This window comes from Aquarana catesbeiana, linkage group LG01 (genome assembly GCF_042186555.1).
Source record: "Aquarana catesbeiana isolate 2022-GZ linkage group LG01, ASM4218655v1, whole genome shotgun sequence".
Taxonomy (NCBI): domain Eukaryota; kingdom Metazoa; phylum Chordata; class Amphibia; order Anura; family Ranidae; genus Aquarana; species Aquarana catesbeiana.
Genome location: NC_133324.1, coordinates 956,190,285 through 956,262,373, shown reverse-complemented (window position 1 = coordinate 956,262,373; position 72,089 = coordinate 956,190,285).

Sequence of the window (72,089 nt, the reverse complement as noted above, 5' to 3'; positions counted from 1 at the left end):
ACATTTACGAAAAACTGCAATGAATTGAAAACGTGACAAGGAATTACCATCCCGGTGCACCAGTAAGGACCCGCTATTCCCGGGCGTATCTTGAGGAACCCCCTTAGCAATTTTTAAGGTGAGGGAGCGAATGAATTTATTGAGGTCTTTGAAAAGGCCAAATTTGTTTGGACCTGTGGAGGGAGAGAAACTGAGACCTTTCCTCAACAGAGTGGATTCTGCTGTTGTAAGGTTATGTGTGGATAAATTGAATATTTTGATGCTACTGTCCTCTACATGATGTCTATCCTCTTCTTCTTTTTTTTTTTTTTTTTTTTGTTCAACCCTTGACTGTCGTCGTCCTCTTCTACCTCGTCTAATTTTCGCTTTTCTTGTTATATCGCTCCCTTTGGAGATTGGAATAAAAAAAGTATCATCCGTTGGTGTATAATGTTCCCCACCTGTTGGAATAGTTGGGGCAGTCCCTGGGCCAGTAAGTCTCTGCCGGGCACCCTCTTTGATATACATGTCTAGATCTTTAGAAAGAGGGCTGTATCTATTAGATAGTGGTACTAGGGGATCAATAAGAATGAGGTCGGTATCTGGGGGTGTGGTGTCTAGACTATTGAGGAATGTTGTAACCACTGCCATGGGTTGCAAAGCATCATCTGTGCCTGGAATGCAGGGACCAGGGACAGGGCCATTGTCATGTGTGATGGGTAGAGCCAAATCACGGTGATAACCATGAGTCTGTGTTGTGTGGCTTTTTATGTTTGTTGGTCTTCTTTTTATTATTATGTTTAGTGTTGTTTCTTCTAATGTTCCTACCTCTATCTTTGTTGTCATCTTTGTTGGGTGCACGTTCTCCATCAGTGTGGCAGGACCTGGCATAGGAGGAACACCCATCCTCAGCCTGTACGGGGGAATTGTTGTTGTTATCTACAGGGTCTGACATTGAACGTTTCCACTCAAACGCCATTTACTTTGATCCTGGCAGTAGGGGATGAGTACAAGGCCAAGTTCATTTGTAGAAGGCGTGCGGAAGTCCTAGTGCTTGTAATGCTGCGGACATATAGTCCCATACCACCCTGTCGAACGCCTTCTCCACTTCAAGGGGAAGAAAGAAACCTTTAGTTGCAGTAGATGTAAGCCAATGGTGTATACGGTATTTATGGCCTTAGTGGTGTTATCCCTGGCTTCCATGCCAGAGATGAAGCTGACCTGATCAACTGAGATTAATCTGGGAAACAGACGGTTTGCCAAGATTTTTGCCAGAGTTTCACATCTACGTTAAGTAGGGAAATGGGGTGATAATTGGAGACTACTGTGGTGTCTTTACCCGGTTTCGGGATTAGTGTAATGTGAGCTTCCAGGATATCTTTAGTGTTTAGGGGAGAGGCGGGAAGATCATTAAAGGCTGTAACAAATTGTGGAATTAATATGTCAGAGAAAGATTTATAATAGCTTGTAGATAGTCTGTCCGGGCCCGGACTCTTGCCAGCCTTCTTCTGTTTCAGGGCCTTGAGGGCTTCCTCTATGGAGATCGGTAGGTCCTAAATCCGTCAGTTCATCTGAGTTAAGTGGAAACGGGCTATGTCTGGCTAAAAAGTAATTTAAGATCCTGGCTCGGGTAGGGAAGGGGTCACTTGATCGTGCTTTGGGCAAGTTATATAATTTGGAGAAGTAAGTCACAAAATGGCTATCTATGTCGTCTGTATTGGCTATATTCTGCCCGGCTGGGGTTTTGATAGCATTGATGGTGTGCCGCCGATTTTTTTGTTTGTAGGGCTCTGGCCAGTAGTTTCCCTGCCTTATTCCCAAATTCATAAATAATTTATGAGTTAGGGCGTATTTAGGTTTCAATGTCTTTTGAAGTTCCTCCAATAATTCCTCTCTAGCTTTCAGCAGCTCAGTGAGAGAATTAGTAGCTAGGGAGTATTTGTGTGCACGTTCGAGTGCTTTTACATGGGCAGACAGTTCCTCAATTCGGGCCTTCCTAAGTTTGTTTCTTATGGCCGTTAAAGAAATTAGTATACCTCTAATGACGCATTTATGGATGGCCCATGTAACAGTAGGCAAAGTATCCCCTGTGACATTTTCAGTGGAGTATTGGGTGAGAGGTTTCGCTAAAGGTAGGGTATTGTCCAGGTCTAACAGCAGGGAGTCGTCTAGGCGCCAAATCATGGATCTATTACGCATTAGCGGGAGAGTGAGACATTGTGATGGTCTGAAAGTAACATGGATTCAGTTGTGGCCCCTAAGAGCATTGTAAGGTCGTTTTGTGTAATGAAAAAATAATCAATTGTGGAGTATTTATTATGTGGAGGAGAGAAGAAGGTAACATCTTTCACGTTTGGGTATAATGTGCGCCAGGAGTCATGGAAAGTCAAGGTTGTAAGTTGAGTTTTTATTGCGCGAAGGGCTCTGTACTTTGGACGTATCCTGAGAAGGTGTCAGAGGAACGGAAAATCCCCACCTACAATTAGAGTGCCTGATTGAAAGGCGGTGAGTTAGTGGAAGGTTTTGCAAAAGAAGGGAACTTGTTGCGAGTTCGGGGAGTATATGTTTGCGATAGTGACGGGTTTGCCGTGAAGTGTTCCTTTTCATGAAGAGATATCTACCCTGTGTGTCTCTCTGGACCTCTGCTACCTGAATAGGGCAATGCTTTGATATAAAGATAGAGACCGCTTTTGATTTAGCCTCCTCATTGGCCGCGTGATAGACTGTTGGGAAATGGTAGTTCTGAAGCTTGGGGATATTATCTGTGCAGAAGTGAGTTTCTTGTATAAGAGCAATGTGCGTCTTGGCTTTCTGGAGAGTATAGAGCAACTGTGATCGTTTTTCAGGGGTATTGAGCCTGCGAATGTTCAATGAGTATAGTCTAATTTGTATTGGAAGTTGCGTATAGTATGCTTTAAGTATAGTGCACTCGACAGCCGATTCCGACTTTTCGGACGACAAAACCTGAAGGTGCAGGATATTAAATTTTTATCGTAATTGAACACGTTTAAGTATCTTTCGAAAAAAAATCGTAAGAGCAAAACTACACATGCTCGGAAACGAAAGAATTCATTACAAAACAGTTCAACATATTATACTAATGCGACCTAAAACAACCTTGTTATAGCAGTGGCAAGCATCCATCCCTGATATGTATTAAACAGCAGAAAAGAGAAAGGAATGGGACTGTGTGATGCATGTCACTGAACGGAATACCCTATTCAAATCATTCATAAAATTATTTATTATTAACAAATCACGTTGTAAAGAGTGTCAATCTGTGATACAGGACGCAATGTACTATGATACACTTACAGTGGGGACGGAAAGTATTCAGACCCCCTTAAATTTTTCACTTTGTTATATTGCCATTTGCTAAAATCATTTAAGTTCATTTTTTTCCGCTCAATGTACACACAGCACCCCATATTGACACAAAAACACAGAATTGTCATTTTTGCAGATTTGTTAAAAAAGAAAAACTGAAATATCACATGGTCCCAAGTATTCAGACCCTTTGCTCAGTATTTAGTAGAAGCCCCTTTTGATCTAATACAGCCATGATTCTTTTTGGGAAAGATGCAACAAGTTTTTCACACCTGGATTTGGGGATCCTCTGCCATTCCTCCTTGCAGATCCTCTGCAGTTCTGTCAGGTTGGATGGTAAACGTTGGTGGACGGCCATTTTTAGATCTCTCCAGAGATGCTCAATTGCGTTTTAAGTCAGGGCTCTGGCTGGACCATTCAAGAACAGTCACGGAGTTGTGAAGCCACTCCTTCGTTATTTTAGCTGTGTGCTTAGGGTCATTGTCTTGTTGGAAGGTAAACCTTCGGCCCAGTCTGAGGTCCTGAGCACTCTGGAGAAGGTTTTCGTCCAGTATATCCCTGTACTTGGCCACGTTCATCTTTCCCTCGATTGCAAAAAGTAGTCCTGTCCCTGCAGCTGAAAAACACCCCCACAGCATGATGCTGCCACCACCATGCTTCACTGTTGGGACTATATTGGACAGGTGATGAGCAGTGCCTGGTTTTCTCCACACATACCGCTTAGAATTAAGGCCAAAAAGTTCCATCTTGGTCTCATCAGACCAGAGATTCTTATTTCTCACCATCTTGGAGTTCTTCAGGTGTTTTTTAGCAAACTCCATGCGGGCTTTCATGTGTCTTGCACTGAGGAGAGGCTTCCGTCACACCACTCTCCCATAAAGCCCCGACTGGTGGAGGGCTGCAGTGATGGTTGACTTCCTACAACTTTCTCCCATCTCCAGACTGCATCTCTAGAGCTCAGCCACAGTGATCTTTGGGTTCTTCTTTACCTCTCTCACCAAGGCTCTTCTCCCCCAATAGCTCAGTTTGGCTGGACAGCCAGCTCTAGGAAGGGTTCTGGTCGTCCCAAAACGTCTTCCATTTAAGGATTATGGAGACCACTGTGCTCTTAGGAACCTTAAGTGCAGCAGGAATTTTTTTGTAACCTTGGCCAGATCTGTGCCTTGCCACAATTCTGTCCCTGATCTCTTTAGGCAGTTCCTTTTGAGCTCATGATGCTCTAATTTGCTCTGACATGCACTGTGAGCTGTAAGGTCTTATATAGACAGGTGTGTGGCTTTCCTAATCAAGTCCAATCAGTATAATCAAACACAGCTGGACTCAAATGAAGGTGTAGAACCATCTCAAGGATGATCAGAAGAAATGGACAGCACCTGAGTTAAATATATGAGTGTCACAGCAAAGGGTCTGAATACTTAGGACCATGTGATATTTCAGTTTTTCTTTTTTAATAAATCTGCAAAAATGTCAACAATTCTGTGTTTTTCTGTCAATATGGGGTGCTGTGTGTACATTAATGAGAATCCCCAACTCACTGAAATAATATATATCAACACTAGTGAATTAATTAATGCAATCTTCTTATTCAGAGGACCACTAAGAATTATTAATAAAACAGTTCAAATCCAATTCTATATTCAGACAATTTGGTGTAGGACTTTTCCATTTAGTTTCCCTTTGGGACAAATCCCTCACTCGGTCAGAGCCACTCCAGGATGGATAAACATCAATGCCACAAAATTGTAATATATAGTGGGGTCCCTATTATGTTTCTCCCTAAAATGCAAGGACACACAGCGTTTTTTAAAACCATTCCTTATGTTAGTTAAATGTTCAGCTATGCGTAACCTCAACAATCTTTTAGTCCTTCCTATATAAAATAGGCCACATGGACACCACAGTCAATAAACAACATGAGACATATTGCATGTAACAAACTCATCAATAGTGAAGCCATTAGTGAAACTAGTACGTCCCCTATTACTTATCCATTTTATCCTGCGTGCAATACATTTCCTACAGGTGATTTGATATGGGATTTGTACTGCGCCGAATGCGCTCCATTAGGAGCGGAGGTGAAAAATAATTTTTTTTATCAAAATGTAGTTTGTTGTCCTGGGGCATCCAAAATCTTTTTTTTACCACTCATTTTATCTCACTCATCACTGTATCAAGTAGTCCTGATATAGATGGAAATGTAGTAGCTATCAAATATTTAAAAGCATTTTATGATATTATCAAGCCACTCGTTTTTCAAAATGGCCTCCTTTGTCATGTTGAATGAGTGTGATGTTATTGATGCACACAGATTTTCTCGAATCTGTTTCATTTTCACTCCCTTCTGCAATTGCTTCTAATGAATTTTTGACATGATTCCACAAATCCCGTTTCTGTTGTTCAGCTTTACTCCTATATAGTTGAAAGCCCAACTGTTTTTTTGTGTGCGGACTCAATGGCAGGCTATTTGAAGACTTTTCTAAAAGGTCATCAATTGTGGCTTCTAGCTCTGGTAGATATCTTCGTTCCTTTTAATAACTACACAGTATTCATAAGTTTTTTTTTTTTTTTTTTTTTCAATTCTTTTGTGAGCAGCTGTGTATCATTCTTGTTTTTTTGGTTCTGCTTTGTGGTGTGAGTTCTGTCACATCATATTCTGTGGATGGAATACACCACTCCGTTAATTCAGTGCCTGCAGTTGGTACAGTTTCTGTAAAAAAAAAAAAAAAAAAAATCATCTAATACAAAAAAGGGGATTGTCTCTGTAAGTGGGATGAAGCTTTTCCCACCCCCATTTATCTACGAAAGTAAAAATGGAGCATGAACTTTTTTTTTTTTTTTTTGTCCATACAAATGCATGATGGAATTTCTTCAGAAAAGTCAATGCATTTTTTCTCCATTTTGGATTCACTTTTTAGTTCAAATATTCCAGATGTATTTTTGTTTTATATTTATTTTTTTTATCTGCAGCTTTAATTGCTTGATATTCTATTCATAACACGAGTGACAAGTTCTTGTGGTAGATTTTATTAAAATAAATGGCACTTCTGAATATTTTCAATAAAATTTGTGAGCTCTGTAAGTTCAACTGCGTGTACTTAGAAAATACAAACATTTATCATTTAAAATCTTTACTTATTAAGCTTACTTTAACTTGGAGAAAGTTTCAGGGTGTCTGAAAAGCATGAGCAAAAGAAAAAAAAAAGTGTGAGACTGTGAAGAGATAAACAGATAAGATATTAAGACATGAAGACACCATTTGTTTCACTTTTTTTCTTTGATATGTTTATTGATTTTTTTTTTCTTGCTTATCAATATTGAGGACTGTGTGTATATACACACTGAGCACTTGCACTTTATTCATCTATTAGTGAGTGCTTGCACTATAATTGGGGATATTTTACTTAATATCTTATTAACTGTTTATTATATATTTTCATTTTTAGAGTTTTAGTATATTCCATACTTTTTTAGCGCTGCAAATTGGGTATATATTAGAAAAAATATATGCAACAAAGTGCATGTGGGGGACGCCCCTTTGGATTTTAAAGGCAAAAAAGAAGTAAGAGGAGTAAATAGGGATAAAAGGCAAAACAGTGCCAACTTTATTATTGTACATAAATGAATAAAATGTCTAAAAGACAAGGCAAACATGTACAGTAGGTAATCAATTTCTTTACAAATAATTGGATATAAGGCATACAGAGCATTTAATAAATAATATCACCCAGTGCCATCGACCCCGGAGAACCAACCCAATCAAAATGGGTATAGTGGGGGTAGGTGGCTAGTATGTATATCCCGACATGTTTCGGAGAAGACCGTAGTAAACATTGTATATTCCTTCTTCAGGGGAATTATTTTACATACAGACGGGTGAAAAATGTTACTTGTCTCTAGAACATAAATATATAAGTAAGTAAATAACATAGCAAGGGAAGACCATAAAAGTGGTCTGTTTTTTGGCCGTTATTATATAAAGTAACCAAAGTCATAGTACTTATTCAAACTCATATCATAAATAAAAAACAGATAAGGGATCACATGCTGGCTGTAAAGGTCCACAGATGACGGAGAGAGTACCCGTGGCAATACGCAAAGCCGCAAGAGCACTTTCACAAGGGACGCCCAATCCTCCCTGTAGCAAACAATATCACCATTAGGAGGAAAGATTGCACAAAAAGAAAGGCAAAGGGGTATGTTTGAAACCAAAGAGTATATGGTAAATGGCCATATAAGCACATGGTCTGTGCAAGGCATGGTTCTTGCCTAGGTTTTAAACCAGAGACATCTGCTGCTGACAGTCCGGTGTCTGCCAATGAATTAGCACAAGACATCCGGGTGTGAGCATTGAAGTTACCTATATATAGAGGCAATAAACCAATCATGTCAGTTCAGCTGTGTGTAGGCACAGCTAAGAAAAACTAATGAGAGGGTGTGTCAAAAACAGCCAATAGATAGCAAACAAAGAGAACATCCCTGCCGCCGTGTCGATGCGCACGGCCCACAGGGATGTGTCTCAAGGGGCGTACCTCGGGCGCAGGGGCGCGCGGCACAGCCACGCCCACAGGTGGCGTGATGGTGTCACGCGTCAGTGCGCCACCGGCGGGTAGGCATCACCGATCGTCATGGAGACGACGGTGAGAGCGTATGAGCACTCCACCCCGCGCAGCCAATCAGAGGCGGGGAAGGAATAAAGCCCTCACCGACTCAGGCTACACAGGAAGAGCCCACCCGCCGGGTGTCGGCGCACGAGCGGCAACGCGAGAACGCAGGGGCATCCAGCCCTGCCATCTAGTGGATAGATGGAAAAAGGCAGCCAGCATGTTTACAAAGAAAAGCACAATAATATTAAAAAAATGAAAAATAATAAAAACAATGGGAATGACAGGGGGAGGAAAGTTTGTACCAACAGTATATACCAGGATATATCATTACATGTAATAAGAACAGTTCAAAGATAATAATAGAGAATTGGTCTGGATCTTAAAAGAAGAAAAGGAAAATTAGCCAGTTGTTTACATGTTGAGTTCACAGACCCCAGAGGAGAAGCCTGGGAGGAAAGATCTAAAGTTAAAAGCCTCATTCAATCCTGGTGGCGAGGTGGCTCATAAATTGTGGATCCACCTGAGTTCACATTGAAGGAGGCTTTTATTGAAGTCACCACCTCTTGAGTTGAAATGAATGCGATCAAGTCCCAGAAAATGAATTCTGGGAATCGAGGTGGGGTGTGCAAGGGCCATATGTCGGCCAATGGTTACATCGGGATCACGTTGTAAAACAGTTGAAACGTGTTGGTATATTCTCTTCCATAGGGGATTGATGGTCTTTCCGATGTAATAGCACCCACACTCGCATGTAAGTAAGTACACTACGCCCGGGGTCTTACAGTTAATAAAATGTTTAGGATGGAATAGCCGTCCATTAGGTAAGTGAATGTTCCTACGCCTGTCCATATACTGACAGTAGGAACATCCACCGCATGAGAAGGTACCTAGGGTTTTACAGGTGTCCCCTTTATGTGATTTGTACTCACTTTTAACTATTCGGTCACCAACAGACGGGGCTCTCCTGTAGGTCACAGCCGGCGTATTTGTGACAAAGGGAGATAGTAGCGGGTCCATTTTGAGCAGGTGCCAATACCTATTCAGGATTCGTTTTAATTGTCGGTGCTGTGTGGTATATGTGGTAATAATTCTGATAGTATTGTAAGTAGAAGGTTGTTTATGTGTATCTAATAAATCCGTGACAAAGCTAGTGTTCTTTTATAAGCTTTTTTAAGGGAAGACTGAGAGTAACCTCTTTCGAGTAGTCTAGTCTTTAATTTATCAGCTTCGTCTTTGAATGTGGAGTTATCCGAACAATTTCTACGTGTCCCTGAGGTATTGTGTATAAGGTATAGAGGACAGCAGAGGTTTAGGATGGAAGCTAGTTGCGTGTAGAAGAGAGTTTCCTGCTGTGGGCTTACAGTACAACTGACTCGAAAGGCTGCCGTCAGGCTGTTTTTTGACCAACACATCCAAAAAGGTGATCTCTGTCTCACTGTACACCATAGTAAAAGCAAGGTTGAATTCATTGTAGTTAATTGCAGCCAAAAAATCATGCAAAAGTTTAACTGTACCGTCCCATATGAGGAATACGTCGTCTATAAACCTGCGCCACGTTAAGACATGGCACATATAGGTAGACAGCAAATCATTGGTAATCAGAGAATGTTCCCACTCCCCCAGGTACAGATTGGCGTACGATGGGGCACATGTCCCCATCGCAATGCCCTGTACCTGGAGGTAGTGGGAACCGTCAAAGCAAAACACATTGTGAGATAGTATGAATTCGAGAGAGTTCAACATGAACTCGTATTCTGGCTTGGATTCACTGAATTGTGAAAGTGCATGACGCACCATTGAAAGACCTAAACTGTGATGTATACTGTAATATAGGGACTCAACGTCAATGGTGACTTGGAGAGTACCCTCGGGGATGTGTATATCTCGGAGGGCTTGTAAAAAATGTATGGTGTCACGTGTGTAAGACGCTTGGCATTCAACGAGGGGTTTCAAATGGTTGTCAACCACCAGGCTGAGATTTTCCGTGAGATTGCCACATCCAGAGATGATTGGTCTGCCTGGTGGTTTGTCTTGTTTTTTATGCAATTTTGGCAGTGCATAAAAGGTGGCTTCTTTAGGATGATCGGTTCTGACAAATTCCCACACCCCTTTGGTTATGATGTTGTGGTGGAAGGCCGTGTCCACAAGGTCATAGAACTCATGTGTAAATCTATCTAAGGAGGACTGTCCAATAGGGCGGTACCACTCCCTGTTTTTAAGTAAATTTTGACACATTTCGATATACTGAGTGTTGTCCATGACCACGACATTGCCACCCTTATACATTGGGTATATATGTTCACATTTTGAGGAAGTGGTGAGTGCTGGCAGCTATTGCCTAGTATTTTTATTTTTTAGGTTTTTGAGGTTTTATAAATTTTTGTTTGTTTTTTTTTGAGTTTTTAGTTTTTGCAGCTCATACGGTTTATACATATAGAGACTGTGAAGAGACAATTTTTTTAACTTCCGGACCGCCCACTATTAATATGTATGATAGCTGCCATAACCCTGGTATATTTTTAAATGGTAGGTGGTCCGCTTTAACATAAAAGTGGTCTCAGTGGTGGATTCACCACAAGATGAGCGGGAGAGGTACCCCCTCTCATCTCGCCACTTCCCGGTCATCTCCGCCTCTTACCGGAGCCCTTGGTAGCGGCAGAAATAATCCGATCCCCGGGATGGATGGGCAGAAAGTCCTTGGAGGACTGGAGCAACGTCAAATGTCACTTTCGGCTTTAAAGGGCACATTTTTTATGGGGAAAAAAAGTGAAATTTTTTTTTGTTATTGCTTTTAAGTGTAAATGTGAAATCGTAGGTCTTGTTGACCCCAGATCTCACAAAGTCATGCTCATTTCTATTACAAGTGATGTTTATATTACCTGTAATGGGAATAAAAGTGATCAAAATTTTTTTTTTAAAGGGACAGTGTAAAAATAAAAAGTAAAATAAGAGAAAAAAAAATTAAAGCACCCCGTCCCTCCGAGTTCGCGCACAGAAGCAAGTCACACCCACATACGTAAATGGTGTTCAAACCACACGTGAGTTTTTGCCGTGATCGTTGGAGCGAGAGCAATAATTCTAGCCCTAGACCTTCTTTGTACTTTATGAAATTTTTAAACATTGCCTATGGAGATTTTTAAATACCAAAGTTTGTCACCATTCCACAAGCTAGCACAATTTTGAAGCAGCTCATGTTGTTGGGTATCAATTCATTCTGCGTAACATTATCTTTCACAAAAAAATTGTGTTTGTAAGCCGCTGCACAAATACAGTGTGACATGAAGTATTGCAATTATCGCCTTTTTATTCTCTCTCTCTTTCTCTTTCTCTTTTTCTCTCTCTTTCTCTCTCTTTCTCTCTCTTTCTCTCTCTTTCTCTCTCTTTCTCTCTCTTTCTCTCTCTTTCTCTCTCTTTCTCTCTCTTTCTCTCTCTTTCTCTCTCTTTCTCTCTCTCTCTCTCTCTCTCTCTCTCTCTCTCTCTCTCTCTCTCTCTCTCTCTCTCTCTCTCTCTCTCTCTCTCTCTCTCTCTCTCTCTCTCTCTCTCTCTCTCTCTCTCTCTCTCTCTCTTTCTCTCTTTGGATGGAAGGTGTCACATAGGACATAGTAAAATAGTAGTAGTATTATTGCTGTTAAAACCGTTATCTTAATGTTCAATAAACTAGATGTGAAGAAGCACAAGAGCCTGAGAGGCTTCAGCCTTCAGGCTCCATAACATAACATTATTCCATCAATGTATCCAAGTATTCCGCACTCCATCCTGCTACAATGGAATTAAGATCTTTTATTTCAATCATTATCTCAATAATATACATGCCTGCTACAGAACAACTGCAAAACACACATTTTTTGACAATGAATAGTAAAAGAAACCCCCCCCCCCCCCCCAAAAAAAAAAAAAAAAAACAAATCCATACATGTCTGTAGATATATCTAGCAGTTATCGAGTTACAGAAAAAAAGTCAGCAGTCTTCTAAAATATCTTACCTTCACGTAGGTCATAAAGCTTGTACAAGTCCCCGAGTACATCCAACACATCCGTCTTCTACTCAATAGGTGACCAAAAGGGTGTTCAATGATTTCCACCTCCTCCAATATTGAGGGAGATTATCTTTTGATCTGGAAGACATAAGGCAGCACTTGATGAGGCTCCAAAATGGACACCATGCACTGGACAACATGTCCCAGAATTTTCCAGGCTTCAATGGAGATTTGTCACCACTTTCCAGGTGCCAAGGTCAGATCCTTCTTCTTTTGCCACCAAGCAAATTCCCGATACAAGTGGCCGTGATCCCCTGCTTCTTTCCAGAGGAAGGACCTTTTCATAGCTGTGTATACAATGACACCAACGGCCCAGACATCATTGCTTGGGTGCAGCAGCAATTGTTCTGCACAGTTCCGGAGCTATGTACGGTATAAAGCAAGGACATAAAGGGTGAGATAGATAAAAAGTAAGAATTTCTGCACTGTGTGTCAACAATAATGGAAGGAAAAAATAATCCCGGCAGCTGACACCTAAGTAGTATAGCCAACTTATAACACAGATCATAGAAAAAGTGTAGCGCTCAGAGATAAAATGCCATATTGTTAAAAATACAGATGGATAACAGTCATAGTATAAATGTTGTTTAATAAAGGAAAATACTCCATAGAGGATGTTGTATTCAGCAGATCAAAAAACAATCTGTAGTGGAGGCCACCATCCCAGTGATCAAGATTTAAAACGATCATATCCAGAAAGATGATCCATCACCAACAGTAAAATTGCACACTCACTGCACATATTGGCTGCCATTACAGCAGTTTAGAGAGCTGCAAACACATGGAAACATCTCTGGAAGTATCGCAGTGAATCAACGCCAGCAATACAGGACCGGATCCAACTGGGGATAAAAAATCCTGATACATGTGGTCATGATCCCCTGCTTCTTTCCAGGAGAAGAACCCGGTCATAGCTGTGAGTACCATGACACCAAAGACACAGTATTGATGAGAGCTATTTTATCTATTAAGGAAGTTCCCAAAACATGGACCATTGGGGGTACGTGAGGACTGAGGTTGAGAACCACTCATCTAGAAGACATAAGACAGCACTTGATGAAGCTCCAGAATGGACACCATACACTCAGTTATGTCACATGTATTACCATATTCCTGGAAATATTCTCTGGAGGCATTTCTGCTTTCCATGATAGGTGGACACATTTTAAAATGCCCAAAGCAGAACACCTCTCAGGGATTGAGGGCCAACATGTCACAGAACATCTGCCTGATTTCAATGGAGAATTGTCACCACTTTTCTGGTGCCAAAGTCAGCCTTCTTTATTTGCTACCAAGAAAAATCCAGATACATGTGGTCATGACCCCCTGCTTCTTTCCAGGGGAAGGACCTGGTCATAGCTGTGAGTACCATGACATCAAAGTCGCAGACGTCAATGCTCGGGTGCAGCAGCAACTGTTCCCCTTGTTGTAGGCTGCAGAGTTCCGGAGCTGTGTACGGTATAAACCAGGACATAAAGGGTGCTTGCGTTCCCCGGAGCATCATCAGCCCATAATCTGCCACTTTCACTTTATTACATTCAAGGTCCATCAAAAGAATATTGTCCAACTTGATGTTCCGATGGGCCATTCCTCTGTGCATAAAGTCCAAAGCACTAGCTATCTGTGGCACACAACTCTTCACTATATTTTCATTTAAAGCACTCTGTAGGAAGAAAAAAAGACAACATTTGTCACTAGACACAAATATGGCAAAATGTTACCCAACATATGAAATTCATCTTATCTCTTGTACTTGGAGTCAATCTGTGGATAGTATAGGAAAGAACGAAGAGAAACAGAGAACATTGACCTGAGGTGTGCCGGGGTCATGTGGTCAGTATGCCTAAAAGGGGGCAAAAAATAACACAGTAGGATGAAAGCTTAACAAAAGATTTATTATATTCAATCAGCCAAATTGACAAACGCTTGAGACATCTACAAAGATGGATCTGGAATATACCTTGAGAAACATGCTGACCACCACCTGCCTAATTTTTTTTATAATATGAGCAGGGACCCCTTGGCGTGAAACCACTCCTATCCTGAATGAATGGTCAGGGTATGCTTTAGGGTCCAGACCCAAATGGGCCAAAAGGGTGCCTAGTACGAATTGAGCTGCGGAGAGGGGAGCACAAGGGAAAGGCAACAGAGGACCATCCCTGGGCTTATCAGACGTAGCACTGATGAGCTGGTCTAAAAAACGAAACTGGGCACCATGCCTTCCCAAAAACCTAATGTCCGTGCCGTCTCCTGTTTGCTGCGTCTTGCACGCGTGTAGATTAAAACAGAGATAACCGGGTTGCCTAACCAGCTGATTGGCCAAAGTATGTGAGACCCTGTGCCAGAATGCGTGAATTCCCCTGGCCTCAAGAAACTGTAAAAGACCAGATATATCACTGCCTTGAGCACCAAGCTGGGTAACAACCCAAAAGGAGATCTCGTGAGTATGTCAAATATGTCCCGAAAAATATGACCCGTGATGGGAAGTCTGCTGAGCATGGCAGTAGGGCTACTCTTCTGGATCCCTTTGAGGATGGCCCTAATAGGCTGAGCGGAAAAAATAGAGGGCCTATTGGGGTCTTCCAAAAACCTGAAATGCTGAATCCCTGCCAGATATGTCCTGATGGTGCTATGGGTCAGTTTGAGTTGGGAGTGGCAAAAAGCGGTAAAAACTAGTAGGTACTGGATGTTATAACTGTCAAGACTAGGAACTCTTGCCCGGAAGGCCTGGAAAACCTTCTAAGCTGTGACATAAGCCTTCCTGGTATTCAACGATAAAGACTTATCGATCAAAGCTGCTACGTCAGCCCAATGGAAATCTAATCCATCACTAATTGCTGGAACCATGGAGAAGGCGTGGCACAGGCGTCTGCGACCGGGACTTGCTGGAAAAACAGTGAGAAGTTAAACCGGGACAGAGCATCGGCCGCTACATTATCTACACCATTGATGAACCTACAATGTATGTGAAAGTTGAAATGGAGGGACAACCAAACGAGCCTACACACAAAACCAATGATCAGCAAGGATCTGGATCTGCCACTATTGATAATTTTAGAGGTCACTTGATTATCTGTAGAAAAAAACACCGTCTGTCCTGCCCATAGATGCCCCCACACCTGAGCAGCTGCCACTATGGGATAAACTTCGAAAAACGCCAATGTCTCAGTGAACCGAGGAATTGCCAAAACCTCATCTGACCAAGACCCTACCAGCCAGTGTGAGCCAAAAATGGCTGCATAGCCTTTGGTGGCCACTGAATCTGTGGAAATTTGAGGATAAACATAGTGACCCCATTCCAATGCTGGAGGAACTCATCCTACGTCTGAAGGTCAGAAAGAGCGGAAGGAAAACCTGAGAATCAGAGTTGGGGGCTGAAGGCAACAATGATAACAACCTCGAAATGAAAGCCCTCCCCTGGGGAATGATCCTCATTGCAAAATTTAACATGCCCAGTAGTTACTGTAATTCAACCCTGGTACAGACTCGGGAGACCGTAAACGCATGAATGCGATCTCTGATCCTCACGAGCTTGTCTGTAGGAAGACTGGCCTGCATAGACTGAGTATCAAGCATGATACCCAGGAACGTGAGTCTGGTAACTGTCCCCTCCATTTTTTCGACTGCTTGTGGGACGTTGAGCGCCGAAAAACTGAAGTGAGCTTCTGAAGGTCATAGGGGACCCGATCACAACCTTCAATGAGCAGCAAATCATCTAAATAATGAATCACCTTATGACAAGCTAAGAGTGAGCAAAAGAGTTGAACAGCCAAAGGCTACTTTTGGACCCAAACGTAAGCTTGGTGGCAAAATAGTAAACACCTTCCATCTGATACCATGCCACTGCCAGAGAGACAGTAGAATTGGTAGAAGCTTAAAAGCGTCCGTAATGTTTGCTTTGGACAACCAAGCGCCTATGCCCACCCCAATGATGGACTGAATCGCCTGATCCACGGAAGCATATTTGAGAGAAAATTCTTCCAAAGGAATCCAAGAGTTGAGGCAAGCTATGTGTGAACAATGAGGGGCAGACAAGTCCATAGATTAAACGTGGTTTATTGGAAAACTTGCCTCTAAAAAGCCCCAGGGGATTGACCCTCCAAACCCGGAAAGGTGGCGTAGTGAATGGCCCGATGACAAACCCCTTTTCAAGTTCTGACTGCAGTAACAAATCCATCGCTTCCGTATCTATGGAAGATGACCTGAGGTTCTGACAGTCAAAACTATCTGACGGCAAGGAGACAAACCCCGTGTCAAACCCCTCTGTAAAACCCTTTACCAAAAAAACACTCAAAGAAGGTGGCGGATGGGCGGCTAAACCCTCCTGCAATAAAGGTACGTTGATGCGGCTTAGTCATGAGGCTTTGTTCTGCCTAAGCGAACAGGCCGACTTGGGGTGAGCCTTGAAAGGCCCGGTACAGATGTGCAACAAATGTCATTGACTGTAATTGCATACCCCAAAGTTGTAATTGTTGCAAACCTGGGATTTCCCCAGAAATGAATAGGACGGCCTAACCTATCCAAGGGTGCCAGATGGCCTGAGGATGGGAAAGAAACACCTGACCCCCTGGACGTACTAGGTAGTGCAGGAACCTCTGAATTGGGGCGCCAGTATGCCCTGTGCGTAGACGACTGACAAGTCACGCACACTGAATGAATAAAAATGAATATAAACTGGCTTTATGTGCTGGTATTCAGTATATGCACCCTCTGCAAGGTGCAGCACTTTATAATTTGTATACTAGAGTTCAATGTGTTGCACCCTCTGCTGGATGCAACAAATTGGGAAAGAAGCCTTTGAGAGGATAATTGATAATCTTGCTTAATGGAATAAGCCAGGGTGATGGAAACCAAGAGATAAGAGAATATAGCACCTATTTTAGCAATATGCTACTGTGTTACACCCTCTGCACAGTACGTCCCTGAACCAGTGCGGTTACCCTTAAAGTTAAACTCCACAATTTGCTGGTGAGGTACCAAAAGGGAAGTGTGAACTAAACCTTATCAAATTGTGTTGGTGTTGTACCTTCAGCCAGTCTGGGGTACGCTGTGATAATAAAACATTGTTTCAATAATGCTGTTAACAAAACATTTCTGTAAAAGTGCTGCACCCTCAAATAAAAATATGGTGCTGAAGTGAGTTAAATAAGTGCTGGTGCAATAATAGAATACTGTATACACTCGAGTATAAGCCGACCCACCTAATTTTACCACAAAAAACTGGGAAAACTTATTGACTTGAGTATAAGCCTAGGGTGAGAAATGTGCAGCTACTGTAATTGGAAAAGAGGGTCAACAATGCCCCTTTGCAGCCTCACTGTGCCCATTTGCAGCCATAGGTCCCCCAAACTTCAAACTCGGTAGTTAAGGGTTCCTAGCTGCAGCCAAAATCTGGGGTCTCTGGACCCAAAGGGTCCCAAAATGACATTGCTGCAGATGGACACAGTTGACCGATTTTGGGGCCCAATATCACGGGGCAACTTGGTGCTAGGAACCCCTAGGAATTTGGTGTGCAAACCCAGTGGAACTAGCACTACAACATATCCAAAGCTGGGGTTCCTAGCACCAAGTGGCCCCGCGATACAGGGCCCCAAATTCGGTTCGGAAAATGTCAAGCACTTTTCTGCAGCAGAGAATTACATTTTCTTAACCGACTTTGAGGCCACTTGGTGCTAAGAACCCCAGATTTGGATATGTTATAGTGCTAGTTCCACTGGGTTTGCACACCAAATTTGGGGTTCCTAGAATCAAGTGGCCCCAAAATATGGGGCCCCAAAGTCTGTTCGGAAAATGTCATTCTCTGCTGCAGAAAAGTGCTTGACTCAAGTAGAAGCCGAGGGGGGCGTTTTCAGCACAAAAAAATGTGCTGAAAAACTCGGCTTATACTCTAGTATATACGGTATATGAATTTAAAGATTGTTGTTTGATGTGTTATGCCCTCTGGCAGGTGCATTCACAAAATTGATGTTTACAACTGGGTTTGTCCGACAATCTGCGAAAAATGTTTGACCCAGAGGGGTTATATAATATAGCCTGTGATGTGATGGCTATATTGCTATAATGGATGCTTCTATTAATGGTGCAAAATCCATCTTAACCCACCTTACGCCATCTTAACTTTGCTTCACAAATGAGCGAGTCATATACCTAAAATAACAAGCTTATGTTCATTATACGTCCCACCAACTCACTGCACTGGGAAGGGGATTCCTTAAACCTCAGAAATGCTTTAATACAAACTTGCATTGGCTTTACTATTTGACAGAAGATATCCAGCTGGTGCCACCTCCTGGACAAAGACATAGTCGCTGCTGGTATGGAAAGCAATCTCTTGGGTTGCAATGATGTTTGGATGGCTGCTGAGACTAAGAGACATTTCATATTCCATTAGGAAGTCGTCCTTTGGAGTTGTCTTCATCAGTTTCAAGGCCACCAAATCATATGTTTGGAAAAAGGGAGAAAAAAGATAATGAGTATCATAAACCCAACAATTATGAAGCATGCTAAAAAATCTACTCATGTTAGTTACAAGCTTGTGTAAATCTAAAGCACTACGTTTTTTTGGATCCATAATTATCACTCAAAAACTGGAAGTTATGAGTGCTTGGAGAACTTCAAAGAATGTTGATCAATATTTTGGAAATTTACTGCAGCTAAGCGATTGTGTTAATTGATTCTTAGATCTTGACTGTGACGCTCTTATCTCAGTTTAGAAGTAGAGATCCTTTAGTCATCTGCTCTCACTTTCTTGATGTTTAACTCTAATTAGAACTAAATCTGCAGAGGGTCCCCGGAGCATTGACAATAATGTGTAAATATCATGCCTGTACATTGTAGTAAACTGGCTATTTATAGTTTGTCCTCCTCCAGCAATGTAAGGTCTATGTCCCCCCCCCCCTTGTTGCACAGTGTCACCACAGAAACATTACCTGCTACTTATTGTTTATTTAGATTTGCTCCACTAATTTAGAAACACAACACATTCTGTAAAATAATTCCTTTACACGAGTTAAGCTGCAAAATTTACCTGAACCCCGAAGTTCGGCCAGGGTCATCTTTCCAATACAATTCTGTACCAAGCACTTTAATGGGGTCAAAGTGGTCAGTCACCTCCATCGTTCTCAGGTTTTCAGAGGTTTCGGAGATGGGTTCTTTGCAGTGTTCTTGGTCACCTTCTGCATGCTAAAAGCCATTATGGAATCACAACACCAGAAAATACAATTTTTTTTTTTTTTTTTATTTGACACCAATCATTAATAAACAGCATTAACCAGTTGCCACCCGCGGGGTGGTGTGGCTCTTGTTCTGGGACTCCGATGACGGCGTCCAAGAGCGGCCGTAGTCACGTGTCCACAGAGGTATTGCTAGGACACAGCGCAACCCCAATCTACGTAGAGAGCCACGTCCACAGCTCTTTAACCATGTGATCGGCTGTGTCCAATCACAACCGGTCATATGTAAACACGGAGATGCCGGTAATTGGCGCTTCTCGTCTCACACTGACAGAGTGTGCGGCGAGGAGAGCTGATCAGTGGTATGTCCTCGCAGGGGGACATCTACACGTAATCAGGGCACTGATTACAATATAGCGCCAACAGTGTCACCAATCAGTGCCAGCAATCAGTGCCCACCACTGCCCACAAGTGCCAGCAATCAGTGCTTACCACTGCCCACAAGTGCCACCAATCAGTGCCCATTAGTGATGCCAGTCAGTGCCGCCTATCAGTTCTGCCCATCACTGCTATCCATCAATACATATCAGTGCCACTTCATCAATGCCCACCAGTTCAGCCTATCAATGCCCATTAGTGCCACCTCATCAGTGCACATCAGTGAAGGAGAAAAATTACTTTGTTTTTGTCAGTAAATTTTGGAACTAAGTAAAAAAAGCAAACAAATATTTTTTTCAAAATTTTTGGTCTTTTTTTTAATAAAAAAAAATAAATAAAAAAATAACCCCAGCCGTGATTAAATACCACCAAAAGAAAGCTCTGTTTGTGTGAAGAAAATGAAATTTTTTTTGTCTGGGTACAATGTAGCATGACCGCGCAATTGTTATTCAAAGTGCGACAGTGCCGAAAGCTGAAAAATGGCCTGGGCAGGAAGGGGGGGGTGTAAGTGCTCAGTAGGCAAGTGGTTAAACACAAGAATAAAACTATAATTCTATAATGTAAATATGCAACTGGTTGGGACTTTATAGAAGAGTGCCAATAGAATAGAGAAGTTAATTGTGGTACCTTCGTCCCATCAAAATATCAACAAAGAGGGAAAGTGGCTGTGTTCGGACTTTAGTGGTACCGTATGATTGGCTGTTAATGAACAGTCAGTAATAAAATTATTCAAGATATTTTATTACAAAGAAAGAATACATTCATTTTACACAAGCAAGTATAAAACCAAATCATGACAATCAGAAAAATGCTTAGCAAAATTGGAACATTTGTACCATCTTGGTAGTAATTACATGTTTCGTGGACTTGGCCGCTTCTTCAGGAGCTTATTTATTATTCAAATGGTATGTAGAAGAGGATTGTCATATAGCTAAGAGATTAGAAAAAAAAACATATTATTCACAGAAGAGAACATTGTATAATTACAACCAATAATATTTCTTGTAGGTATAAGACATCCGTTTGCAACACACCCACCATCCACACATCTTTCAGGAGGGCGTCAGCAAGCCGGGGACCCGGAGAAAAAGTGCCCCACCCCGGAGTGCCTGGGAGCCTGTTATAGGGCACTGGGTACGGCTAATGCTTAGCCTAGTTGAAAGTCATCCAAGAGAGGGATGACATGTATGATGCATATGAACATATGCGTATTAGGCTGAATTTTATTATACCTGAGGAGGGTATACACAGCTATACTGGTCAGATGGAAAGTATATACTCCTACAAGAGATGTGATATAGAATATAAGTGATGCTTGCATCCACAATGGTGTGTTCTTATTTATATGCATGCACCAATCATGCAGAACATAAATCAATCTATAATTCTCTTGGTATGCAAGATGTTATTACCTTTTGCAGCTAGTAAGCCAACTCTATATACTTGCAGAGGAGCCACATCAGCAGTACAAATGAACATAGGACTGAGCCATGTCAGAGGGTAAGATAAAGTATTCTGAAAACAGGACAGATAACCAGATCAAACTTGATCCATATGTCAGAGCATAATAGGGCCATTGTTAGTGGTGAGAGGGAACTTACCAGAGAGCCTGCACCTAATCGTGTCCCCCACAGAGACGGACAGCTGATGCTGCTGTCATCGTCTCCGTTTAAATAATATGTGCCAAAACAAGCTCCTATCCGGGGACGCCCACAACGTAGTATGCGTCTGACGTCACCGGATCCGGACCTGCAGTGCGCAAGCCTCAGGAGAGGCTCAAACCAAATGTGAACAAAAAAAAAAAAAAGAACATAGTTTTAGGTTAAGTGTAATGCCCCGTACACACGGTCAGACATTGATCGGATATTCCGACAACAAAATCCTAGGATTTTTTCTGACGGATGTTGGCTCAAACTTGTCTTGCATACACACGGTCACACAAAGTTGTCGGAAAATCCGATCGTTCTGAACGCGGTGACGTAAAACACGTATGTCGGGACTATAAACGGGGCGGTAGCCAATAGCTTTCATCTCTTTATTTATTCTGAGCATGCGTGGCACTTTGTGCGTCGGATTTCTGTACACACGATCGGAAATTCCGACAACGGATTTTGTTGTCGTAAATTTTTTTATAGCCTGCTCTCAAACTTTGTGTGTCGGAAAATCCGATGGGAAATGTGTGATGGAGCCTACACACGGTCAGAATTTCCGACAACAAGGTCCTATCACACATTTTCCGACCGTGTGTACGGGGCATTAGTATTAAATATCAGGAACATTAACCTTAGATGAGTGCTGAAAGATTGTATTATAAAAACTTATTGGAGTTTATGTCGGTAACGCAGTGAAACCAAAGAAAGTAAATAAAGGTTCTGCCACCTGAACCAGACGAGACGAAAGAAGGGAAAGAGGAAAAGGGGAAGGGATAATTAAGTGGAAAATAGAAAAGGAATCATGAGAAGGGAGGAGAAAAGGAAGGAGAAAAAAGAGAGTATATATTTTATAGCCCTGGATCTCTCACTTGTCAAACGCATTTTACCATCATAGATTCAGGTGAGTCCTCTTGTGGAATGTCTTCAGCATCAGGAATAGGTGCTGATACTATCTGATTATCTGCTGGAGGAGTAGATGTGGAAGTAGGTGATGGATTTGAAGAAACAGTACTAGTGGATGAGGTGGAATCTGATTTCAGCCAAGATGGTAGATTTGTAATTTTGCTGATTTTTCTACTTCTCTACAGCTCTTTCCCTCTTCTATGTATCATTTCAAACATTCAGTTTTATTTCTGCTCAAAGGGTTATTCAACTAAAAATAATACAAACATCGTAGCATCCGAAAATCTATCTGAAGTCTATTGTCTAAAAGACACTTATTGTAACACAGATATGATACCCTAATATTAAAACAATGAACAATAAGAGAAGGTACTGGCCTGTGAGTGTAGAAAAACCTCAACAGACTGTAAAACTGATAGAGGCACATCATACAAAGGGAATGAGGGAGTATATTTCCAATATTTTTGGGAAAAACCCTTAAGGAGTTGGGGGACTGCATTTGAAGGAATTTGCAGCACGCTTAGATAGCTTCACCCTAGACGAGGTAATGTAAAATGGCCAGACCTATAAAGAAGCCATCTACACCATTAGTCACTTCCGGAAACCAACAATCCATGATCACAATTGTCCATTGCTAGGAAAGTCCATTTTAGGGAACAAATATGGGTCTAAAAGAAGGCATGGGACAGGGCGACTTATTGTCCGTTCAGTGCCATCGACCTTTAAAGAGCAATCGCTTCCTCATCCCCTGAGAAGAATTTAATGATGAGGAAAAACTTTTGAATAGAGAATCTTAATTAAGAAATTAATATATACTGTATGCTGCCTTGAGGACATTTCTCATTTCACGCCGTAAAGTAGCTCAGGAAGTCTCTTAATGGCACACATTTTGAATTCATACCTAATGCAAGATTATTATGGGGCCCCCCATGCACCTGAGGTCCCTGGGTAATGCCCATGCAATTAAGCCCTTTTACTATGGGGATGAATTCCCAGGTCTTTGCCTAACCTGTATTGATTTGGTGCACGTTAGTAAAAAAAAAAAAAAAAAAAATCCCTTTTCGTGTGCTGTAATGTCTCATCTATTACACATGTTGAAAATGTACATTGACTCCCTATATCCTCACGTAAGGGGGACATGGGAGACACCTAACACAATATAAATATTCTGTACTCTGTACACAATAATACCTGTGTACGTTTCTGGCACTTTAATGAATCAGCTGTCAGTCCTGGGCCATGGACTGGTGACATTCCTGATCCAGAAGCCTCTATTGTTGTCACCTCCTCTGTACAATTGGGATAATCAGTGATCTTCTGTCCTCTATTGAAGGTTTCAGCACAATGCTTCTTGTGCAGATCCAAGGTCACAATCTGGATAATCCAGGTATTCGCAGTGTTAACACAGCCGGCTCCTGTAACTGGTAATGTTGGATATGAGAACCGGATCTGTCCTGGAAATTTTTAGCTTCTCCTATAAGCAAATAATTTCTTTGCACTTAAAAGCACAAATGCAGCTCTCTTGTATAATGCAGGAAAAAGTGCGCTTGTATATCTGCAAGTAACACAGACACAGATGCTGGTATCAAGTTGAGCTTAGCAGAATCCTGCAATAGAATTATCTACTGCTTTATTTAAACTGTAAACACGAATAATAAAGTAAGTTGGTGGCGTCAGAATCAGCCAATCAGACACTTGTATTCTTTCAAAAGAACCAATCACACACATGTATATATTAAAATATAATTCCAGTAGTGACGTGTGCAGATGGTCGTGTGCAGAGCCATGTGGACAGCCCCTGTGTTTCACAATTTAAACACTAACTACATGGCTCTGAATACGATTGTGTGCACATTCCCACCACTACCAATGATGCGAGCCATACTCTATCACGGTTTAGTGGGCCATAATTTTTGTATGGTTATGCTATGGTTCCCATGTACGCAGATCTGCTTACTAGGAGCGTTAATGCAGTCGCTATGAGGTGGCCAGTCTCTTGGTGAAGCACGGAAGAGCAAACAGATCTGTCGTGTCCACGGGAAGGTTTCCGCAGCCAATGGTTATCCACCAACGTCTGTGTGAATACTCTCGCATGAGCGCATTGCAGCAAAACTGACACTGGGGAACATCTGACAACATACATTAATACAAATTTCCACAACAGATATGAAGACACTTGGACAGTAACCAGCACAGAAAACTTTTGGGACACACACAGACTGTATGTCATATAATTTATACTTCTTTCCCTCACACACACACTTAAAGTAATTGCAAAGGGAAAAAAATAACAAACGTGTAATAGTTTTCTGCTCTGTGTAATGCTTTTGCACAGAGAAGCCCCGATCCTCCTCTTCTCTTGCTCTGGGGTGCCCCCATAGCAAGTCACTTGCTAAGGGGTCACTCGTGTGTGCTCGCCCCCAAGCCGGCTCTCTGTGTCCATAAGACACAGCGCATCCTGGCCTCCCCCCGCATTACCTATACAGAGCTCACCTTTGACAATGTTTGTTCCCTGGCTGTCGTTCTGATGCTTTAACTTCAGTGTTGTTTAAGTCACTGACCTGAAACAAGCATAGAGGCTTGTTCCAGTATCGCTGCCTGACTGATCAACCGTGTATGACCCTTTTGGCCTGGCTCTCACCTCAGCATACCTACCCTTCTAGTGCTTCCAGCCTGCTTCAGCCATCTCCCGGTGATCAGCTCTTCGGACTACATCTGCACCTGGCAAACCGTGCTTCTTTGGGCACTACACTCCCTGTTCCATCTCCGGGGGTATGTTCCACTTAGCCATAAGGCATACCTTCTCATGCTTTGCTCAGAGTCACGCTGTTTCACAGAAGCAGCAGACTTTTTCCTCCGGCTAGCAGGCAGACCTCCGCCGCAATCCTGGGACACACAGCGGGAAGACCCAGGAACAACCTCATTGGAACCTAGGATACCATACCAGAGTGTAACACTACATGCCTACTACCCCTGCAGGGGTACAGGGAGCTGGTGAGTGGGGATCCTTGAGGGGGAGCACCGCAAGTCACTGGATGATAGCTGATTGTCTGCACAAAAGTCACTAATTACAAAGAATACTGCTGGAACACCGTTGGAACACATTATATATACACCTTTCTGCTGGAACATTTTTATTCATATATATACAATGTCATGTTGGGATTGTTAGGTTTTTTTACTGGAATTATCTATATATAATTTACATTTTTATTCTTCACATGTGGGAGTGGATTCTCACGCTCATAAGGACTTTTTATGTTTTTTATGTGGACACTAAATACCTATAATATTTGGTTTGCTGATTTATTATTTAATACTCCTCCCATCAATACCTGATAGGTCTCTGGATGGATGGAGGGTATTAAATACATGCTTTATAATAGTTTTCACGTGTTACTTAATGAATAACTAATTGGTTTATTACACATATTCTAGAGGGGACTTCTGTAGATTAGATCCCCTATTTACACAGAGGTGGGGACACATCCATGCAAAAAGTTTTTATTCTTAATTTAATCTGGTTTTTGATTTTCTATCCTTCAGAGCGGATGCTCTTAACTACAAATTCAGCACTTATTTTCACATTAGATACCCCAATAAAGGTAGTGCCACTTACCCCTACTTTTGTAAAAGATTCTCTAATAAGGGGAGCCCTCTCATTACCTCAGCCTCCAACCGGTACGTGACAGTTCCTGTCCCCTATAACAGTGGTCATCAACCCTGTCCTCAGGGCCCACAAACAGGCCAGGTTTTATGTATTACCTTGGGGAGATGCAGACTAGAATACTGCAATCACTGAGCAGCAAATGATATCACCTGTGATGTATTTAGTTTATCTTCAAACCTGGCCCTGAGGATAGGCTTGATGACCACTGCCCTACAGTACAGTCTGATTATAGAAGGAGAACCACTATGGAGAGTGAAACAAAACTCCATTTTTATTTGTTGACAACATCCTAACATATTGTGTAATTATAAGGAGAAAGTACCCCCCCCCCCTCGGTGCAATGGGACTTTAAGGGTGAACTTTTGAAAACACAATGTTTTGAAACACGTAAAAATGTATTATTTTAAAAAACAGTGGTGTAAAACAACACCATACCTAAAACAGTACATATTATACATATAGTATGAGAAAAGCACTTCTATGGCCCAACACATTTCGGGAACTTCAGGGTCAATCCCTTCTTCAGGGTCATGAAAGAGATAATAGTTGGAGATGCTCTGGAGTAGAGAAAACAGAGTCTAAGGATAAAACATGGCTGATGTTGCGTCAAAATATGGGACATCATAGCCAAAAAGCATGCACATACCAGTACTGTATACATAAAATCAGATAATTGTAAATTTATTCGGATGGAGCTGAACAGATAAAAGGACACGTCCTATTTAGAGAAAATAACCAAGTAGGTAAAGGTCCTCTAACCTCAAAATCCCTCACAAGGATCCCCAGGTCTTTGCAGCCGACTCAAGAAATCCAACATGAAGCTTGGGCTGTAGGAAATCAATCAATCCTACAAAAACAAAAATTTTTTTTACCAAAAACAATAAAGAGAAAACAATACCATAACAATGAATATTGTCTAAAGCAGTGGTTCTCAACTCCTGTCCTCAGGGCCCACTAACAGGCCAGGTTTGCAAGATAACTGAAATACATCACAGGTGATATCATTTGCTGCTCAGTGATTGCAGTATTCTAGTCTGCATCTCCCCAAGGTAATACTTAAATTCTGGCCTGTTAGTGGGTCCTGAGGACCGGAGTTGAGAACCACTGGTCTAAAGTAAAGGATAAGGCCACATACATATGGATATTATCTGTTAAGATGTAGTAACTAGTTAATCTAATGATTGTTTGTTCCAAAATACCAATGGCGGACAAGATGGAAAAAACCTCAATCATATCCCTCAGATATTTAAAACAAGGAATGAGATAAACTATAGTTTTATCTTGGTGTTGAATATCGGCATATGTCTCCCAGGGTAACCCAGAACAGCAGCGTCCGCATGGAGCAGACGCAGTGTCCACGTCCGGAATGTGCTGATGTCCCGCGTTGCCGAAGCAACGTCACAGTGCTCCGTGTAAACATCATCGCATTGTGAAGCGTGGTGTTATTGGCATGGTAGCCGAGTGGATCATACTGATATCAGTGGCGTCCAAGGGCCACGTGACCAGTCACCGCCTCGTAAGAAGGGACGTGGTGGAGACATGTAAATAAATTATATATAAAAAAAACCCAAAAAGGGCTAACGTTGTGCTAGAAACCCAATAAATGATTGGTAACTATAAGGGGTTAATCCTTACAGACTAAAAAACATATTAGTGAAACACAGAGTTTTTAACCCAAATTACCAAAGCAGCCAGCATAAAAGAATCAGACACATACTCCAGATAATAGTAACAGTATTATGCAGCGCTAAGGACAGCCAATAAATGAAAATACAAAAATTATTAATAATTATTAAATCATTATATCATAATTAGTATCGTGAAGAATCATTTATAACCACTATTAGATAAATGTATGAAATTAATAGTGTCAAATAAACCAAAAAGAATACATAAAAAGTCCCATCACAAATAGTGCTAATAAAAAAGCCAAAAATAAAGTTCATAAACGTAAAAAGGAAGAAAAACTGATCCAAAATCCGTGATAAAGGAAATCCAATCTCCCAAGCAGTGAATACACCCAAGTGGATATGAGGCTCCTTACCGACTCAAAAGACCAACCAAGGTCTATCCAGGCGTATGGGAGATTACAGGTTTCCCAATAACCTATACCAGCATCTGGGTCTGTGGCTGAGGCTATATGGCTCCGGAAATAAAAACAAGAAAGGCTCCCATAGTGTAATCGTTCCAATCAATAATATTTAATGAGTAAAAAGATGCACTTACAAAAGGTTCCAATAGACAAGTGTCAGAGTAATCTCAGTGCTAAAGCGTCTCCGCAGGCTTCCCGCTGTGCATACACTTCCCATCCAATACAGCAAAGAGGAACAGCGTAGTGACGTCAGCGTCATAGGCCTCTGACACTTGTCTATTGGAACCTTTTGTAAGTGCATCTTTTTACTCATTAAATATTATTGATTGGAACGATTACACTATGGGAGCCTTTCTTGTTTTTATTTCCGGAGCCATATAGCCTCAGCCACAGACCCAGATGCTGGTATAGGTTATTGGGAAACCTGTAATCTCCCATACGCCTGGATAGACCTTGGTTGGTCTTTTGAGTCGGTAAGGAGCCTCATATCCACTTGGGTGTATTCACTGCTTGGGAGATTGGATTTCCTTTATCACGGATTTTGGATCAGTTTTTCTTCCTTTTTACGTTTATGAACTTTATTTTTGGCTTTTTTATTAGCACTATTTGTGATGGGACTTTTTATGTATTCTTTTTGGTTTATTTGACACTATTAATTTCATACATTTATCTAATAGTGGTTATAAATGATTCTTCACGATACTAATTATGATATTATGATTTAATAATTATTAATAATTTTTGTATTTTCATTTATTGGCTGTCCTTAGCGCTGCATAATACTGTTACTATGTAAATAAATTACCCGTCTCCGCCACGTCCCTTCTTTTTTAAAATACATTTTTTCATGTTTCAAAACAATGTGTTTTCAAAAGGTCTCCCCTAAAGTCCCATAGTACGGGGGTACTTTCTCTTTACAGTACAGTCTGGGTTCCATACTAAGATACAATACGCAAATAAACGCCCAATTGTAGAGCAATAAAGGTCTCCAATATATTTTGCCCTAAGCCAGTTTTCCTAAGAAAATATAATTGTTGCTGAGACTGTTTGTTTTTTTTTTTTTTTTTTTTTTTTTTTTTTGCAACCTCATGTATATTCTCTAACCATGAAAGATTCTCAGAAATATATACCTCTAGAAATTTAACCGCTTCCCGACCGGCACACGACGATGTACGTCGGCAGAATGGCGCGGCTGGGGAAATGGGCGTAGCTGTACGTCCCTTTTTAAATTTGCCACCATGCCATCGAGTGTGCACCGCTAGTGACCTCCGTGAGTCGGCTCCAGTGGACTCGATCACCGCAGGGATACCTGCGATCGCCTCACGGATACCTGCGATCGCCTCACGGATACCTGCGATCGCCTCACGGAGAGGATGAATGGGGAGATGCTAATGTAAACAAGCATCTCCCCGTTCTGCCTAGTGACAGTGTCACTGATTTCTGCTCCCTGTGATCGGGAGCAGAGATCAGTGACATGCCACACACAGCCCCTCCCCCCACAGTTAGCAACATTCCCCAGGACATACTTAACCCCTCCCCGCCCCCTAGTGGTTAACCCCTTCACTGCCAGTGTCATTTACACAGGAATCAGTGCATTTGTATAGCACTGATTGCTGTATAAATGACAATGGTCCCAAAAATGTGTAAAAAATGTCCGATGTGTCCGCCATAATGTCACAGTCACAATAAAAATCGCTGATCGCCGCCATTACTAGTAAAAAAAAAAAAAAAATTAATAAAAATGCCATAAAACTATCCCCTATTTTGTAAACGCTATAACTTTTGCGCAAACCAATCAATAAACGCATATTGCAAATTTTTTTTTACCAAAAATATGTAGAAGAATACTTATTGACCTAAATTGAGGAAATAAAATGTTGTTTTATATATTTTTGGGGGATATTTATTATAGCAAAATGTAAAAAATAATGCGTTTTTTTTTTTTTTTTTTTTTTGAAAATTGTCGCTCTTTTTTTTTTTTGTTTATAGAGCAAAAAATAAAAACCGCAGAGATGATCAAATACCACCAAAAGAAAGCTCTATTTGTGGGAAAAAAAGGACGTAAATTCTGTTTGGGATCCACGCCGCGCAATTGTCAGTGAAAGCAACGCAGTGCCGAATCACAAAAAGTGCTCTGGTCTTTGGCCAGCAAAAGGGTCCGGGGCTTAAGTGGTTAAAGACGGGGACCCTTTCCACATAATCACCCTTAAGGCCCCTTTCACATTTGTGTGACTTGTCCTGCGACTTGGGACTACTGCCTAGTGATATATGCGGGCTGTCCTCAGTGCCGGGAGAAGGCACACGCTAATGTAAGCAGGCACTCTGTTACTTGTTTTAACTTTTTATTAGAAAAATTTTACGCTATGGTTCCTTCCTTCTGTTATTTTCAGTGGGTCACCATGGTGGAGAGGAGGATATCAATTTAAAGTCTCCTGTCATATCTCCAATGATATTCAAGCAAATCTAAAGATCATACCTACTAAGCACTGTTTAATCTATTTTTTTAATTGAAGAGGTCATTTTTGTCTGGTGAGTAGGAAATCTCAACTAAACACAATGGGTGTGTTTCTGCAGATTCACTGCCAAATGGCAATGGTGTCACTTCTTATGTCACATTGGTAACTTATCACTGAAGAATTTATGGACTTTACAAAGGACTTTTTTTATTACTAATTTTTATTCACAATAATATTGAGCACGTTGCACTAAGAAATTATACAGTGGATATAAAAAGTCTACACGCCCCTGTTAAAATTTCAGGTTTCTGTGATGTAAAAAAAATAAGAAAGATAAATCATTTCAGAACTTTTTCATGTGACCTATAAACTGTACAACTCAATTGAACAACAAACTGAAATCTTTTAGGTGGAGGGAGTGTAAAAATAAAAAAACTAAAATAATATGGTTGCATAAGTGTGCACACCCTTACACGAATACTTTGTTGAAGGTCTTTTTGGGTACGAGTCTATCAGCATGGCACATCCTGACTTGGCAATATTTGCCCGCTCTTCTTTGCAAAAACACTCCAAATCTGTCAGATTGAGAGGGCATCTCCTGTGCACAGCCCTCTTCAGATCACCCCACAGATTTTCAATGGGATTCCGGTCTGGGCCATTCCAAAACTTTAATCTTCTGGTGAAGCCATTCCTTTGTTGATTTGGATGTATGCTTTGGGTCGTTGTCATGCTGAAAGATGAAGTTCCTCTTCATGTTCAACTTTTCTAGCAGAAGCCTGAAGGTTTTGTGCCATGACTATTGTATAAAAGATGTACCCTGCTTACTCTCTGCTGCCAGCCCGACCCCTCCAGCCTCTAAGTACACATACCTATTTACCCAATAACTGAGACCACACCAAGCTGGAGTAATTATCGGCCGTAGCAGCCATTTTATTAACACTCAAATAAAATTATCATTAACTGTATAAACATCTATTAGAACCACCCCCATCAATTAAATACTCACGTTAGTCTTTGCAGGAAAAAAACCCAATCTTGCCACTCTCCACTCTGGCACTACGGTACCATAAACTGAACTAGGCCTCCAGCTTACATGCTAGCTCAGAGACAACAAACCACTTACCGCAGTGCCCCCGTTAACCAAATTCCAGCTAAACCACCATTAGCTGGAATACCAACGGCACCCATACCACCGATCGTTCCCAAACTCTTCCATATCCGGGGTTTCTTCCTTCACTTGCAAAGACCAACACCCCGCCTCTGCCACGACATCCACTGCTCTGTAGAAGGCAAATCACATAGATTAACACATAACCACCATACTTACCACAATCAGGGAGGGAGGGTGGGAAGCTCGCTCCTCCTGCCAAACTGAGCTGGGAAGGGACTCACACTCTCATAACTGAACCTCCACTCCTCCCCCATCTCCCTGTGCCCAATCCTCTTCCTTTGTACAAAAACTTCCTTGCAAATGCCCACTGTTTAACCCTGTCATGTCAGCCCTTCGTTGATTTCTTTATTTTATTTACTCCGGGCTTGACTATTGTATAAAAGATGTACCCTGCTTACTCTCCGCTGCCAGCCCAACCCCTCCTGCCTCTTAAGTACACATACCTATTTACCCAATAACTGAGACCACACCAAGCTGGAGTAATTATCGGCCGTAGCAGCCATTTTATTAACACTCAAAATTAACATTTAACTGTATAAACATCTGTTAGAACCACCCCCATCAGTTAAATACTCATGTTGCTCTTTGCAGGAAAAAAATAAAACAATCTTGCCACTCTCCATTCTGGCACTGCGATACCATAAACTGAACTAGGCCTCCAGCTGACATGCTAGCTCAGAGACAACAAACCACTTACCACAGTGCAACCGTTAAACAAATTCCAGCTAAACCACCGTTAGCTGGAATACCACCAACGGGACCCATACCACCGATGGGTCCCGAACTCTTCCATATCCGGGGTTTCTTCCTTCACCCGCAAAGATCAACACCCTGCCACAGCACACACCGGGGGGAAAACCTTACCCTTGTGTGCCCTGCCACACCCTCAACGCTCTCCCTGGATCCCATCCTGTAAACCCAAAGCCCACAGGTCGATCCCTACATCATTAAGGTGTACTCCGTCCCTTTGCAGATACCGCCAGGTATCCACTTCCAGGTGTCTAATTGCCAACCCCCCATTCCTAACCACAAATCTACTAACCTCCCTGTTCACCTTCTTCCTGGCCCTATTAATCTTCTCCACTGACCTAGCCAACCGCCAAGTGGTCCGCGCTACAATGTCAGACCACACTATCAGGATTTTCGGAAAGACCATGTGAAGCCGGCAGAAGTCAAACTTGATATCATGCACCAAGTCCAACATTGACCTGATCCTCAAGTCGTTACCGCCCACGTACAACACTAAAACATCAGGCAGCCTATCCAAACATGCAAATCTGTGCACTTCTGGAACTGTCCTACCCCAAAGCATCCCAGGCATCCCCAACCACCCAATACAGGCTTCCTGTCTGGAAATTCCCAATTGTCTCCCATCGGTGCCATACATCTCCTCTCCTTGCCCCCCAACAAACATATGAATGGCCTACTATGCAGACCAGGCCCTGGGTCCTTCCTGAAAGAGAAGAGGGAACACCCCCATAATAGTAAATATGCCCTAAAACATTATATCCATGCACCACACATCCCAGCTACCCTTACCCTGTTTAAACATGTAACAAGTGGGGGCGAACATACCATTTGAACCTCCGTGATTCCCATCTCCTAATTTGTTTTACCGCGGCTTCATCCAACCCCCATCTAACCGCCTCCGTAGCCTCCCCGATGCGAAATGAGTGCGAAGAAAATTTTTGATCCCCCAAACCCAATGCCTCCAAACATTTCCGAAAAACTGCAATGAATTGAAAACATGACAAGGAATTACCATCCCGGTGCACCAGTAAGGACCCCGCTATTTCCAGGCATATCTCGAGGAACCCCCTTAACATTTCCACTGAGCACAAGGGTGAACCGGGCAGTTAGAAAACCTGCACCGTCCTTCCCTAGCCCGCTGATCTGTTTTAGATCTGCGCACCAATATGGACAACCTATCCACGCCACAGCTGACCTCCGCCACACCTATGCCCCCTTTTGACTTCTTTGAGATAAAGAAAATAGGGAGGAACCAGTGTTTGAGTTTTTCCGGGGATCTCTGTCACATCCCATATGTAAGGAAGAAAACCAAAAAAGGGTATGTGCCCCAAGGGGGATATTATGGGCAGTACATTACCAGGAAATAAATATATGGTGCAAAAATAGAGTACAACAATATTGTTTAAAAAGATTATCACAAAGTTTTTATTGTTTACAAAAATATGCAAAATATCTACAACATAGAATCAATATAAGAGCAAAGAGACAACAATCAATTATGATCTAACTGCTATAGTGTTGTAATAAATCATCCCAGTAGGTTCAAGAGTCAGCTCACTGGAGTGAAAATAAAACAACACATGACACTCTACATGTTTCGGAATGTCATAGAAAGACTCACCTCTTTCTATAGTGTATGTTTCCTTCCTCAGGAGTTTCAAAGAAGCAGTTTTGATGTGTTTCTAAAAACTAAAAAATATAGGTGTATGTGAGTAAATGTATTTGGCAACAGCATATAACATGAAATGATTTCATCTGAAAATTTGAGAGACTGTTATCTTCCAACAAAGCACAAGGACATCATAGAATCTCAATCTGAACAAGCATGTATGTATAAATATACTCACAGAACATCTGTCTCTTCATTGTAAACATTGTACATAGACGTGTTGAGAGATAGACTCCCACCTCCTTGGGTCCAAGGAGTTAAATTGTCTGATCACTGATATAGGCAATAGTTGTTAAAGAGGTGGAAAGAAAGTTTTGGGTGCTGTGCAGAGTTTGGCTTTGGCATTGACCCCAACAAAGACGGCAGGCCAGGGCTCACAAGAGCCACCACTAGTGGATGGACTTGGCATATATCTAAGAAATCAGTGGAGGAAAATACCTAATTAGGGACACTGAGCTTGCAAGATTCCTTCTTATTATTTAAGAAGGGGGGGGGAGGGGGTTTGATTTATAGGCATGTGCCATCTTACAAAGAAACAGATATCAAAATAATCCATAGGTATTTGAAAAGGGGTAAGGGAGGGGATTTAAATTCCATAACTGACCTTTGTTGGTTTGCTGTACTGACACACACTGCAGGGAAAGCGAGCTCCTCTCAGCTATGTAGCAGAGGAGTGTGTGTGTTGAGTTGGTATTATATACCCTATGTATTACAAGGTGTGAGGTCTGCACAGCCAATCAGTGGCTCGGGGAATGGAGCAGGCTCAGGTGAGAATAATAAGCTTAACTTGAAAACAATCAGAGAGATGCTGGAAACAATCAGCTGTGTGTACAAATGTTGTAACGCCCACCCATCGTGGCTCCTCGGCCTGAGCGGCGTCCAACGCCAGCGCGTCATAAGGCGCAAATATAAAATAATAACAAAGGAGATTTATATTGGAACATAATAGAATAAAGTGAAATTAAGAAAAAATTATTATTGTTAATTAAAAAAACTTAGTCAATATATTTTAGGCTGTCCGGACGTGGGAGTCTCATCTTTACAGTGGAGGTACATATGATGATCCCTAAAAGGGGAAAACGATCACAAACATGTATGATTCCTATGAGTGTTACAATGCAGATGTACATTAAAAAAAGACAGATGAATTTGATAAAAATCAAGGTAAGTATATTATATTCAACAGTATGGAATCATATTGGATGTCCGCTTTATCTGAGAGCATTTTTGCTATATCAAGGATGAACATCAATATAGACCCAAATTAAAACAAATAAATGACATAACAAAAATATAAATACAATGATAAAGCAAAAAATACACGACAAAAACCAACAACCAAACACAGGGAGACAAAGAGAAGAAAAAAGGGGAGAGATGAAGAAAAAAAGAAAGAAAAGAAACGAGAAAAAATGTCGAGTAGTGCAAACAGCCTTCAATTTTTCTATAATTCTTTGTCATAGCCTCCTGTAGAGAAACCCAGAAGAAAAGGTTTCAAATTGAAGGCTTCATTCAGGCCTGGTGGCATTGTCGCGTCAAGTCTAGATATCCAGCGAAGTTCTCGCTGTAGGAGGATCTTATTAAAAATCTCCCCCACGGGAACTTGGATGCAAACGATCCAATACTAGTACAGAAATTTTGGGACAAATGCCACCATGTACCTGGGCTACGTGTCTGCCCAAGGGAAGGTCAGGGTCAGCTGACTGCATGGCCCTAAGGTGGCGATAGATGCGTTAACATAATTTTTGTAGGGTTTTCCCCGCGTAGAAGCAGTTACAATTGCATAGTAATAAATATACTACTCCTGTTGTTTGGCAGTTTGAAAAATGTTTAGGCACAAAGTGCTTGCCATTTGGTAGGTATATATTTTTCCGTGTATCCATGTACCTACAGTAGGCACACGATCCACATTGGAACGTTACCACTGTAGTACATGGGTCACCTCTTGTCCCCTGTATTCGCTTTTAACTAATAAGTCTCCCACAGAAGTAGCACGTCTGTATGTGATTGGAGGTCTCGGAGGTACAAGGGGGCCTATAGTTGGGTCAGAAGTCAATAGGTGCCAGTATTTTTGGCATATCTGTCTGACTATGTTATGGTCGTTTGTATAGGTAGTAATTATTCTAGCACTGACATCAGTGGTAGATTTTTGTTTGGGAATTAATAGTTGATATCTGTCTTTTAGATCAAAAAACAATAAATAATTGCGCTTCAAATATCTACAGAATAAATGACATAAAGCTGCGATGTCCTAAATTGTGACACAAACACAACAAAGAATACAAAAGAAAAAAATGTGTGGACTCGCGCTTAGCAAATAAATAAATTTGTGGCTGAGGAGTGCCGCACAGTGCGGTGTATACATAAATATAATATTATACCAAACTGTACCATGTACAATGTGAAAAATTGTAACAGGAACACATAGATCTCTCTATTAAACAGTGCAATAATACAAACATACCAATCAAAACTTCAGATAAAATCCATGGGTAATGAATGAAACAAAAAATAAATAAATAAATCAATCGTGAAGGTCCATATGGGAGAAACCCAAAAGGTGATGTACAGTCCTAAGTGATTCAAAATAAAATAGAATCATGAATGTGTGGGTCCACCACCAAAAAGAAAGGGGAGCCTGGCCGCTTACCGGAACCTCATGACCCCCCGTTACAGAGGGTCTAAATGGGCATTGAGATCCTACTAGTATGGAACTCCCACGGATGAGGATGGAACTTGGAAGGGCGTCAGGGACTATGATGGAAATGGACGAATCCCCAAGGAGACTCAGCTCTCAGCATTAGTAGTCATCATAGGAAAGAAAAAAGGGAGGGCTCCCATAGTGTAAAATCAAAAGGTGGTTTATTGAAGTAAAAAACATAAACACTTACATATAGGTATAAAATCGTCATCAATGAAAGAACAACATGTGGCACCGGCCGGATAGCCACAGGTAGCCCGTCCTACTGGGTGTACAGCGACAGTGGGAGGTGGCGCGATAAAGCCGCTCAGCCCTACGCTGCGTTTAGCAATAAGTTTGCGTCTTCTAGGGGCACCTTTTTTCTTTCCTATGATGACTTCTAATGCTGAGAGCTGAGTCTCCTTGGGGATTCGTCCATTTCCATCATAGTCCCTGACGCCCTTCCAAGTTCCATCCTCATCCGTGGGAGTTCCAGACTAGTAGGATCTCAATGCCCATTTAGACCCTCTGTAACGGGGGGTCATGGGGTTCCGGTAAGCGGCCAGGCTCCCCTTTCTTTTTGGTGGTGGACCCACACATTCATGATTCTATTTTATTTTGAATCACTTAGGACTGTACATCACCTTTTGGGTTTCTCCCATATGGACCTTCACGATTGATTTATTTATTTATTTATTTTTTGTTTCATTCATTACCCATGGATTTTATCTGAAGTTTTGATTGGTATGTTTGTATTATTGCACTGTTTAATAGAGAGATCTATGTGTTCCTGTTACAATTTTTCACATTGTACATGGTACAGTTTGGTATAATATTATATTATATTTATGTATACACCGCACTGTGCGGCACTCCTCAGCCACAAATGTATTTATTTGCTAAGCGCGAGTCCACACATTTTTTTCTTTTGTCTTTTAGATGAGCACGTTTGAAAGCTCTTTTGAGACACTTGTGGCTATAACCGCGCTGTAATAGTCGATTTTTTAATTTATTGGCCTCAAGTCTGACTGATTTGAACAATTACGTTTTTATTCTCAAGTATTCCCCATAGGGAATTGAGTTAATTAAGGGTTTGGGGTGAAAGCTGAAAGAGTGTAATACCGTATTTCCAACGGTAGGTTTCCTGAATAGTTTGGAAGATAGTACATTGGATTCATTGATTGAAATTTCAACATCCAAAAACGTGATGGTAGCCTTGTCAGATGTCATGGTGAATTTGAGGTTAAACAAGTTTTTGTTTAGTGCTTCTAGGCACTCATTCAAAAGAGATTGAGTGCCATCCCAGACGATGAAGATGTCATCTATGTACCTGTGCCACATAATAATGTGGCACAGGTACATAGAGAGACCCTCATCGCCAAAAATGGTCTTTTCCCATTCCCCCAGGTACAGATTGGCGTAGCCAGGGGCACAAAAGGTTATGATTGAGTATAAAGTCTAAAGAACCAAGTATAAACTCATTAAATGAAGCCTCATGGTGACTGATTTGTGATAAAACCTTCCGGATGCAGGCCAGCCCTCTACAGTGGGGAATAGAACTGTAGAGGGCCTCTACATCGATAGTTACAAGGGTACAGTGATTCGGGATTTGGACATCCTGCAGGATTTGTAAAAGATGGATCGTATCACGGATGTACGAGGGAATGGCCAAGACAAACGGTCTAATGTGTTCATCTATAAGTCTGGATATATTTTCCGTGATTGATCCATTCGCAGAGAGAATTGGTCTCCCTGGAGGATCATTTACATTTTTATGTAATTTGGGGAGTGCGTAAAATGTTGGTATGCGGGGGTAGGGAGTTTGAATGAATTCCCAAGTTTGTTTAGAGATGATGTTATTTTGAAAAGCCTCATCTACAAATAGATAAAATTTCTTGTTGAATGCCTCCACGATGTCGGTGCCTACTGAACGGCACCATTCCCGATTTCTAAGAATTTTAAAACACATTTTTTTCTAGTGATCATTGTCCATCAGGACAATGTTTCCCCCTTTATCACTTGGTTTAATAGTGATATAATTAATAGAAAGATTGTGTAGGGCTATTTTTTCATTTTTTGTCAAATTGGGGGTGTAGAGAGACGTGAATTTGAGCGATTTTATCTCCTGAGACGTCATTTTCGAAAAAGTGGCTACCCCATGGTTTGAACTGGAAGCCTTCATAGTCATGTTTGTGTTTATCAAACATGCTTTTTAATAGCAACTTGCGAGTGTATAAATGTAGATCCTTTATAACTGTAAATTTATCTAATCTGTTGTTCGGGCAGAAGGTGAGACCTTTTGAAAGCACTGAGGTTTCTTCCGGGGTAAGGGTATGTGAAGACAAATTCACCACATCCAAAGAGGGTGGTGCAGCTACAATAGTCAAGGGTTTGGGGGTGCTTGGGGATTAACCTGTTTTTTTGGGAAAAATATTGATGGAATTTTGCCTGGAGGTATGGGTAAAGAAGCTTCCACTGATGGTGGTATGCTAGGGTCATTGACAGATAGTGACAAAGTTGTCATGGGACTTTGGTCACCAACACGAGGGGTCCGAGACTGTGATTTGGGAAATGGTTTTTTCGTGTCATTGCCTAGGGGATGGTCACCTTCCTGGCGTCTTTTGGGTTTTCTGTTGCGTCCAGGTTGTCTATGTGAGGAATGAGAAATGTTTGATGATATAGAGGAAGAATCAGATGCATCTGAATATTTAACATAATGTCTTGGATTTCGTTTAAGACTTCTACTCCCTGACTGCTGGGCCCATTTATAAGCCTTTCCTTCCTCAAATGCTTGTTTATCTCTAAGATTTATTCTCTTTTTTTCAAGAGAATATTTTTGTTGAAAAGTTCAATATGTGTTTTTAATTTGTCATTAAGGTTTGGGAAGGAGGGATGGACCTCTAGGGGTTTAATTTTAGAGTATATCTGATCTATGTTCGCATCTATCTCCATCATGCATCTCTGATATTCCTCCATTAACAATTTCATAATTCCCACAGAACATAGTTTGAGGTTTTGTTCCCAAGCGGTTTTAAATGTGGCACTTATATTGTCAAAAGAAGGGAAAATTTGGACTCGTCGTCCTAAAGGATTTAGGTCGTCTTTGATGTAGTCCTTGAAGCTTTGGATATGCCAGTAGGTAAGCGATTTTTTTCTCCAACCATTTGGTTAGGTTGGAGAACAAAAAGCTTAGCTCTGATAAGCGAGATTCGTTTTGTCCATAGTCTTGTTGGCGTTTGGTTACAAAATTGTCCCATGATTGGCTATATCGTTCTGCCATTTTCCTCAAATGAGCAAAAAAGGGCAGAAGAAGAAAGAAGTAGAGGAAAAAACAGTCTCTAATTGCTTACAAAGACAATACAAGTCATTAGAAAAGCTAGTAAAACTCAAACATTGGTTCCCAACACGACTGGGGGCCAAGCAGGTATTTGCTACCCAAATTAATATGAGATAAAGAAAATAGGGAGGAACCAGTGTTTGAGTTTTTCCGGGGATCTCTGCCACATCCCATATGTAAGGAAGAAAACCAAAAAAGGGTATGTGCCCCAAGGGGGATATTATGGGCAGTACATCACCAGGAAATATATGGTGCAAAAATAGAGTACAACAATATTGTTTAAAAAGATTATCACAAAGTTTTTATTGTTTACAAAAATATGCAAAATATCTACAACATAGAATCAATATAAGATCAAAGAGATAGAAGAGACAACAATCAATTATGATCTAACTGCTATAGTGTTGTAATAAATCATCCCAGTAGGTTCAAGAGTCAGCTCACTGGAGTGAAAATAAAACAACACGTACATGTTTTGGAATGACATAGAAAGACTCAGTTCTTTCTATAGTGTATGTTTTTGACTTCTTTTGACTTCTTTGAATGGCTAACTAACTCGCTAATCCTAAAAGCCCCAAAGAATGCCAGAGCGAATGCCACTCTAAATAACACCACCCCATACTGTGATGAACACGTCATCCCTAACTGGGCCACTATCCTCCCCAAAATCTCAAAACAGGGCGCCTAGAGTCCTTGCACGGCTTAGAACGCCGATAATCCTTCAATGCTTGTCGCACCCAGAAATCCTTAGTGAAGTCTGGTAGTCCCTGGAGTTTGAACCAAAATGCCAACCCCGCCAACTTCTTCTCCAACGCAGACACCGACACCCCAGCTTCTAAATTTCGCAAAACAAAATAAAGAACTAGCAACCTGAGCTCCTGCTCTTCCTGTCCATCCATGACCTGCTGCACCAGGGACCCCTATTCACGCAATACCCTGTTGTATGCTGACCACATTGCGGCGCTCACCGACTGCCTGATCCATAGGGATATTCATCCAAGGCAATTCTCCACAGCCACTCGGGACAAGGGACCCCGCATTGCTACGCCTCCGGTGCCAGCTCCCAGAATCTGTCCCACTGAAAGCGAGACAACGCATCAGCAAAGACGTTTTCCACTCCCGGGAGATGGACAGCGTAAATGAATACATTCAGCTGCAGACATTGCAAAACGAGGTGTCTGAGCAACCTGACCACAGGCGGAGATGCCGACACCTTGGTAATTACTTGTACCACCCCGAGGTTGTCCCCATGAAATCTCACTTTCAAGTTTCTAAAGGATTCCCCCCATAACTCCACCACCAGAACCAATGGAAACAATTCCAGCAACAACATATTCCTTACTAGCCCCGCTTCCTTCCATGACTCTGGCCAAGGCCCCGCACTCCACTTACCTTGAAAAAAGGCTCCAAAACCCCCCAAACCAGCCACATCTGTGTACAGTTCCAAATCGAGGTTGCTAACTGGCCCTGTCATCCACAGCGCCCTGCTGTTGAAATTAACCAGGAACGCGTGCCACACCATGAGATCCTCCCTATGTGCCCGCACCAACTGCACATAGTGCTTGGGGGAAAGCTGTCTGCAAAACACCCTCCCCATCGGTAGAATGCAACATGCAAAGTTCAACTTACCCAATAAAGACTGCAGGGTCCGCAGTTGCACCTTGCGTAATCCCATGATCCCCCGAATCTCCACCTGCAATGCTTTCAGCTTATCCTCCGGAAGCCTACACTCCATCGCGGCAGAGTTCAGGACAATGCCCAGAAAACTCAGCACCGTAGTTGGACCCTCCGTCTTCTCTGGGGCCAGGGGGATGCTGAACTTGACGGCAACATGTTCCTGCGTAGCCAACAATACAGTGCAGACTTCCGACGAGGCTGGGCCCATGCAAAGGAAGTCGTCCAGATAATGTATGATCGAATTCACTCTCGCGGCGTCACGCACCACCCATTCCACAAATGAACTAAACTGCTCAAATAAAGCACAGGATATAGAGCACCCCATAGGCAGGCAGCGATCCACATAGAACTCCTCCTGCCAATGATATCCTAACAAACGAAAGCTATCCAGATGTACCAGGCGCAAACGGAAAGCTGTGCCATCTGAGCCCCCTGCCCATACTTCCAAACCGAAATTGTCCGGGGTTGGATGAGCCACCGCCCCCCATCAGAAAAAACTGACTCGTTCTTGCAGAAGTCATCAGGCGCATCCATAGGCTGATGTCCTTGTGGTCCCAACTTAATGATGGGCGTATCGCTGCCTAAATTGCTCGTCGTACCACAACCACACCGTTCCCCCGTAGACTCTGTATGCCTTTCTCACGGCGTCCAAATAGCAGAACAGCGCCGATCAGTGTTCCGGTTTCTTTTCCCCAATAACACTCGCCATTATGGCGAAGGCCTGCAACCAATTCGGGAAGGTCCTCGTCATAATTTTTTCCAGCGGCAACAACGCAAAAATCTCCACGTACTCGCCTTTCTATATTTTTTTTCCGCACTTCCGGTTTAAGGTGTGCACCGAGTGGCCCCTCAAAACATACATAAACCTCAGAAGGGGGGATGATTGGATAGTCCTCAATATGACACGGCACCTCATCCCAAAAATTTGAAACTAGTATATAGAGCAGGGATTATAGCGGTGCCAACAAACCAGAGTGTAATTGAATAAAAAACATGAAATTTTATTTGACACATTTTTTAAAAGATAAAATATTGCAAATTGTTACATAGACATGGTGTGCAATAACATACAAGACATATTAAGACCATATATAGCCAGGTTATTACAAGGTTTGGCCTGAAGGTGTGGCGGCCAGTTCCATAAATAGGTATTTGGAGGTCCTACATGTTTCGCCAGAAGTGGCTTCCTCAGGGACAGTTGGTAATACCTATGCCGCTATTATATAATCTACAAAGAAAAACTGACAATCAACAGGCAATATATATAATAATAACAGTACAGAATCAAAATATATCAGGGAAATAGTTTTTAAAAAACGACATACATCAACACTGAACATGTTTGCGAACTGTCAGCCATGATCCTACAAATATCACCCAAGGCGCAACATGGATACCAAGGCATCCACAAGTGAGCCAACCCATCCTCCCCCCAACCACCAAACCACCAAACTACCCACGGTGGAAAATGACTACCTGCAAATTCCCACGAGCAGGTGCAGAAAACCTCAAGAGCGGAACCAGGAGTCAGGGTACAGTAAGCAGCTGCAGGGGGCGAATAAGAGGACCTGGCAAAGAGTGCATATAGTACAAAGCAGTCATGGCGGTATCAATGGGTCAAGGTTTATAAATCTACTAGTTTATGCTGGACTAACATAGTCTCAAAATGATACTTACAAAATGTATATATCGTGTTTATAAACACAGGACAACAGGGCACACTTCACTATTTGACATCAGACTCGGCCAGAAACGAAATGAAGGGATCTGGACATGTATTTTCTACAAATAATAGAGAGAACGAATCAGCAACAGTAAGCCATGTTAGATGATATGCAAAAGAACCACCAAATGTCATCATGTGTATACTACTGAAGACATATGTAAAGGTCCAGGTATATTGGAGCACTTACCCAAAATGGATAGTGCTGAGGGCTGGGTAGATGGCTGATCCAAAAGATAAGTTGGTTAAACAACGCAGTCTAACACTAAAGTAGAAATGAAAGAGAAAAAGGAAAGCACATATGGATTGGCTGTGAAACAGCATTTAACATGCGAAGGAGTTACAGAGCATTAGCAGGCTTACCAGAGCGGAGTGAACATGGAGCAACCGTGTCCTGTGATCCCCGGCGGTGATATGGCCGGGGATGCCGGCGATCTTATGCCCCCCAACACAAGTGCAGCGCCTGACGTCACTGCACGTGTGAGCGGACAAAAAGGCCATTGCGCATGCGCGGCTCGGCAAGGCTCCCGGGCCTACAAGGACCAGGAGACTTAGCGGCAGTGTCGGAGTCACGTGTGTAAACACGCTACGGGGACAGCGCTGCATTGTGTAGCCATAGAGAAGTGGCAACACAATGCACTGGAGATGAACCGATCATCAGATGTCAATGGCACGGGGCGGGCAATTGCAGCTAGCAATGCCCTTGGGTGTCCATACAGCCAGGGTATCCCCATAAATCTGGATACCTACATCCCGATGGACCCACACCGCCCATGGGGATCCGACAGGGAAGCCAAATGGTCCGCCATGGGACACCATACAGGGCGGAGGAGGGGGGACAGCACCTGGCAGCACAAAGGGCTCCATAGAAGCGCCGTGGGTGAATGAAAGCAGGTGGAAACGAGCATAGGACATAACGAGACCCCAGAACGCCCGCACACAATAGGGCGGAAAGGAGGGCCATGTCCATAGCATGTCACCCAAAAAGCAGGACCGACAGCTCGCAAATACCGAAGTCGCATATACATTTGTGAAAACATCAATTGACCACATAACAGCACAAGTTATAAGCATACAGGTAATGCACATATTGCATAAACATAATTACTAACATTATGAATAAAAGTATTCAATAAGATAGGAAAGTAATTAAAGTAATAAAGGTGCTGACAATACCGATCATTTAAGCTAAATCTTGAGCAGACAAGGCCGACCTCATACGTGGGAAAGAGAAAGAAGGGAGGAAACATAAGATAATATCTAACAATATTTTAAATGAGATCCATGAAAAACGTTTAAAGAAACGACTTAAAGCTAATGTACTCATTGAGCCCTGGGTACTTGATAGCATCCAGGGTGTTTATCCATTTTGTCTCCAATTGGAGCAATTTCTGATCGATATCACCGCCTCTGGCATGTACAGGGACATGTTGAGAGCTGTGAAACCCATGACATGAGGATCATAGTTGTATTGGTCTGCTACATGTCGGTTAATTGAGGTAGATGTCTTATGCTTATACAGTGGTTTAATGTGATCGCGTATGCGTACATTAAATGGACGTTTGGTTTTCCCAACATAATAGCAGCCACATACACAAGTGGCCAAGTATACTATGCCTACAGTTTGACAAGTAACTTTTTGTTTTATTCTGTGTATATGACCATTTGGAAGTGGAGTTTCACGTGAATCATACACAAAATCACACGTCACAGTTTCCACAAGGAAATGTGCCAGAGGCCGTCATTATAGATTCTGATTTAGGTAAGTGATGGCTAGCTATAATTTTGTCTCTTAATGATGGAGAGCGGCGATAAGTAATCTCGGGATGGGATTTAATGTATTTCTTTATAGTGTTGTCAGCAACTAGAAGAGGCCAAAATTTATTTAGAATATCTCTGACTTCATGATGTTGTTGTGAGAACTGTGTTATCAAACGCACTGGCTGAAAAGTGTACATATTTTTGCTAGAATAAATTAATTTTTTCCTATCAAGTTTTTTGACTTTATTGAAAGCTTGCTTCAATAGTCTGTGACTATATCCTCTTTCTTTTAGTCTCTGGTATAAGTCACGAGAGGCTGAAAAAAAGTCACTCTCATGCGAGCAGTTACGTTTGATACGGAGATACTGACTATACGGAATACTATTTAGGAGTGGTTTTGGGTGGGCACTATTAGCATGAAGAATAGTATTTCCGGATGTCTCCTTAAGATATAAAGATGAAAAGAGGTTACCATTAGGGTCTAGTTTGATCTCTAGATCCAAAAAGGTGATTTTCTTCTGGCTGCATTCCATCGTAAATTTGAGGTTGTATGAGTTGGTAGCTAGAGTATCGATGAATTTCAGAAGATGTTCTCGAGTGCCAGACCAGAAAAAAATCACGTCGTCAATGTACCTGTGCCATGACACTACATGGCACAGAAAATCAGTGAGGTCAGGATTGGCAAAAAGTTCTCTTTCCCACCCCCCCAGGTACAGATTGGCGTAGGATGGTGCACATTTAGTGCCCATAGCTACACCCTGTACCTGGAGGAAGTGGGAAGAACCGAACATAAAATGGTTTCGCGTCAAAATGAAGCGTAGAAGGTCAATAACAAATTGGCCATAGGCTTCAAATTTCGGGCCTCTTTCCTCTAGTAATTTGGAGATTACTTTAATGCCATTGTTGTGAGGGATAGCATTATAGAGACTCTCCACATCTATCGCCACCAACCAGACGTTGGGTGGTAGATGTAGGTCTACTAAAATGCAAAGGAGATGTATGGTATCTTTGACGTAGGAGGGAAGTGATACCACGTGTGGGCTCAGATACTTATCCACAAGAGCGCTGGCGTTTTCAGTAAGTCTCTGGCATCCTGACACAATGGAACGGCCGGGAGGAGACTTAAGGGACTTATGAAGTTTTGGTAGAGCGTAAAATGTTGGTATTCTAGGGTCTTTTACATTTAAAAATTTCCACGTATTAGCATCTATAGTCCCTTTTTGGTAGGCAGCAAAAATGAGTTCATAGTATTCAGTCACAAAATGATCAATAAGCAGTCGTGAGGTCGGTACCAGTGTTTGTTGTCAAGGATCGACACATGGATTCATAAGCCACAACATCCATAACAACCACGTTCCCACCCTTGTCAGCCGGTTTTATTACCAGCCCGGTGTGGTTCTGTAACGCTTTGAGGGCATGTTTATACATAAACCTCACACTTTGCCGCGTCAGCCAGCCTGACCAGATCCTGCTTTTTAGAAGCCTCCCGCATCCCCTAACGCCTTGGGTACCGCGTCCTGCCCCGCCGCCACCGAGACCCCGGGTGTTGCCAGCACTGTAGGAGGTGTAGGGGCGACCCTGGAGCCCCCATACTGGTTGCCCCCCCCGGGAGCCACCCATGCCGCTGCCGGCAAGGCAAGGCTGCTCGGACCTAGCTCAAACTTGCATAATAGATCTTATAAACCTGCTAGGAAACCCTGTAACCCTGAGTCCGCCGTGGCGTGGTCTGTAACAGTCGCGGCCGGAGAGGGGGACGCGGTCATAGCCGACCCCTCCGCTAAGGGCTGACTACCCGAACTAACCCCCCACCCCAGTAACCCCAACTTGTAAAGAAGAAAAAAATGACTTATCGGGCTGCTTGGAAGGGATCCCCCAGCCGACTGTCCCGCCTCCATTGTCGCCAGCCCCTCGTCTTCCGATTGCGACAGCTCACCCTCCAAACGGTCGACAGCCATTTCCCCCTCACCCGCCAATGGCCCTCCACTGGATGTGTCACTGGATGCCGGGGATCTGCGCTGCTCCTGGCTCCTCCGCACGCTGGATCCGCCCACGGATTTTCTTGTCGCTTTCCTCGGGCCTGTGTCTTCTGCCCCATATATATTATGGGGACAGGTTAGGTGGCTGGGGATAGAGAAAACAATATCAAATGAAGTACCAATATCTATTGTCTATGGCTATATACCATATTTATCGGCGTATAACACGCACCCCTAGTTTAGGAAGGAATTTTAAGGAAAAAAAACTTACATTTAAATGCCCATCAATGCAGCCTTATCAGTGTCCATTTGCAGCCCTGTGTTATTATTGCAGCCTTCCCTGTGTTATTGCAGCCTGTGTCTTTTAAAATTGGCGCCGATCGGAGGAGAGGAACGAGCGCCGCCGAGATACACAAAGCCGAGTGTACTTCGGCTAGGCTCTGCTCTACTCACAGTCAGGGGCGGTACTGCGAGAGGAGCCGAGTCCAGCCGAAGTACACTCGGCTTTGTGTATGTCGGCTCCGCTCGCTCCTTTCCTCACAATCAGCGAGGATCGGCGTATAACACGCACCCGCGATTTTCCCCTGATTTTAAGGGGGAAAAAGTGCGTGTTTTACGCCGATAAATATGGTACTTACTGGAATTATGAAATCAACGGGTGGGAACAGGTAGAAGATCCATATAAAAAAATTATATGTATTTAAAGAAATAATCGGGGAGTTTGAATGACTACTATAATAAGAAGTAGATGATAAAATAAATGAAAATAAACGTAATTATAAATGGATAATAAAAAGAAATACAAATAACAAAAAAAAAAAAAAATTTAAAATAAAAATAATAAAAATAAAAAAATAGTAAAAAAAAAGATAAAAATAATTATAAAATAAAAATGAATTGTTGTACTTATCCAGAAAGGTATATGGAGATAGAGAGAGATATATATATATATATATATATATATATATATATATATATATATATATATATATATATATATATATATATATATATATATATATCTATATATATATCTCTATCTCTCTATCTCTATGTGTGTGTATGTATGTGTATATATATATATATATATATATATATATATATATACACACACGCGCGCGCACCGTGCATGTGGAAAACGCGCATGTACGCAATTAAATGCCCACTCCGATGTTAGCGTAGTGGTAAGGGTACATGTAAGACCAAAAAGGAATGAACTAGTCGAGAAGGGAAAAGGAAAAGGGGGGAAGGGGCGTGACTAACGGCTGTAGGTAGATAATAATCTTTAATCAAGATTATATACAAAAGTTGTACAAAATATATATAAAAGTATAAATAAATACATGTAAACAATAATAGTGGACTGAAGAGTATGACTAACAATAGTGATAATAAATAAAATAGCTAAAATGTATATAAAAGAAACACACCAATGTATTTAATATTTCTAAGAAAGACAAACCAAATGGGCGTATAATCATAATAGGATGTTAATTTCAATGCCCTCGTTTAGGCCTCCAGGCGATAAAGTATCTAATGTATAGATCCAGTAATTCTCTTGTTCGCACAACCACTTCAGTGGTTGGCAAGGTATGTGGCATAGACTCTATTACCCATACACTTAAAGATGTTTGCTTATGATATTCTTTAAAATGTCTGGGTACACTGTGCTTATCGCTACCCTTCTCTACAAGGTTGCGATGCTCTCCAAACCATTTGAGTAGTGTACGTATGGTGCGGCCTACGTAAAGTAGTCCACAGGGGCATGTAAGGCAATAGACTACGTTTTCGGAACCACAAGTAAAAAAGTCAGGAATTAGAAATTGCCTTCCTTTGTGGTGGAAGTCTTTCTGCCTATGGGTGACATGAGCACATGTAAGGCATAGAGGCTTCTTGCACTGGTACATGCCTTTGATGTTAAAAAAGGTGAGGGGAACGCTAGTTTTGGGACGGGTAGGTTTAATTTTACTGGGTGCTATCTGGGCTTTTAAATTCCTGGCCCGTCTATAAGTGACCAATGGTCTTTCGCTTATATTGATTTTTAAGTGCGGATCTCCACGCAGAATGTTCTTAAATTTGTTGTGGAATTGTGTGAGAAATCTGACGGGTTGGACAGTGTCGTCAGTATTGGTTTCTCTCACAGGCTTCACATTTTCACGGAGGTAGTATTGGAAAGCATCCTCTACGATATGATCCGGGTAACCCTTATCTTTAAATTTAACTTTTAGTGCTTGGCCATGGGTCTCGTAGTCCTGTAGATGAGTACAATTGTTTTTTAGGCGGCAAAACTGACTTTTTGGGATATTTTTTACCCATCAAGGGTGGGGACAGCTATTAAAGTGCAAGTATGAGTTCCCCGAAGTAGGTTTAGTGAAGCTCTGGGCACAAATCGTATTCTCATGGTGGAATAATTCAAGGTCTAAAAAAGCTAGTTTGTCAGCATTGTAACAATAACGCTATGGATCTGTCTTTCACCTCGGGCACAGATGCTGTGCCCGAGGTGAAAGACAGATCCATAGCGTTATTGTTACAATGTTGGACAAACGGTAAGATGAAGGTTTCTGGGCCATCCCAAATGATAACATCTATGTAGCGCCCATAAAAACTATGTGAGATGCGTACAGATTATTTTGTTGTATGTGTTGGAGCTCCTAAAAACCCATAGTTAGGTTTGCATAACTGGGGGCAAAATTGGCCCCCATAGCTATACCTTGTGTTTGAATATAGAATTCCCCATTGGCTTCAAAATAATTATGTGTTAGACAAAATTCTAAAATTTTAAGTAAAAATTGGTTCTGGCATGGGTTAAGTTGTGGCTCGTTATTGAGGTAGTATTGTACGGCTTGAGGTCCAATATTGTGAGGTATGGATGTATATAGGGAGACAACATCCAACGAGAGCCAGCGGTAAGTGGGCTCCCACGGTGTAGTGTGTTCAGAAGATGGATACTATCTTTAATGTAGGAAGGTAAGTTTTGGACTATACTTTGCAGGAAGTGATCAATATAAATAGAAAAGTAACTGGTTACGCTCTCCATAGCGGCCACTATGGGTCTACCAGGAGGATGTTTCGGGTCTTTATGCACCTTTGGTAGATGGTAAAATTACGGCCTTTTATAAAGGGCGTGTTTCAGAAATGCGGCCTCTGGTGCTGTAACTATACCGTCTGTTGTGGCTCTATTTATTATTTCATGTGCTTCAATAGTAAAGTCGGGTAAAGGGTCTCTGGAGAGTTTTTTGTATGTAGAGGTGTCCGATAAAAGTCTGGTAGTTTCTAGTATGTAATCTGTGCGGTTTTGGACTACAGTACCACCTCCTTTGTCCACTGGCCTGATGACCAATTGTGTATTGTCGGTAAGTAATTTCAGAGCTGTACGTTCTGCGGTGGTGAGATTGGATTGTGTGTGTATGTGGTTTGGATTGTTGACACATCCGTAGGATGTCGGCGTATACAACCTGGTAAAAAGTTTGAACATAAGGTCCTTTAGCGAAAGTGGGGTAGAAAATTGATTTGGGTCTAAAATTGGTATGTTGAATGGGTGGGGACGTAGGCAGATGTTGAGTTAGTGATTCAACAAGGTCATCAGCGTATAATTCTTCTAACTGATTTAAGGCCTTTAGTTCTGCAGGTCCTAGAGCAGGGGGATCTAAAATAGTGGTACTGCATTCTGCGTGGACACTGGCAATGTCTGGGGTTTTACTATTCCTTCCTTTTGTATGTCTGTGTCTCCCCCCTCTCCTGCCTCATTGTGAGCTTTCTTTTTTGGGCAGGGATGGGGGATGATCACTAAAAAAGGAGGACTGGTAGTGGAGATAGTAGGTACATTCACAGGTACTGTCGTGGAATAATCTGTATTGGGTGGTGTAGTCCCATAGGTGGTAGGCTCTGAACCTTTAGTATCAGAACCTTTTAGTAGTCATCAGCTGTGTAAGGTGTAGATTTCTAATGCCAAAATCTAAAGTGGACAATGCTGGATTCTGATGAATAGTATTTCCTGATGTGGCCTTAACGGCATGATCAATGTAGTGGCTGGGGGGATATGAGCCTTTCGCCTGCGACACCTGAGTGGTGGCAGAAGGATTGGAGGAAATAAACCTGTGGGCCACTTCTGTATATCTTACTTTTTTTTTCACTATCTCTGCCTTTCATACTACAATTCTCAGTGTTCAGTGTTAACATCCTAACTACGCTAGCTGTGCAAAGTCGCTGGGATGCTGGAGTTCATTGCACGAATGAGTACAGTGCGCTGTCTGATTTGGTGTGAAAATGCTGGCTGCTTGCCCAGAATGTGACTCGATGTACTAACACAGTGATAACTGAGTGTTTAGATGCATAATGACTTAATTGATATAGTTGCATAGTGACTTAATCATTATAGAGTCTGAATAACCATAAGGTACCTAATTCTATGCATATCTTTCCAATAGTAGTGACAGGTAAGTATGGGCAAACTAGATAGTGACGTACAATTTTCAATGAATAATATTTTAGATAAATGTCACATGCCATTGAGGATTTTTGAAATTATAGTGGTTGTATGGGGAGCTATTGCATGGATTTTATTAGCAATTTATGTATTTAAGCAACGACTGCATCCACCACTCATCCGTGACCCTGATCAAGTCACTGATGACGAGGGAGGACAGTATATAAGGTTGCGTAGCTTCTCCCATGCCTCCAACCAATGCAACTCCTCCATGTTATCCTCCAGTAATTAGTGATACATGTGATGCATTGGGACTGTTAATTGACACCTTCTTCATCTCCTATTGTATTGTTTTTGTGCTTTTTTTTGTATTAAAAATTTGGTGAGATAGGCAGAGAGGCTTTTTATAGTCTGTGATCTAAAGTTTCTTATATAAGTGTTAGTTTGTGCCAAGCACCATAAATTAAATTTGCAAAAGGGGGGGGTATTACAAGCACCTCGGTGGTAAGAAGGCTACCTCCTTGTTCTGCGGGGAAGGAGTAAAGATTCATTGATATAGATACACACCAAGTGGATGAGCAATAATCCCGGTGATCATATTAGCCCTCCCTTTTTGATCCACCGTCCGGGGGTGGTTATGTTCCTTAATTCCAGTGGCAGAGGAACAAGGTGCAATAGAATTGAGTCACCTGCCCCGGGGGAATACACCTTCTAGAAGTAGGGTACGGTGTAGGAAGGAGAATTCTTTGGCCTGGCTTCTGCCTACTCAATTTTGTGGTAAAAAGGGAAATATATATATAGTCCGGTAGGTTCTCTAATAATGGGAAATCTTTTGGGCGGAGGTGCTAACGTTAAGGAACCCCCATTGACTCCTTGCCAACAATTACGAATGCGTTATGGCAAATGGGTAATAAAATACCTAAAGCAATGACACAAACTGACACTGGTCACAGATTATCCTGTATCGGTCCAAGGGACATTTGATATCCAAATATGGACCGCTTTACATCATAATTTCAATAGTAAAATGACAGGTCCCAATGAGATGGAAGCATAGACAAGCTGGCATAATGAATCATATTCAAAGTCAGCCAAACTCCTTTTGGAAAATATTGGAAATATTGCCAAAGGAGACAGATGAGGAGGGTGACATATCAGAAGAAATGATTCTCAGTACTCATATACTAGCCACAACCCTTACAAGAAATCCAGGTAATGCACAGGGGAGGGAGTATCAAGTAGTGGGCCCCGCCCACCTTCATATACGGCTGCCTCAGCCCCAGAGGATACACCCCACTGGTCTGAGGATAGCACATCAAGTGAAAAGTCTAAAGGTGTATCACCACAGAGGGTGGAGATAAATGCTAGTACACCTGGGGAAGCCTCGCCAAAACCATACTCTCTCGATTTGTACCCTTCCTTGCTCGATGATCCAGAATGGGATTGGGAGGACGCTCCTGATTCCACTGATGTGGTGGACAAGGAACCAAGGTATGATCTAAGGAGGGACAGAAAAGCAATAAGGAAAATTATAACTAGCTATGAGAATCCACCAAAAAGGGGGCTTGAGGTTGCTAATCCCAGATTCAATATTAAGGAGCAAATATCCCCCAGGTAAATGATAAGGACTTTATAGGCAACAAGGAAAAGGGATCTGAGCAAAATTTATGTAAACGATCATTTATTTATTAAATTATATAAAGTATAAAATTATTCAGGTGCAAACATCACCAAAAATAAAGCTGATGAAAACAAGTTGAACAAAAGCTAAATCGTTAGTGCGTGGCAATTGTAGACATTCGGCCCGACGCAGTTCACCATGTGCAGAGCTAACCCCAGCATGTGCAACACGTTAATCCTGGTGTAGGTGGGAGGAGACTAGTGCTTCGGTTTGAGCTTGTGTTAATATAGTGAGGAGGGAAGGAAAATTATCCCGTAAGAATACAAGGGCTCATAATGAGGGAGAGGACTTGACAGGGATGATGGCCCATCGTGTTCCCTGGTCCCCGGGAGAGATGAACACATTTTTAATACTATTCCAAAACCAAGACAAAGTCCGCATTTATTTGCTCAGCAGACGTGTAACAGCAACCAGCTACAACGCAAATTGGCAGGACATGCTGCATATAATCAAGGGACTAGCGGGAGTAAGTGATTGTGAATTAATGATACGAAAGGCAGCGCTGTATAAAAGCGAGGATTTGGGCAAGGCGCCCACCCCCGCTGACTCCCCAGAAGTTGCTATTATTCAGTGTAATAAATTTAAGGCAGCAATAGGGGGCATATTTCCATCAGCCTCCTGGACTAATGTGAGTACCATGTCACAAGGAATTGAGGAAGAAATACACGAGTATACAGCTAGATTTAAGATGGCTTTCACGGACACAGGGCAGGATCCTGATTCTGCTGCTTTGGCTCCGATGGTGGTTACAATGTGGGGGTTCTGGATTGGGAAAGCTCGTGTTTGATAGGCTAACCACACATTATCCAGAATGGAAAACTATGACCTAGCAGGCCCTGACCACTGTAACATCCAATATTCAAAAAAATATGGATGATATGTAGACAAGGAGGCCACAAAAAATAATGTTGGCTACTACACCACTTGGGATGCAGGTTCCCACATTGAGTCAAGAAGGGAGGGGGAACAGTAGATTCCCTAACCAGACTAGATTCCCTAGTCAGACTTGCTTTAATTGATCAGACTAGCCACTTTGCACGTGAATGTAGTTAACCCCAAATGCAGGTTAAGAGGCCATGGATTGGGAGACCGTGGGCCAGGCAGAACTGACTAAGTTCTTTTTTACCTGTGATCTCAGACACTGATGGCCAGGATCCCTTTGTAAAAATAACATTGCAGGAGATGCCATTTTTTGAAGAGCAGGAGTTAACATTCTAAGTTGATTCAGGGGCCAGTAAGAGTGATAGCTACACATACTGTCTCCCCTTTGCTGGTGGGACATAGTATTCCAGTGATGGGACTAAATGGCTCTATGGCAATGTTATCGGAAACTCCTCCTCTGCAAATAAAATTAGGAGCTGTCGCCTTACAATCAACCTTTTTGATATCTGATACTGTACCCTGCAATCTGTTAGGGCTGGATCTGCTATCTAAATTGCAATGTTCTATAACTTATACACCAGAGAGAGTCTTTGCTACCTCTCCACGGACTGAAATAGAACAAGATGTATGTGACAGTCTACATGTCTTAGTTGCAGCAGCACAACAGCCACACTTACCCTTCTGTTCTGGAAGGGTTGCCAGAAACACTCTGGGCAACCTCTAGGGAGGATGTGGGATTTCTTAATGTGCCGCCTATCAGTGTGGAGGTAAAACCAGAGGTCCCTCTCCCAAAATTACCACAATATCCATTATGCCAGCAGCAAAATAACGGTATCGGAGAGCAAATTAAACTTTACCTGAAGAAAGGGGTGTTGGAAAAGGTGAGTTCTCCTTGCAACACACCCCTGTACCTGGTAAAAAAAGAAACCTTTTAGATCGCAATGCACCTGTGAAATATCGTATGGTACAAGATTTAACAGCTATAAAGTAATAAAGCAAAGTGTCCCCGTTGTCCCTAATCTAAACACAATGCTTTCTAACATTCCCAGAGAAGCAGCATATTTCACAGTGATAGATATTGCAAACGCCTACTTCTCAATCAGGATGGAGGAGACTTGTACATATCTCCTTGCCTTTCAGTTTGAGAATCAGGCCTACACCTGGAAAAGGCTTCCGAAGGGCTTCTCCATCTCACCTAGTGTATTTAATCAAGCCCTTAAACAGGCGTTGGATCAATGGGAAGCCCCGCCAGGGGTTACCTTACTTCAGTATGTTGATGATCTCTGCTTAGCCGCAGATACTTAGAATGGCTGCGAGAAGGCCTCTCTAAGCCTTTTGCGATTTTTGGCTGAGCAGGGATGTAACATTTCTAAATAAAAGCTACAATGGTGCCAGGTCAAAGTAGTTTTCCTGGGACATTGTATCTTTAAGGGGGGTAGACCTCTTACATCGGAGAGAAAAGCTTTAATACAGGCATACCCCCTTCCAAAGAATCAAAAGAAGCTTAGGGCATTTTTGGGTCTTGTGGGTTACTGCGGAACCTGGATCCCAAATACGTCACAACTTGCTAAGCTCCTGTATGAATTAACGTCTAGTAAACTTGTACATTTTGATCTAGCAGAGGATCAGAAACAAGCTGTAGAAACGTTAAAAACAGCAATAATAACAAGCCCATGTCTGCCCGATTATAAGAAAGATTATTATCTGTTCTGTCATGAGGCAAATCAGGCATCAGGAGTATTATCGCAGAATGATGGCGATAAATCCTGTTATCTATGCAGCGGCACTATGTGTTGAAGCTACAGCCGCTGCAGTGGTAATGGTGGAAAAGAGAGGTTTGAGAGTTGACTAGTGTGAAATTACTGCCAACATCCTAATAGACATTATAAAGAGAACATGCACCAAATGCATTGGAAGATGCCCCCTTGGACTTCGATGGCAGAGGTAAAGTATAAGAAATCAAGATAAATAAAAGAAAGGCACAAAAGTGCCAACTTTATTGAGTACAAAAAATGGTAGAAAATATAAATATTATATCACATATAGATACAGTGATTTAAAATGTATTGCAATAATGCATCAATGAATAAACATAAACAAGAAATAATTAGTACATATTGACCCAAACTGGTAGTCAAAAAGATCACTGGCCAAACTGGGAGGAGGTTGGCCAGCTGAATTCTCTAGACCTATAAACCCGACATGTTTTGGATATTATTTGTGCAATGGTATGCATATTCCTTCTTCAGGGGTAGTTATAGAGTGGGTAATTATGTTCTTGTCTGCAACATAAATATAGGTATATGGTAATGTTTGCATGACAACATCCAATAAATATCGATACTGTCGACAACCTTATATAAAGAGTACCAAATAATAAGACCAAATGTACTTACGTATCACAGATTCACTGCAAGTTTAGCAAGAGATGCTGGACAATACAAAAGATTATACATGCTGGCTGTACGCATCCACACACTGGCACGATAGGATTGATAGAGGCGTGCATCCACAGCCCAATAGTCAAGACGTGTTCACAAAAAGACGCCTGACAGTCGCCATGGCAGCTATGTGTGCACTGTGGAGACAATTGCAGGGGAAGGGGGGGTGAGTCCCTTTCATGGCAGAAATGCATGTATGTACAAGGTAAGTTTGTACATAAACAGTAAAAAAGGTACCATAAATAGCGGATCCAAAATTGAGTTCAGCAAGTTTAAAAGTTAGTCTTTACCTTCAGAGAGTAGGAGCATGGGAGATGTGGACACCAAGTCAGCAGCTGGCATACTGACAAAACCGTGTGGACACCAGCAATTATCCGTGCAGCTGTGCTTGGTATCGGCCAATCAGAACTGCGCTTGCCATCTCGCTTGATCAGCTGTAGAGGAACAGCTGAGTGCGAGGTCTAGGCGTTTTAAAGACGCGGAGGTGCGCGGCGTAGCCGGTGGGAGGGAATTTCCAATTCGTGACGCTAAGGACAACAAAGGGCATGCAATAGCTCCTCCCAGCACAGAGGGCCGACATAGAGACGGAACAATCCATCATCGAGCCAGCCTGCACTGGTGGAGCTTACCCGCCGGGTGTCTACGCAGAGACCAGGGCAGGTGGAGATGCGGCAGGGAGCCATCTAGTGGGAGGATGCGGGAACAGCCAGAATGCTTACAAATGAAGACAAAATTATACATGCCATACATGGCATAGTAAAAATAATAAATAAAAAATATAAACAAAGAATACAAAGAAGAAAGGAGAAGAGAGAATGATGAAGAGAGGGAAAGTGAAAATGAAGAGAAAAGAGGGATATGAATAATGGTGACATACATTTCTACATATTGAGCTCACAGACCCCAGAGGTAAATCCTGGGAGAAATGATCTAAAATGAACTGCTTCATTCAACCCAGGTGGTTGAGTAGCCTGTAGATTGAAAATCCATCTGGATTCACACTGAAGGAGGCGCTTATTAAAGTCCCCTCCTCTGGGGCGAAAGTTCACCTGATCCAATCCCAAGAAAAATACCTTGGGGAGTGTGTTGATAAAATTTTTTCCAAAATTTGTTGATTGTCTTCCCGACGTAGTAACAACCGCATTCACAAGTGAAGAGGTATAATAGGCCGGGAGTTGTACAATTGACATAATGGTTTGGGTGGAACCGTTGACCATTGGGTAGGTCAATATTGGTTCTTCTGTCCATGTATTGACAGTACGGACAGCCCCCGCAGGAGAAAGTGCCCAGCATTTTGCATGGATCACCCTTGTTGGGTTGATATTCGCTAGTGACCACCCTGTCACCCACAGATGGAGCTCTTCTGAAGGTGACAGCCGGTGTGCTAGGAACAAACTGGGACAGTGAGGGGTTCATGGTCAGTAGGTGCCAGTACCTCCTTAGGATTCGCCTAAACTGCTTATGTTGTGCTGAATATGTAGTGATGATCCTACTTGTGTCGTCCATGGACGGCTCTTTTTGTACATTGAGTAGGTCACGGCGAGATGAATGTTTTTTTTGTAAGCCTTTTTCAGACGTGTTGGAGTACCCTCTTTCCAGGAGTCTTTTCCTAAGAATGTCTGCTTCTTTTTTGAAAATAGTATCATCAGAGCAGTTAAGGTAAGGTACTGGCTATACGGTATGGATGTAAGCAGGGGTTTTGGGTGGAAACTCGTTGCGTGGCGCGAGAGCGAGTTCCCTGCTGTGGGTTTGCGATATAGTTGGCTTTATAAACTTCCATCTGGTTGTTTTTTACCAGGAACATCCAGAAATGTAATTTTGGTCGTGCTATACGACATTGTGAAACTAAGATTTAATTTGTTGGTGTTGATGGAGGCTAAAAACTCATGCAGAAGTTCCACTGACCCATCCCATATGAGAAACACGTCGTCTATATAGCGTCTCCATGTGGATACATGTTGCATATAGACCGATAGTGATTCATTAGTAAGCAGTGAGTGTTCCCACTCCCCCAGGTACAGATAGGCGTACGATAGGGCACAGCATGTTCCCATCGCAACACCCTGTACCTGGAGGTAGTGGGAACCATCAAAGCAGAAAACATTATGATGTAATATAAATTCAAGAGAATTTAAGATGAATTCTGTGTAATCTGAATTGACGTATGGTCGCAAGGCCTTTGAAGTGGGGAATGGTGCAATAGAGTGATTCAACATCTATGGTGACAAGTAGAACGCCCTCCTCAAAATACAAGTCCTGGAGAGTTTGCAGGAAATGGATTGTGTCACGTACGTAAGATGACAGGCACGCCACGACAGGTTTTAAATGGCTATCCACCACTCAGCTGAGGTTTTCAGTAAGATTGCCGCAGCCGGATATAATGGGTCTGCCAGGAGGTTTAATCTGTTGTTTGTGCAATTTAGGTAGAGCCTAAAAGGTTGCCTCCTTGGGATAACTTGTTCTGATAAATTCCCACATTTGTTTTGTAATAACATTATGGTGGAAGGCCATATCTAGAATTGAGTAGAATGCCTTAGTAAATTTATCAAGGAGTGACCGTTGAATGGGTCTGTACCATTCGGGGTTGAAAGTATGTCCATACACATCTCGACATACTGGGCGTTATCCATGACCATGACATTGCTGCCCTTGTCGGAGAGTTTAATAACAATGTCGTGGTCACGGGCCAGTGCATCAAGTGCAGCACGCTCAGCATGATCCTGACTAGTCTGGGGTTTAAAAAAGTTGTGCATCTTTCTGATGTCTGCTGTTACAAGTTTAAGAAATGTAGATGCATTGGGGTTGGAACTGGGTGAAGGATATAGAGTGGATTTCTATTTTAAAGAGGGATCGGGGACACGTGATTCAATTTGTCCAGTAGAGACATCGTCCACTGCTGAGAGGAGAGCCTCAATATCAACAGAGTCGATGAGATTGTCAGATTTGTTTTCTTCCAATAAACCAGTTAGATTGTTCAATGCTCACATATCCTGAAAAGTATGTCCTGGTTCTATGTTCTGTTTCTTGGCATAGAGGCTTTTCAACAGAATTTTACGGATGAAAAGATGAGCGTCCTTGATTGCCCCAAACTTGTTCAGGTTAGATACTGGGCAAAAAGTGAGGCAACGTGGAAGGACGTTGATTTGGTGTTGAGTCAGTGGACAAGATGACAGGTTAACTACATTTAGCGAGTTTTTTTCGTATTGATTTTGTGGGTTTTGGGTGGGTGTGCTTGCGATTTCTGCCTGGTCTGCATACGGACCCTCATTTGATCTAAAAAAGTGGTGGGAGGTATGGATTGTGACCGTGGAGTGGATAAGGTGGTTGGTACATAGATGGAGGATCCAGAGCTGCTAACTGGAGTGGGTATATCAGAAGTACTGTATCACTGTTTGTATTGGGCCGAGAATGGCCATCATTACTTCTCCTTGCAGGGGAACCCTCCATATAGGAGGACTCATCGTATGACTTGTCCCCATGGTGGTAGCGTTTTTGCCGTCTACGACCCCTTTGTTGGGAAAAAGGTTGTGGGGAGGAGACAGTGGATGAGTATAGTAGATTCGAGGTGGTTGGTATGTACATGTATATTTTGTTTAGGGGGACGTCTACCATTATGTTCGTTAGATTGCCATTTATAGGCTTTACCATCCTCAAATGCCTTACTGTCTATCTTTAATTTTTTATCTTTTTTGATTAGAATGTTTTTGTTAAACTGCTCTAAGTGACACTTTTTAATTTTTCCTCAGATTTGACAAAAAGGCGTGGGTTTTGAGAGGTACCATTTGATTTTCTAGTTTTTCTAGTTTTTCATCCAAAGCTGTTATACATTTTTGATATTCGTGGATTAATAATAACATCATAGTTTTGGAGCATGTTTTTAAATTATCTTCCCATGCGATTTTAAAACTGGGATCAATATTATCAAGGAAATACCTGTACTCTGAGCCCAAAAGGGTTCAGATCTTCAGCAATATATTCTTCGAAAGATCTAATATGCCAGTAGAGTGAGGATTTCTTCTCCAGAATCTGTCTGAGGATCAAAAAAGTAGATGGCAAATCAGAGTCAAGAGACTCTTTTTGCTCATAATCTTTATGTAATTTTGACATGAAATCCACCCATTGATCTCCCTGATAGGACACCATATTGAAAGGAGGAAAGAAAAAAAAAACGCAAATAGAAGAGTGAATCCAGATATGTGCAGTTGGACTTAGTATACAACACACATCAATTCTCGAAGTCAGGGACTTATACGGGTACCGTATTTATCGGCGTATAACACGCACTTTTTTCCCCTTAAAATCAGGGGGAAATCACGGGTGCGTGTTAAACGACGATCCCCTGCGATCCGGAGCAGCCAGATCTTCAAAATCGCCGACCGCGTTTTGAAAATGGCGCCGAAATACACAGAGCCGGTCCTCGGCTCTTCTCGGCCACTTTCGTCTTCACTCGAGCACCGCTCGGCTAGGTTCGGATAGCTCAGCTCATAGTCACGCCCATCCCGGATGGGACTACGAGTGGAGCCGAAAGTGAACGAGAGCCGCCGAGAAGAGCCGAGGACCAGCTCTGTGTCTTTCGGCGCCGGCGGCGCCTTTTTCAAATCGCGGTCGGCGATTTTGAAGGACAGGATGGCAGGGGTCCGGGATCACAGGATGCAAGTCTGCACTGACATGGCTGCACTGGGGCAAGGCTGCACTGAGAAGGCTGCAATGATGGGCATTTAAATGTAAGTTTTTTTTTTTTTTTCCTTCAACTTCCCTCCTAAAAGTTTTTTTTTTCCTTAAAATTCCCTCCTAAATTGGGGTGCGTGTTATACGCCGATAAATACGGTATTTACTACCCACATACAGTGGAAAAGAGAGGTTTGAAAGTTGACTAGTGTGAAATTACTGCCAACATCCTAATAGACATTATAAAGAGAACATGCACCAAATGCATTGGAAGATGCCCCCTTGGACTTTGATGGCAGAGGTAAAGTATAAGAAATCAAGATAAATAAAAGAAAGGCACTGCAGTGGTAACGGTGGGAAGATTGCTGTTTTAGTGTTGGAGAATACTCTGATTTTGATGGTCCCACATGCAGTGGAGCAGGTTCTCAATCATATTAATACCAAGCACCTATCTGCTGCCCGGTTAACCAGGTATAAGTTAGTGTTGCTAACACCAAGTAATATTCAAATTAAAAGGTATAATGTGTTAAATCCGGCCATGCTGCTGCCCATCATGCTTGACCTACCAGAAGTGTTGGAGCATGATTGTTGTAGCAGCACAGAGGCCTACTATGAGCTCCCAGGAACAGTGACAGATGTGGCTCTCGAGAACCCTGATATGGAGTTATGGGTAGATGGGTCACGCTATTATACAGCCGAGGGTTTACCAGTCACAGGGATGGCTGTAGTGGTTTAGGGTCGAGTGGTGATTCAGGAAGCGCTACCTGGTCATTGTTCGGCCCAAATTGCAGAATTAGAGGCTCTAATAAAAGCATGTCAGGCAACGGAGGGTAAATCAGCGAATATACACTGATTCACGCTACACTTTCGGAGCGGTGCACGACTATGCCACTTTATGGAAAAGCAGAAGCTATTTAACATTCCAGGGGAAACCTATAAAGAATGCGGCTCAGATAATTGCCTTGATAGAAGCTATTACCATGCCAGTTGCTGTTGCAGTAATAAAGGTAAAGGCCCACATGAGGGGAGACGATCTTGTTACTATAGGGAACCGAAGAGCAGATGAAGCTGCTAAAGAGGCAGCTCTGTTCCCTGAAGAGGTGGGAGAAAGTGTGTTTCCTACAGGGAATACCTGGTGAGGAAAGACTAATAAACTTACAGAAAGCAGCCTCCCGAGAGAAAATAAAGAAATGGGAGAAGGTCCAGTACAGACAAACTGAGAAAAGTATTTGGCATCATGGAGATGGGAGGCCTTGTGCCCCACGGTCAATGTACCCCGCTTTGTGTTCAATGGCACATCTTCCTTTCCTATCTTAATATCACGTTGAGGTTGTACTAGTTTTGTTTTTAAATTTTCCAAATCTTTAACCATTAAGTCACGAAAAACATTCACATTAGGGGTCATGTTTCCTTTGGGATTAAAAAGTGATGCGTTGGATAGGCCAGAATGAACAATGACCGGTACATCCCTAGCCAGTTGCCTGGTTGGGTTACTTAAAAGTTATCTCTTGATGTTGAGCTTGCGTGTGTATTTTTGTATATTGATAAAGGTCTGGAAATTGTTAAGGTTCCATGGTGGTGCAAACTTAAGTCCCTTACTGAGAGTCACCAATTCTTCCCTTGAGAGTTCCTTAGTACTGAGATTGATAATGCCACTTTCACTTAAATCCTCCTTCTTTTTGGGGTGAAGGCGCCCACCCCCTCTTGCAAAAGCTGAGCGGCCAGCTTTGAGAAGGAAGGGCTGTACCCAGCCCTGACAGAAAGTGAATAATGGCGGGGATATAACCATATCTACATATATATCGACATCTAGTGGTTGAATCCTGTAATGGCATCCGTAATCAATATGTAGTGTCTAACAGCATCTAGTGGAGAAGTAGGTTACCAATTTAGTAAAATAATAATTAGATATAAAGCAATTCAAATCAAAGTCTACATTATGCCTCAAGGGAACCAAAGACTGTAACTCATCCACTGCGATTCAGCTCGACTAAGTTTTATAATTTTATTATCCCCTCTCGAGTGAGGCTTATGTTTTTCTATGCCACATACTATTAGTTAAGACGGGTCTCTATTGTGATATTGGGCATAATGCCCTGGACAGGCTATGCTTAGATAAACCATTTATGATGTTCTTTGTGTGTTCCCTTAGTTGTTTTCATAACAGTCTCTTTGTTCTTCCTATGTATTGAATCTGGCAAGGGCATTCCAGGAGATGCACTGCCCCCCTTAGTTTTACATGATATAAAATCATCAATTCTATAGTCCTTCCCGGTTTCCACAGACCTAAACCCTTCTTCTTGTATGTCTACACATGTATTCATTCTTACAAGGATAATAACCCTTATCCTCAAAGAAACTAAACCTCTTTTTAGATGGAAGATCTATCACATTTTTGGCAGTATTGTCTCTCAGAGTGGGTGCTCTTCGATATGTAAATTTAGGGACATTTGGTAAAATTATTCCTAGGTGTCGGTCTGCCTTTAATATCTCCCAATGTTTTTTGAAAATCCTTTCAACTTGTTTTATGTTGAATATACTAACGGGATACTCAACTTTTGTTAAATTTTTTTTATTGAGTCCTTTTATTAATCTTTCTCTTTCAATTTTGGTTACTTGATGTATCTTATGTTTAATAAATTCTCATTGATAACCTTTTTGAAAGAATCTATCTCCAATTAGTTTAGCTTTTTCCTTTAACCACTTGCCGACCGACACACGCCGATGTACGCCCCTTTTTTGAGGACGGATATCGTTGTTATGGCAACAGCTAGCTGCCATAACCCCGGTATCCCCATTTTCAGCTGGCGGTCGCCTACAAGATAGAAGTGGTCTCTGCAGCGGATTCACCGCGAGATCACTTTTATCGGTGGCGGGAGAGTATCCCCCCTCCCGCCGCGATCTGGTGCCCTCTGCCGCTTACCGGAGCCGTCGGCAGCAGCGGAGGCAATCGCGTCCGTTCCCTAACTGTGCATGGAGATGAGTGAGGGGAAGATGGCCCCCACCTGTCTCCATCGGCTCTGTCCACCAGTAATTGTATTTCTCATTATTATACACAATTTGTATACTGCCAACAGTTTGCGCAGCACTTTACAATGTGGAGGGGGCACAGCTCAAGTACAATACAGAAGGGACAGGGGGGGCCCTGCTCGTGGAGCTTACATTCTATATCCGAAAGGTGGCTAGAGTACGGGCCTAAATTGCCGGGAGGGCGTCCATGTACGTCCTCCTGAGAATGCGCCGCCTGCGCGTCCCCTGCACTCTGTAATCAGCGAGTCAACGAGACTCGGCTGATCACAGATCGGAGTAAGGGGCCGATCCCAGCCCCTTACTACGTGATCAGCTGTCAGCCAATGACAGCTGATCAAGTGAAGAAGATTGTAATCATTCTTCTTTTTTTCATAGTAAAAATTATTTAATAAAAAATGAATTACAGGGCCAATAAGGTGCTGACTGTAACACAATGAATACATGATGTGGTAGGTGGCTGTAGGTCACAGATACCTGACAGTCTATATTATTGACTACTGTAACCTGTGAAAATACAGCACCATTCTACAAGGTTTGGTTTGCCTTTTGGATTTCCAAGTAAGTTTCAACACCATTCTGTCAAGTCATTGTCATGTACAAGGTTTTGTTTTTTTGTTTTTAAATATGACCGAATCAATAGGCATTGCTTTGGAAAATACATATCTGTGCCCATCTTCTTTAATGTCTCCCTTTTAGGCAGTTGAAAGGTTTGGAGATGCAAAAATGGATAAGACGAACAGGTCAAATGACTAATCTGTTAGTTTGATACAATTTATATAATAGACGTCAGCATAAGCATGACATGATGGCTTTATCTATGAGCAAGGGCTGCAGGAGTGAACAATACAAAGTTGTTTTGGGTTACCCTGAATTTGCGAGATTCGAGAAGCTGTTTAATATCTTTCTTCAATTTACGCTCATGTTCGCTCTATCCACAATAGTTCTACTAATATCGTCATCATAAGTATGTACCACGTTTCTTATCTTCTCATTATCACGTAGCAGATTACTTAGAGACTCTGTTTCTGCACAGTTGCCATATGGCCAATCCGCTTTTTCTTTGGTTTCTGTACACTTGGAATGAAATGTAACAATAAACATTTTATTACAATTAACACAGGGAGGAGTCTCCTTTTTATTTTTATGCTTATTCATCTCAAATTTGTAAGTAGAACAGCACACTTTTTTGTGGAACTGAATGCCATGACCACCTTTTTCACATCTCACTTCGTATGAAATAACTTTGTCCCACACAAACAGGCAAGGTATGGCAATCATTATCCAGGTGGGCACGCTGCCTTTTGTAGGCTATTAATGACCCGAAGGCATTGACACCATCAGCGCAGCTGTGAGAAATGACAGCAGAAGAGAATGTAAATTTGTTGTTTTCATCATCATAAAAATGGTCGAAAAGCTCCTTGTTCCTCTTCTCCAGTTCATTCAAGATGAGTGCTTTGTCTCCACCATAATGATTGGTAATATATTCCAGGAGGATGGAGTATGGAGTCTGAGATGGCAAGTGTGTGTTATATTCCGCTAAAGGCTTTGGAAACGCTTTTTGTAGGTTATCCCCTGCCCTCTCAATTATAAATTCCTTGGGTGCAACCTGTGGGTCATTTATGTGTCCATAAAAAAAGATGGCATGATACACCTTTTGCATATACTTGAATTTCTTCTCCATGTCAGCTTGTGTTTCATTCAGCAGTCTTTGGAAGACTTTAAGGAAAGTTTTTCCGCTAGCCCTGATAGTTGGTTTCCAGAAATCTTTATCTTTACTTTTTTGGTGCTTCCTTTGTCCTTCTGCCTCATCCATGTTGTTTTCATAGTCCTTTGTCCCCGTGGGCTCAGGTTCTCTGTTATGTATGTCCATAGCAATATTCTGCAAAGCGTTCCTTTGTCGTTGTCCCTCTGCCTCATAAATGTTGTTTTCATAGTCCTTTGTCTCCGTGGGCTCAGGTTCTCTGTTATGCATGTCCATAGCAATATTCTGCAAAGCGTTCTTGGACGGTCCCAGCCTCCCAGGAGACTCAGTGTATTCCAGCCGACAGCTCAGATTTAACTTTCCCGCACAGATTTAACTTTCCCGCCCACACTTCCTCTTCACAGACAGCACATGGGCTGCCCGGAGTGTGGGCGGGGAAAGAGAGCTGTAATCATTCTTTTTTTATCACAAGACCATTCGTTTGCGGATTGTAGGGCACTGCAAACTTTCTTTCAATTTCAAAAAAGGCACATAGTTAGCTATTTTGAAAATAAATAATGAAATTTAAAAGCAAACTAATGAAAAAGTTAGAATACTTTTTTTTGTTTCAATGTGATTATATAGAATTTTTAAGTAAAAAAATAGAAGGAAGGAAAGGTAGAGGGAAAAAAATGAAAGAGACATAGAGAAAACAAAGAAAGAATTCTTAAAATAATGCATTAAATAATTTAATGAATTAAGGCTTCTTAAATGAGATGTGTACTGTTAGTATTTTTTTTTTATTAGCATAAAAAAACAGTACTTTATAGGACTGCTTATATTTGGGTGCATGAAAGTCTTACATATGTTTTATGTGTTCTAACTGATTTGAATTACAGATGTGTGACTGTGTATATCTGTATATCAATATTAGTATATCATTTGTTAACAAACCTCATTTACAAATTCCCGCCCCTTGATTGGTTAGCAAACCTTTCGGTGCTCTATGGCGCAAACTAATTGATAGCAGCACTTTGCTGGTCTTTACTGCTGTTTTTATATTTTTAGTGGAAATGCCTCTACCCATCGAGTGTAATAATCACACATTTGTAACGATGACTGGTCTTAGTGGGGTCAAGTGGACCTAATAAGTCCATCCCAAGCAAGAACCACTGTGTATTATCAATGGTGTTATTGGGTGACCCACATATGCCTTTAAGGGCTCCCAAGTACTCAGGATGATAAATACAATTAGTTATGATCCATGTAGGTAGGAACAGGAGGCAAAATGCCTTCCCAGAAGTCTGTGGTTGCAATAAGCGAGGTCATCTTGTTCAGAAACATTTTCACCTGCTTCACTCTCTTTTCAAGGATTTATTTCACCTGTTTCACCTCCTTTTATCCCTGGCTTGCGTCTTAAGTGTTTGGTTCACCTTCTTCACAAGAATGGAATGAATCCAGGACTGTTGTCCCTCGGTAAGGATTGCGGTACACGTGACTGCGATCACAGTGGTCGGGGGTCTGAATGGGTACTTTTGCTTCTTAGTACAATTCAGCTGTTGGACCATCACTAATGTTTCCTACCTGGAAAGGGTGTGTAGGTTCCTGTGAAGAGAAAGGAGAGGTGCAAGCAACATTTTGTTCAACTCTGTCCAGAGTTTCAATGAGTTTCCTAATATATTCTCCCTGTATTACTTCTAGATCCTCTCTTTCTAACACAAGTGGTTGTCTGGCCCACGGGGTAGGAAATGGCCTACCCATAAGGACCTCAAATGGAGTGTATCCTGTTTTCTCTGAGAGGGTCATTCTTATTTCGGCCAAAATGGCTGGTAGGACTTTCTGCCACTTTATCATATATGCCTCCTGTTGCTTTTCTTATTTTATCTTTAATATGGAGTCCCAAGAAACTGGGACTTTAGCAGCAACAAATATGCAAAAACACAAATTTTATTAAATGAATGATTTTCACCTCCATTTAGATGAAAAAGATTGGGCTCAAATCTAGCAAGCAACCAAATCAGCTACTCCTAACATTGTAGCCCTGGAGACCAATTACAAAGTTCTTACTGGATGGTATTTGGTTCCAGCACAATTAGCCAAATTTAACCATCAACACCCTGCCAACTGCTTTAGAGGATGTACAACACTGGGCACACACATTTGGTGGGAGTGCCCCATCTGGAAGAAAGTATTCAAAATTCTTTCAACAATGTTTAAAATCTCTTTAATGCCTGATCCAACTGTAGCACTATTAAACTATAATCCCCAAAACCTGACTCTACGCCAACTTAAACTATTACTATTTTATAACAACAGCAGCTAAACAATCCATAGTAAAAGCATGGAAAACTAACTCTTTGCATACAAACGGTTAAACAAAGAGTGACACAAGCCATGGTACATGCAAAGACTAAAGTGATTTATCTAGACAAAATCCTCAAATTTGAATACATATGGAAACCATGGATAGATCATTATCTTCCACCAGGCACAAATAAATCATTGATATAGACTCAAAGAAATATGATAAATACTGTTACTCTCTTTGATACATGTTTTCTACTATACCACATTATATAATTCTCTGGAAGTTTTTTCGAACTCCCCTTTCTACTACTAACCCTTCCCTTTCTCTACCCCTGTTTATAGTACAAATTGGGGTAGAAAAAATGTTTACCTGCTTTCTCAGGGAATACCAAGCCAAAAAGACGGACCTTGGCCCTGATTGTAGTTTATAATCCATTATTGTTTCATAATACTTTATATTATTATTTTATCATTACCCCCTCTAGCATTTGGCATTTATAATTATACCTGACTATTATTCTTACACTTGTAACCTAATTTCTATCTTGTACATTTTATTTTATTTTTCAATGTGAATAATCTAACACAATACATTTTTTATTATATAATCTATCATTATGTAATATAATTTTTTCTTTATTTTATTGACTCTTACGCAAGACGTTTTACTGTATATTTTGACTTTATCTTGTGAAACTTGTTTTCTTACAATACTGATTTATTGTAATTCATTGTAATCTATAAAAATAAAAATTATTTAAAGAGAAAATACACAAAATATTCACTAAAGTATTTTATTTTTTACTTTATTACACAAAAATGATTTTTATTTACATCAATAAAATAATTTTCAAAAGTAGCAAACACGTATGTATTATTTTTTAAGTATAATAGGAAGGATTATTTACACGTACATTAACAATAAATAGGTGAGCTAAGTTGCCTTGGGTCCTGGGGCGGAGGAAGACGTAGCCTTTAGGTTTTCGGAGGGAGAGAGTTCTCTGCTGCTCTGTGTTATGGAAGCTGAATGGGCTTTACATCACCTTGGTAAGCATGATAAACTTACCGATATGTGAAAGGATAATGGTATATCAATCACACCAAAAAGTGGTAAACAAGGCGTAAGACACGCTGTGATTGTTCCCTGTACCATGCTTAATATGTTAAAAAAAAAAACAAGCATGGAACCGAACCAATGGGGAAGCAAGCGGAAATGTCAGTGTTATAAACACCAACATGGCCATTCAAACGACCAGATCAGCCGATATCCAACCAAGTCGGCCAATCTAGGAAAGAACTAAGCCCATACAGTAATCACTGAAAACGGACAAATGAAAAATGTGTCATCCAAATCCCGGACTACAGATGTCTGTGACTAGTGGCCATGCTAAATTAAACTTATAAGTAAAATCAAATCTAAGATGGCTTTACATTAATGGATGGAACTAACACAAAAAATTATTGTTAAATAAGTGTCAAAGATATACCTAAACGACACCTCACTTTGAGCAAATTGTCCTCATTAAGGGCGGCTCCCCTATGTGTGAAGTGACATAAGAGACATATGTGCCACTCCCCAAGATTCAGATTAGGTTCACATTGTATCTGGTCTCATCTCATCAGAAGAACGCTATACACATTGCTATATATAGAAAAGTCAAGCATTTTCTATGAATGCAATGACATCAACATCAATATTTAAACCATAAGGGGTGTAGGTCTTTATCCTGTGTACCCATGCCATCTCAAGCTTGGAAATACTTCTTACAAGACAACTACCCATCCAGTGGAGGTTAAATTTGTCTATTCCTAGGAAGATGGTATTGGAAGGATTCCTGTTATGAACAGCCAGGTAATGCTTGGAAACCGAATGTTTAGTGAACCCCTTTTTTCTGATATTGTTGATGTGCTCATTAAGACAGACCTGGAGGGGGCATTTAGTCCTGCCCACATACTGCTAGCCACAAGGGCACTGCAGCAGGTAGACTACCCCCTCCAAGGAACATGTGATAAATGGCTCATTATTAAATTCTTTGGATGTAACACTGGAAAAAAAATAGTCGACCTCCTAGTCTTACACCCATTTAAGGAGCATACTTGGCATCTTCTGCACTGGTAATAACCAGTGAGCTTCCCAAAAAAGTGAGGTTTGTTGGAGGGTTTAAGATGTTGGGAGCCAGTTTGTCTCTTAAAGAGGGAACACCCCTAAAGACCACCTGAGGTCTAATGGGCAAAATGGTCTTTAATAATTTATCACTCCCAAGAATGTGCCAGTGTTCACAATATGTTTAATATTATGATGTTGGTTAGAAACATTTGTAATGAAAGGAACACCTGTCACCTCTATCCTGTAGGGGAAATCTTTCAATAAATCAGCCCTATCCATCAGTCTAACTTGGTCCAACATATCAGACAGGGCCTTTTTGGTATAACCCTTATCCAAAAATGTTTGTGTTAGTACTTCAGCCTGCATTAAAAATTGATCAGATTCTGTACAATTTTGTTTCAGCCTCATATATTGGCTTTTAGGCACTGATCGAAGCCAAGAGGCATGGTGGCAGCTTTCCACCAGAATGTACGAGTTTCTGTCTGTGGACTTAAAGAATGTAGAGGTGACAAACATAAACATCCTTAACTGTTATCCTCAAATCCAGGAAGTTAACCTCCCTACAACTTGCCTCATAGGTGAGATGTATCCCCTTATTGTTAGAATTGAGCGACTCCATAAACTCGCCTAAGGCGACCCTACTGCTATGCAATAGGAGGAGGACGTCGTCTGTGTAGCGTGCCCATAGGGCCACCTCAGGTCTCCCCTGGGCATAGACGACATCCTCCTCCCACCGGGCCATGAACAGGTTCGCCAAACTTGGGGCGTACTTGGCGCCCATGTTGACACCCCTGTCCTGGCGATAGAATTGGCCATTAAACCAGAAGAAGTTGTGAGTTGCAGTGAACTCTAAAAGTTTCATAATATATTTAATCTGGTCTGCCACAAGGTTTGAGTCTCTGTCTAAAAAATGCCTAACGGCACCCAGACCTAACTCGTGTGGGATGATTGTATACAGCGAGGTGACGTCCGCTGTAACCACCCATATCCCCTCCTGTGGTCTTAATCCCGACAGGAGATTGATAACATGGCACATATCCCTAATGAAGGAAGTACCAGTGGTTGGAAGAAAAAGTCTATATATTTGCCCACCCGGACGTGACGGAATCTATACTGCTCACTATAGGGCATCCCGGGGGGCAAGTAAGACTCTTATGAATTTTAGGCAGGTAATATATAATAGGCACTCTTGGTGCCCTGGGAACCAGAAAAAGACTCTTTTTTTTTTTTTGTCAAAATGCCCAAACGGACTCCTTTCTGAACAATACTTTCCAACAATATTTTATATCTCCCACCTGGATTAGAGGGCAAAGGTGTGTAGGTATCCACATCTCCTACTATCAATCATTCTTATCTAGAACAATTATTCCCCCACCCTTGTCCACAGGACGTATTACCAACTCTTTATTAGCACACAGTGACTCTATACCTTTCTCGAAGTCTCTCTTTGTCCTTGCCGCTTTTAACTTCAAATTATCTAAATGCCTCAAAGCTACATCCCGAAAGACCTTTAAAGAGGGAGTGAGAACACCAGGATGGTTAAACAACGAGGCATTGGCGAGGCCCGAATGTTGGTATTCAGTCGCAATCAACCTATTATCCCTAATAGGATTGGAAATGAAATCCTATTTGATGTTCAAGTTATGAACATATTTATGTAGGGTCCATCCATATAGGTCTGAAATTTGTTCAAACCCTTCGGTGGAGCAAATTTCAGACCCCTATCTAATACTCTCACTTCGGAGTCTGTCAGTACCTGGGAACTGAGATTATAAATCCCAGTTCCTATTAT